We start from the raw sequence: 69315 nt of genomic DNA, 5'->3' as shown, positions 1-69315 counted from the left end.
ACTCAGCCTCTGTTGTAGAATCCGCGGTAACGCTTTGCTTGAAGCTCTTCCAGCAAACAGCTCCTCCATTTAGCATAAACACATTGCCGGATTAGGATTTCATGTCATCCCGATCGGTTTGGAAACTTGCGTCCGTGTAACCTCTTACACGCAACTCAGTTTCTCCTCCAAACACTAAGAACGAATCCTTAGTCCTTCTCAAGTACTTAAGGATGTTCTTTACGGCTATCCAGTGACTCTCACCAGGCTTGGCTTGATAACGACTTGTCATGCTCAAGGCATACGCAACGTCGGGACGAGTGCAAATCATAGCATACATGATAGACCCAACAGCGGAAGCATAAGGGACGGTCTTCATGTGTTCAATCTCCTTAGGGGTAGAGGGAGACTGTGACTTGCTCAAAGTAATCCCTTGGCCCATAGGTAGAAATCCTCTCTTGGAGTGTTTCATATTGAACCGGTCAAGAACTTTGTCAATATAAGCTTCCTGACTCAATGATAGTATCCTCTTGGACCTATTCCTATAGATCCGGATACCCAAGATTCGTTGTGCCTCTCCCAAGTCCTTCATCTGGAAGTGTTTCCCTAGCCACTCCTTAACGGAGGTGAGCGATGGAACATCATTCCCGATGAGCAATATGTCATCCACATATAGGACAAGGAATGCAACCTTACTCCCACTAAACTTCATGTATAAACACGGTTCTTCCACACTTCTAGTGAAACCGTATTGTTTAATGACATGATCAAAGCGATGATTCCAACTCCTAGAGACTTGCTTAAGACCATAAATGGACTTCTTGAGCTTACACACCTTATTAGGGTTAGATGTATCCACAAAACCTTCAGGTTGTATCATGTACACCTCTTCTTCTAGAATCCCATTCAAGAAGGCGGTTTTGATATCCATTTGCCAAATCTCATAATCATGAAATGCGGCAACCGCTAAGATTATCCTAATGGACCGAAGCATAGCGACTGGAGCGAAGGTTTTGTCATAGTGTAAACCATGAACTTGGGTGAAACCTTTTGCCACCAATCTAGCTTTGTAAACATCTACATGTTTATCCACGCCGAGCTTAATTTTTTATATCCATTTACACTGAAGGGGTCTCACTCCCTCAGGTAAATCCACCAAGTCCCATACTTGGTTCTCGTACATGGAATCCATTTCGGACCGCATGGCTTCTAGCTAAAGCGAGGAGTCGGGACTAGACATGGCCGATTTGTAGGTAGTGGGTTCATCACTCTCCAAAAGTAATAGAACACCATCCTCTTCGATGTTACCAAGGTAGCGGTCAGGTGGATTTGAAATCCTACTTGACTTTCTAGGAACAATTACCGTTTCAGAGGAAGAGGGAATGCTATCCTCCACGTTCTCCTCTACCTCATTCTCGGTTTGTGGCTCTCGAACTTCTTCAAGTTCAAATTTTCTCCCACTCTGTCTCCTAGAAATAAACTCCTTTTCTAGGAAGACAGCATCACGAGCCACAAACACTTTGTTCTCGTGTTTATTGTAGAAGTAATAGCCGCGTGTTTCCCTTGGATATCCTACAAAAAGACATTTGTCAGACCTGGGTGCAAGCTTATTGTCAGACTTGATCTTGACGTACGCTTCACAACCCCAAATACACATGAATGACAAATGAGGGACTTTCCCTGTCTATATCTCATATGGAGTCTTATCGGCCGCTTTAGTCGGGCTTCGATTTAGTAAAAATGTTGCAGACAAGAGGGAAAAACCCCAAAATGAACTAGGAAGCTCAGTTAGACTCATCATAGACCGAACCATATCTAGTAAAGTTCGGTTTCTCCTTTCGGCCACACCATTTAATTGTGGTGTGCCAGGAGGAGTCCATTGTGATACTATACCACAATCTTTTAGGTGTGAATCAAATTCAATATTTAGATACTCACCACCACGATCGGACCGTAGGGTCTTAATCTTTTTATCCAATTGGTTCTCTACTTCATTTTGAAACTCTTTGAACTTGTCAAAAGCTTCACTCTTGTTCTTCATTAAGTAGACATACCCATATCTACTTAAGTCATCAGTAAAAGTAATGAAGTAGTGAAAACCTCCTCTAGCGGTGATGGTTAATGGTCCACACACATCCGTATGTATGAGAGCCAAAACCTCGCTAGCTCGTGTCCCTTTTCCCGCAAATGGTGCACAAGTCATCTTGCCTAGAAGGCAAGACTCGCATGTACCATAAGATTCGAAACCAAATGGTTTGAGCACTTTTGATGAAGCAAGTCTCTTTATGCGTCTTTCATTTATGTGGCCTAAACGACAATGCCAAAGGTTGGATTCGTTTGGATCACCCGTTTTGAGCTTTTTAGTTTCCACATGATAAACGTCATTAACATCATTTAAAACATAAATGCCTCCAATTGAAATGGCCTTGCCATAAACCACATCATTTAAAGAAAAAGTACAACACTTGTCATTAATCATAAAACAAAAGCCTTCCGCGTCTAACGAGGAAATGGAGATGATGTTCTTGGTTAAAGTTGGTACAAAATAACACTTATTTAAATACAACTCTAGACCACTAGCTAAAGTGAGCACATAAGTCCCCACGGAAACGGCGGCTACTCTAGCTCCATTGCCCATGCGGAGATCCACATCACCTTTTGCTAGTGCTCGCACGTCCCTTAAACCCTGCAAATGATTACAAAGGTGAGAGCCACATCCGATATCAAGTACCCAAGTAGAAGTGCAAGCATAATTAACGTCTATCACATAGACAAAGGAAATCATACCAATAGGCGTCACACGCCCTTCCTTGAGATCCTCCAAGTATTTGGGACAACTCCTCCTATAATGCCCCTTCCCATTACAATGGAAACATTCGGCCTCGGAGAGTTTGACACTTTTTGCCTTAGGATTGCCATTCACAACGGCCTTCCCCTTTCCCTTGTCGTGTTTCTTTGACGATTTCTTGAATTGGGACTTTTCCTTCCCTTTTCCTTTCTTAACTCCAAGGGACATGTTCTTTAACTTCATGTTTAAACATCCCCTTTGTCACTCCCACTAGCTTCCATATCCCTCTCCGCTTGGGTGAGTAGTGCATGAATTTCATGATAACTCTTATCCATGCCATTCATGTTGTAGTTTACCCTAAAGTGGGCAAACTTGGTGGGAAGTGAGTGGAGGATTCGATCCACCACAAGAGTCTTAGGTATGTTACACCCTAGACGCTCTAGGATGTCGACATATTCGACCATTTTGAGTACATGGGGACCAACCTTTTGGCCCCTCTCAAGCTTAGCTTCAAAGAAGCGTGCCGCCGCATCGTATTGACGGACTTTAGGTGTTTGTGAAAACATAGTGATCTTACGAGTGAATATCTCGTACGCATTTAAAGAAATGCATGATAGCTTGAGCTTTGGGGACATCGACCATATCAACACATTCTTGATATCATTCGACATTCTCACATGGTCATCATAGGCGGTCCGCACCGCCGATGAAGCCCTTGGACCGGGCTCGATGGGAGGAGTTTCGGTCAAGTAAGTGAGCACATTGTCGGACAACGCGACACTTTTGATGTTGGATTCCCATTCATGAAAGTTACTACCGTCATCTTTTAAGATACATTTGTCCATTACGGACCTTAGCCATGAATATTTGCCTAGTGAAGTAGTCGATGGAGTTGATGAAGTTGCCACTGCGAATTAAAATGCTACAACAAAAAGGAAAAATTAACATCCATTGTTTTATAAATTTACTTGTGAAAATATGTTTAACAAGTTTTAGCATTTATATAATGATCTCCCACTAAATTATATAAATGATTCCAAGACCCAAATATTAAACAAAAATGAGCATCGCTTGGGCGAAACATCCCATAATTGTGTAAATTCGGTAAGTCACGTTGACTAATTCTACCTCTAGAACTCTTGGTCGATTTAATTTCCTTAAATCCATCTACTAGCCCCGGAACACAATACCGTCTTATATCCCGTTGAGTCCAACCAATTTTAGCGTGTGATAACCGTTTACCACCCTACTTACCCAAGGTAAAAAGAGAACACCCCGCTTGGGCGAGCGTGGCTCTAATGAACAAGAGATTCATATGTGTTACTAATTGGTAAGGCTAATCTCAATTTTAGTTATGTGAGAGATCTTGTCAATTTAGTCATAAATTCCCTATAAGTGAACTAAGTCGGTGAATGTAAATGACGTGAATTGACAACCGCGAAAATAAAATGCATGTGAATGGGGATTTTGGCATGCGCGAAAATAAAAACAAGCAAACAAGTAAGCATATGAAAAAATCCTAGTATGGCCACCTAGTTAATAAAAAACTAGTCTATTACATATCGGAAACCAACTTCTTGGTCCCTTGCCTCTTCATTCCAAAAGTGGCTCCTTCTTGTGGGATTTGGAACACCTTCCAAAAATAGACTCCGTCTCGATGTAATCCGTCTTTAGGAAACGCCGGTAAGAATAACTATTACAATTGAATTACATAGTTATTCCTATTATACATTAATTAATAAAATAAATAAAAATATTAATTAATTACAAACCGACGATACGAGATCGTATTTAATTTACAAACAAATCGTTATTCCCATTCATTTCGTGTAATAACGATTAAAATTAAATAGGCCATACTAGGTACAACAAGATAAATACTTTAAATAAATGACAATCATTCATTCAACTTAAATAAATATGCTTAAAATGCTGTAAAATGACGCCAAAATCGCCCTATCCATCAATCGTTGGTATCCATCTCGGGTTTTGTGGATGTAATCAATTTTTAACATGTAAAAATCAATAATCAACTCTTAAATCTCATTTAAGTCCAAACTGTTTTGAACCTCAAAATTAGACCTCACTACTTTTATGATGAATAATTAGTTTGATTTGGTGATATTTTGCTAATTTAATCGGTAAAATCATAATTTTTAAGTAAAAAACCAAAATAATTGAAACATTATCCAAAAAATTGAAAAAAAAAATTTTGAGTATTCTGGAACACTCCCAAGAACACTAAAATGTCAGAAAAATTGCCCTAAAAATCCGGATAAAATTTATGAAGAAAAAGATCGATATTTATCGGTTTTTAACCACTAAAACCAATAAACATCAAAACAAGGTGAAATCACATTTTAAATTTCACTTTTAACTTTTAAATAACATTTTCAAATGTACATAAATTTATCAAGGGCAGAATCAATTGTTTCGAAATTATGATTAATTTATTTCACTTTTATCGACTTTTATCTCATAAAATCAATAAACATGCAAAAAATTCAAACCAACCTTCAAACTTTTGCATACAATCAGTAGAAAACATGCATAAAACACCATAAAAATTCCATGGCCCGAATCAACTTTTAACTATTTTTTGAAAAATTTTAACTAAAATACGGCATTTTTACTCGGTTTTCTACCAAAAAACATTAAAAATAACAAAATAACTTCATAAATCACCCAACTTTACCACAAATCTTTTGAGATCATTATGTGTGCATGCCCCAAAAATTTCTTGCTAAAACCTCTTCTAACACATTTTTTGAGTTATAAATTATCTCATAATTTATTAATATGCTTAAAATCAACATGCAAATTACAAGCCTAAGCTCTGATACCACTTGAAAGATCATAGATCCATATTAGACTCTCTAATAAAAAATAAATTATCTCATAATTTATCATTTTGGTGATCTATGTAACATGCATGCAAATATAAAAGCATAAAAATGAAAGTTTAAGGAAAAACAATTTCCTTACATTGATTTTATGGTAATATAGGCACAAACTAGATCACCTTTCTAGTTTGTTCTTGAGCTAAAAAGATATGGATGATCCTCCTTGAAAAACCTTCAAAAAGAAAGTCTCCTTCAAGTTGCACCCAAGAACTACACCCACAAATTATCTTACAAATACTAACTAGACTTGTAAAATAAACCCTTGATAATATGTAAATAATACTAACAATCTTAGTTATTATTTTTAGTTTACTAACAACTTAGTAAAAATGATGGTTATTATTTTTAGAGAGAAGATAGATATACACATGCAAATGTTCAAGTGAAGTAGTGTAAAAATGAGCAAACATTTGGAGTGTATATGGAGGAAAACCGGGTGGAGGGGTAGAGTGTAGGAGTGGACTTGTTTTAATTTTTGTCTAAAAACATTGTGACATGCACAATGATCATATGACAAAAGATAACTTATGGAAGAATATAAAGTAAGGTGAAATGATTATGTTCATCCACTAACTTCATTTACACGGTCCATTTGCCTATTTACGGGTCCATGTCGGTTCTTATATTTGTCGCACAAATACGTGTAATTTTATTTTAAACATCGTTTCATGTTTAAATACTTCCATAATTAATTTCGTCCAAATCACTCCGTAAATATACGTGTACCGCTACACATATTATTTACGTACTAATATAATCACATTAATCAATTAGTACAATTTTAGTGAATTAACAATTAATTAACTAAAACCCGTCTCCCAAAATTTATTATTCAATTATCGCAAAATTAAATAATAACTGCCGTGCCTCGAGTTCGCAACTCGAAATCTCTCTAAAAATAATCGACTAACCTTTTAGTCTATAAATCAAGGGACTAAATAAATTGTATCTCATACAATTAATTAGTTGTCAATTGGGGTTCGTTCCTTTAGGTTTGACCGAAAGGGGTCAGTTGATCACCGCCGTCTCACGACAATAACGTCAAACTCTAGTCAGCCAACTGTTATCGATTTACGTTAATCAACTGACGAGGATCAAATAATTAAATATCTGATGATATTCCTTTAATGAGATTTATTATGTAAACGCACTATTGTAGAGGACACTAACTCCAACAAAAACTTCAAAAGCTTATTTTTAATTAAAAACAGAAGCTGAAAGAGTATTTTAGAAAATAAGAAATACTCGAACTACTGCATATTTGAGGATATGGTCTCCTCAACTGAGGGTACCGTTCCCTCAGGTTCTGGCAGAGTTCAATATCACCTGAGGTAACCGTCCTCTCAACTGAGGATACCATTCCCTCAAGTGTAGTTTTAGGTTGTGCATAATTCTAAAACCTCTTTTTACTTAAGCTTGTTCTTTTGGACATTGGGACGACTTCATAGATATGCTTTTGACTTTAATCATCGTTCTTCATACTTCATTTAGATCCGAGCTTTAGTACCTAAATAATATACACTACAAAACATACCAAGCTCATAAAAGTATAAATAAAATGACTTAGAAATAAAACGATATCTTGACATATTTCAAAACCTAATAAGACTTAGGGTCAACAATGACACCCTAGTGTTTTCTCTATATTGTTTACATGTAACAACCTGGATTATAAAACAAAGGAAAAACTTATATAAAGTAAATATCAGAGTACGATACTGATAAAAGGGTCAAGGTGGCGGAAATACCTGACCAATCCGGTTCACTACTAAAACCAAACAAACTAATACATTATTCAAAGGGTTCTTAAAACTTAAAAGCAAACTCCTATTTTATTATTAAGCTCGCTTCGCACATTCCCCAAGCAAGCATCAACCAGTCAGCAACAAGCGTTCAACCTGAACAACCTGAGAAGGGGGTCGACAATCAGTCTGGAGTAACTAGATGCTCTCCCAGTCATGTTTACAACAATTGAATATAACCAACAATTATTAACAATTGAAATGCAAAACTAGTAAACATGTGAGACCATCTATACTCATGAAAACTTGGCAACAACTCACTACCAAATAATGGCATAAGAATATAATTATTCGAAATATTAACTCTAAGTCAAATAACATGTGAAGACGCATAAAACAAACCACATTATGACATCATACACATCATAGAACCACCGTGACCACGTATCATGTGACCAAACCAACAACCTAATAGAGCGTATAACAACTGCCTCTAGTTACAAGCACAGTGTATAAAATGAACGCCGTTATAGCGTATAACAACTGCCTCTAACTGTCAGAGCGTATAACGACTGCCTCTGAATTGACGGAGCGTATAACAACTGCCTCCATCGGTGTGGACCGTATAACAACTGCATCCAAGGTACTATATATAGCGTATAACCACTGCCTATATGTCTAAGACCTAGCCAGACTCTCGGTGCAATAATTGTACACCGAACGACACTCGGAGAACAGAGCGTATAACAACTGCCTCCATTACCCCCCCCCCCCCCCGACCATAGACCATACACCAGGCCCCGAAGGGTTGTATTAGTTCATTTCGTTCGATATATAACTGATACCTCACGTCATCTATACAACCAGCCCACAAACAATGCACAGTATAACTGGCCATACATATATATGAATAACATCACTATCAAATCATAGGATAATATAACTGACTATCCTACAATTATATGAACAAGAGTAATAAACGATATATGCAAACATAGCATTACATAATGAAACTGAACGCCACATAACATATGAAACAAGTATCAACCATTCAATGTTATAGTACTTCAGCTATAACTTTTAACCTCAACCATTCAATGTTATAGTAACCCTAACCATAACATGAACTCTGCATGCGAGATTATAGTAACCTCGACTATACCTTGAACATATACGACTTGTAGTTATACTTGCCTCCACTATAACCTTGACACAAAACTCAAAGTTATACTAGTTCCAAACCATAACCTCGGCCATAAATCTCAGGGTACGTTAGTTCCAGCTATAACCTTAACTCGTACTTCAATGTTATAGTAGCTTTGGCTATAATCTTAAATCATATTTCCAAGGTTATGCCTCAAACAGCCATAACTTGAGTAACAACCCAAAGTTGTACTAACTTCAGCTATAACACTCGAATCATCATCAAGGTTATACTAGCTTAATCTAAAACTTTGGAGAGCACTCTTGGCCGCCTATCATGCCGCCACTAGAGTTTATTCGTAAACCCTAATTGCGCTCATGATACCCATAATAAACATGTAAACAATATACGGGATAAATTTCACTAGGCAAATATTAAATCATGTAAATTACATCAATTGGCATAAACACAATTAAAGGAAAACACCTAGTTACCTTATTAAGCAAATAATCCCAAAGATCGTCTTCAACGATATAAACGTCCTCTCCAGGAGCAACTTCCACGCCTTCATAAAATCATCCACGTGCCAAAGATAACGAATCTAGTAAATATACTAACTATATATATAAACTATAAAAACTACAAAAACTACGCGAAAACATAAAAATTTACAAAGAAGATAGATAAATCCAAGAAGTAGGATCGATCTAAGCATGAAAGATGATGAAGAACGAAGAAGAAAGGAAGAACGGCATGAAACCCTAGGCGAGGGACGCGCGGCACAAGGGAGGAAGAGAGGAGAGAAATTAAGTTTAGGGTTTTGAGAATTATGAGAAAAGAAAAGTAAGGGTTTGGTTTCCCTTCTTATTTATAGAGAAGCTAATGGGTTTATTTCAAGCTTAGGCCCAAAACTTACCCATCTACACCAAGAATCACGTGAGACCCAAGGAAAAAGCGGATCTTCACCGTTTTCGAGCCCAACGGGCCCAAAAGACAAGAGACAGATATTTTCCCGGAAAATAAAATATGAATTATGGGAAAATAAAATTATAAAACTATATTATGGAAATTAGGGGTGTTACATTACATCTCTACTTTACTTACTTCCTTTAGTTTTCTTTTGTTTACATTTTGTTGTTATTTCTTGTAGTAGTTTTAGAACACAAACCCAAATCGTGACATAAGACACCGCTTTTAGTACTTTGATAACGTTTCAATAAACCATCCTTTGGATTCGACCTCTACTTATATGCTATGCTTGCTTGCTGAGTATAAAGGATTGTTTGAATCAGCTTAAACAATGACCTAGCTAAATACTAGCGAGAAAATAGGCCTGAATCATACAAACAACAAATTTTCATAAATATAGATAAGTCCAACCTACTAACTTGTCCTAAACTCGTTAAGTGGCTTGCTCGAGGCCCAAAAATCAACAAGAGCTTATCAGATAAACTTTAACTGTAGCAAAGTAAGGATGAAGTCTAATGGTCAAACTTTAGTTGATAATATTAGGGAGTCTAAATATTGAACCTCTTAAGTAATGATCTTGTGGGAGTTATTAAAGGCTTAAGATTGTGCCTTATAAACTTTGAATATGTCCTCTTGGTAGAGAGAATAATCTAACATGTCATGTGTGGTTTGGAGGCTATCATGTATTCACGTATACCTAAAGGTTATACGTATTAAACATAGGGATGACAAATTTCCCACATTATCCAAGAAAAACAGTCAAAGAAGCTCAACCATAATCTTAACTGCAATGGCCCACATTGATATAACCTACAATTAGAGTATAACCGGGCTGATTTGAGATCGAGTTTGGGTGAGCTTGGAATCGGCTCTGAAATTTAAGTTTGAGTTCGAAATCGGTTCGAAATTCTCCGAGCTTAAAAAATTAAATCTCAGATTAGGATCTAGCCCAACTCGAATTCGACTCGATCTCGGTTTAAATAATTATTTTATCTACTTTCTTTAACTTTTAAATCAAATTTAAAATAAGTACTCCTTCTATCTCGTGGAAAGGTTCACATTTCCTTTGGCACAATACTTAAAGAAGAGTAAAAATGTGTGGAGGAAAATGAAAGTTGAGAAATATGTGGAGTCACAATGGTGACCACAAAAACTAGACTAAAAAAGAACAAAACAAAATGCGAACCTTGTTTACAGATGACTTAAAAAAGGAAAGAGTGAGCCTTCTAGACACACATAAGGAGTAGTAATTATTAATATGTTTTATTGAAATTATTAGGTTTATCAATTAGAGAAATTAATATGTTTACATGTTTATCAATTATTATCAGTTATCAAATAGGGTTTATGGGTTGATGGTCGACGGTGTTTTTGGGTGTGCTCGGTAGTTAAGGAGGTGGTGCTTGGCGGTGGTGCGTGAGGATGTGCGTCAAAGAAGAAAGAGGATGACTGTGTTGGGTGGTGCGACTAGTTGTGGGAGGGCCGGAGTGGGGTGTGCGTTTGGGAATCGATCATGGCATGAAACACACTTTTCCCAGATTAGCTAGAATATATAGAAAACCAAAATATCTTTCAATGTAAGGACTAGCTTTTGGTTCTACAACGAATTAGATTAGGTACGCACGATCATGGCAACCGACATTCACAAGCAACAATGTACTACACAATGATTTTGTCTCATGAATTTCACCAAAGAACTTCAACGCAACTTAGTCGCGACCTTTTAATCTTACTAGTGCCAACAAAATCATTAGACAGTTAATTATGTACTTGCAAGTGGTGTTGGTGGTGAAGGGAGATGAGAAAGGGAGAAAAAAATCAATTGGGGAGGGAACGAGAAAATAACAAAGTAAAAATTGTAAAAGGTATATATAAAAGAGTAAAATTCGTGTGTGAAAAAGCACCGCTCATGTAACACCCCAACTATCTGGCCAAGATAATTGGAGCGATACCATCTAGGTTTCCCGAGGTAGTGTCTCAAAACTTCGATAAAAGAACATTTTATAAATAAACATGATATTTAGTGAATTACATAAACGTAAACAAATGAATAAAAGTACAATTCATGACAACTATACTCTCTAGCCAACTATACTCGTCTCGTGACTCATCAAGCTCGTCCCGTCTCCCACGTGCTATCCAAATAACCTGTACTTAACCTCCTCCCCACATGACCAAAGAATATCATATGGATCGACACGGACCATCCCAAAGATAGTTGACAATTACACAGACACACAAACGTCAGTAACGATAAATAAAGTATAACACGACTCAAGTGCATGAGTCAACAACATGACCATGATATGAATGACACACAATTACCCAACCGTCATGTCGGTACCGGGACACGCCCAGACGTATCCACAACCACTGATGCCAGGAACACGTCCACGACACCACACTCACACAAGGTACTCCGAACACGTCGGTGGTACAGGGCCCAAGAGCGACTCGGGTCCCGTGCCAGACGTCGTGCCTCACCCACACGCGTCCCTCCAAACTCAAGTCATTAATGTGCACATATCTCTTGGAGTGGGAAACTCCAAGAGGCGACTCAAGCGGAAGACGGTCACACAAAATAGCTATAACCCATTATATATACTCGGTCAAACCCGATTATGGGTCGTCAACGGCCGTCAATGGGTGGTCAACGACAGGTTTAGGGTGAGTCAAGGTCGAGGCGGTTAATTAAAATAATATATAACTAGTGTGAGACGGTCTTACCTTACGATCTCGAGGAGGAGGGACAAATCTCCCTTTGTTTCTTCTCTTTTTCTCTCTTCTTTCTCTCTTCTAAAATTGATGGTGGATTTTGTGAGATATTGAATGGATAAGATGGGTGTTGGGTGGATAAGGTGAGGGGTATATATATAGGGGTAGGTGGGAGTGTATTATTATCTTTATTATTTTAGTATCCGTCTTATAACATAACTCTTATAAATGCAATATAATATTATTTATATAATTATAAAATACGGAGTATTACAATCTTCTCCCCTTAAAAAGAACTTCGTCCCCGAAGTTCACCTCACTCTCTCCTTTCCTCAAATCTCATGCATTCTCCCGCCCTCACATGTCTATCAACCGTATACGCTCTTTCTAAACATCACACTCATCCCAAAGTTTTTGGGAAAATGTAAGCTTTCATTAATGATCAAAAACCACCCATACAATTTTAGCACTTACAAGCTTGCCTTAAATAAACATGCATAGCCTAAAGTACTCACCATCAAGTACAACAGATTCTGTGAAACCATTCATTTATTTTTGAGAATTTAGACGAATGTCTACAACTACTTAGTCTCATCTGAATTTCCTTCTTGCATCCCTTCATCACCACAAAGATAGCAACACTTCAGATGTGTAATCCCCATTCTAACTAATCTATCTCAAAGTTCTTCACTCAATTCTCACTATTTTCTCACATTCTGTACTGTCTCTTTCCTAAATTTATGAATTATTACATCTACTTCCTCTAAAAGAGAACTTCGTCCAGAAGTTCGACTATCAAACCTCAAACTGCGGTCTCATACGCTCGTTAATAATTCCACAAATGACTATGTTTCAGGTTTAACACGCTCTCTTACCTATTGCAAATTCATTATCAAATCTCGTATCGTCTTATGCCTTTGCTATAATCCCAATCTAGAAACCTCTCTAGAAGTCTCTCTACGGGTACCCCTACGAGCCTCCCAAAGGTCAAGCGCCAGGTCTAACCCACGGTTCGAAACTCTAATCTCATTGACGACTTCTAACTCATGTCGGTTATATGAATACGTATTTATCACGGGGTATAACTCGATTATCACTACGTATCTATATCACGTCAATCCTCATACATTAACATGTATGCAGATCAAAACACCAACTATACGGACTCTAGGAAACAATCAACTAATGCAAAATTCTTATAATGTGACTCAACCATGTTCCACATTTCCATTTTCGGGTATCATGCCACGCATATACCGTGTCAAATCCATCACATGATCACGCATATGTTTCCATATCTATTCCCATTCATCATTAATACTTCTGCTTATACAGAAGACCACAATCACTATCATGTAATGACCACTAGGCGACACATAACTTGCATTTTAATCTTACTTGTACACAACAAAATAAAACCACGTCAACACATCAAACAAAATTATCACATCATTATTGTCATCCAATTACACATGTCAATTGACAAGCTTCATTTAAATTTCACTCAAAAGTCACATAATGCAAACAATTCACAAGGTCTCATCTATATGGGGTCAACATCTTCATCCGACACAAACCAACCATTATAAATTGTGAAAATAAGGGTATACACTCAATATTAGGCTGAGTATCGACAAAACAGGGGTCAAAGTAGACCACTTGGTCGAGTGTAGGAGGCCACTTGGCCGAGTAGGCGACCACTCGGTCGAATACATGGTGCACTCGGCCGAGTGTCACCTGGGCATGAGGTTTTCATTCTCAAACTCGGTTCTAAACTTCCCTATTTTATCACGCAAATGTTAATAGACTCCGATGGTGACTAATACATCATCAAATAACCTAATTAAAACAAACGCACGGCCTTATGGCAATTATTATAACCCAACTAAAACAAAACATGATACAACATGGTATTAATATCACCTAAGACAATAACAACATTTCAACTCAACCAAATACTACAACAAGCTCACGATGTATACCACGAATGCTTTACTTGACGATTGGGAGGCAACTTTACAAGCAACCTCTATACTATCACCGCTAGGCCAAAATCTCACCAACTACTCTCTCTCGTCGTGCATGTATACTTAAATTAAACGGTTACCCTATATAACATCAATGATCAACTAGCTTAACAACATCAGTTAACCCACATGCATTACATATTTCGCTCTCAAACTTTTACCCATAATCCACTTGGCGATGCCACGTCTACAACTTTATCTCACGAAATACATTCCCCAAACTCTTAAACTCGATGATTATACATAATTCCGCACTTCAATCCTTCACCTAAATCCTTTAAATGTATCAATACCTCTAGGCAACGAGATATACACTCACATACGACTCATTTCCGTTCAATGTTCTTTTACCCACAATACTTACAATAAATGCGGAAATTGATGAGATTTTAAAAACTTTTTATTACAAGTTAAAGATTAACATGCGGGTGCCAGAAATGAAATGAAATGAATACAACAATAGACAAACTTAGGTTATTACAACCCAAGTCTAGAAAACGGGGAAAGGATATCCCACGAATAAACATATAAGGGGTTTCTAAACTAGCAACTAAGGTCCAAGGGTTTAGTTCTCGCTAGCCCACACGTCTTCCCCACTTAAGCATCTTCACAACCTGTCATTCATGTAAACATGAACGCCACAGTTAGTGGGGAGTAACTCAAGGTTCTCCCAGCCACAATATGTCGAAATGCAAGTAAATAACTGATATGAACATTATTTGCGCATATTTAGTCCCCTAATTGAGCCTATTTTGAATACTATTATAGCATTTCATGACCATTTTATCCGTCAATTCCTTCCTATTTCGTTTTCCTATTGCATTGTGCATGTTTTGTAGGAAATGAGATAATAAGGCGGAAATTCCCGTCTTTAGTGCATATTTGGAAGCTTATTGATGATATTAGATGGACTAGTATGAAGAGGAGGCAAGAATGATGACCAAGGATGTTGGAATAAAGTGTATATAGAAGGATCAAAGGGTTAAAAGTAAGAATGACGAGAGGGAAGGCATTACTAGAAGAAATGGCTTGAAACCCAAACCAAGAGTTGCTCCTTTGGCTCTGAAAATATGCTAGATGGAACGGCGTCGAAAAAACAAGTGATCTAGGCTTTTAAATCACTCCAATAGGAGTCTGGATGAGAAAATGACGTCCGTTTTACAATCCGAGGTCAAACAAAGAATCTGTTCGCCAATCCGCGCGTCCTGAGACTGAAGACGCTCGTCCCCTGAAGGAATCCGCTCATCCACCCCTTAAATCCGCTCGTCTTCCCCTCTTTTTGTCCGAGCGGCTTCTCCAGAAGACGCCCGGGCAAAACCATCCAAAGACGCCCGTCTTCACTCTCAAGACGCCCGGGCAGAAATCACCAAATCCGCCCGTCCCGTGCTAAAGACGCCCGGATTCCCAGGCAGACCCATTTCGTCTTTTTCAAGCTTCAAGGAAGGATGCACATCTTTTTCTAGAGACCGGAGTCTCCCTAGAGACCGGAGTCTCCCTAAAGAGACCGGAGTCTCCTCAACAAGGGACTTAATCGTCATTTAAGCCCTTAGTTAACCCTAATTCATGCACCTAATCCCCACTATAAATACCCCATTTTTAATAATCAAACCATCAAGTTTTCATTAGATTAGAATGAAGTTTCCTTAGATTAAATCAAGTTCTTTTAGATTAGATTAGGAGTAGATTAGAATAGATTATCATTTAATCTTTCCACAAATTACACATTAATCTTTCCTTAATCATCGTTCAAGTTTATTATTCAAGTTTATTATTGGGTAATTGAAGATTATTGAGTTATTATTGGGAGATTGACAACCTTCCATCAATCATCAAGTTCTTCAATTATTCTTTGCATTATTATTTTGGAATCTCCATAGGTATAATTCTCTTAATCCTTGTTTTAATTATTGTTAATCTTTATTACTTGTTCATCATGTTTGGCTTTGTTAGTATGATTGACAACCTTATTAACATGTTAAACTTGATCATGAGTGAGTAGTTACTTAGCTAGGATTAGTGGGTAATTAGGGGAAATAAACATGGGGAATGATTCATGCTTAATCTAATATGCTTCCATAATTAAATTGCTTGCTTGTTGTGATGTCAACTTTATGCACGTGTTATGTTTGATGAAATGCCAAGCCTATGAATCCTTGCATTTACAACCATCTCTTATCTACTCAACAAGACTTGTAAGATATAAACCAACTCGAGTCTTGTTAGACCATGCATAGAAGTTGAATAGGAGGAAAGTAAGTCGACTTGTAGGTATTGTACAATCTAATCGATTCGGCTCCGAGACCCAACTCTTCCTATGAACCGTAAGACATAAACCAACTCGGTTCCTTTACAACATTAATTGCTTGCAACTTTGTAAACATGTTTGTATGATCAAAACCATGAATCCCCTATGACCCCATGACATCCTAGTGCTTTTAGTCAATTGTTTACATTTCTTAGTTCATTGTTTGCTCTACTTTGTTACTTTCATTAGTTTAGAATACAACTACAAACCCCATCAATTGTGACACTAGCATAAATTGAGATAGATAGACTTAGAACCCAAAGCACACCGTCACATGGATCGACCTCGACTTACCGCTAACTAGTTGTTTGTTGAGTATTATAAATGTGTTTGATTGGATGTGACCCGACGACATCATCCCACATCAATAACCACTTAATTAAACATATTGATCATGCATCATATATGAACAACAAAGAACAAGAGAATATAATTGAGAACCATGTTGAGATAGGCATGATACTTTCTTAATGGAATAGGCATGATACAAGAGAATAAACATGCAATCAAGGGCATAGAACAATCAACTCAATCAACTCATATTGACACGACTCACAAGTGTAAGACCAACACAAAGTGTAGACGGAGTATTCGGCTCAGAGGCTACCTTTAAAGCATGTCCGAGATACCACACACAAGACTACATCCTAGACTCCACTCCTCCTGGTAGGACGACGATCATAATACGGTCCTAGTCTAAACCTGGATCCAGACTCTCAGGATGGACGTCACCCGATTCGACATATGATATACCAATCGTATCCAAGACTCGAAACATGGCACACACTCGTAGCCAAAGGTCGAGTAACCTCTAATCGGAAACATGGCACACACCTGTAACCAAAGGTCCGAAGAAAGGCAGAAGGATATCCTAATTCGGAAACATGGCATACACCCGTAACCAAAGGTCCGAAAGAGGAAAGATAACCCAATCCGGAAACATGGCACACACTCGTAACCAAAGGTCCGAAAAGGGTAAATAAGGAATGTCAAGTCGTCATACAATGTAAAACGTCACACTTGAGTCACAATAAGAGTAAGAATGATCATGCAAATATAAACACGATAGAATGTCATATATCACGGAATCACTAATGTCACATTCATACTTATGGCTTGCATCTCACCATAAGTACGGATGGGAACATTAATCCCGACGATTATATCGCATCTAGAGGGGTTATAGCTCACCTCTAGTATCCGATAGGATCAAGACTCTCACAACAGAACAATACAAGACATTAACAAGAATACGACCCTTACAAGTACTTATTTATAATAAATATCCCATTCTTGTATTATATTAATAAATACCCCATTTTATAATTTACATGCCGGTTAAATAAAATATAACAAGCAATAATGAATAATTTACGTCATGTGAGAATATATAGGAAGCACACAAAACCAATACATGTGACAAGGTGAGCCCAAACAAACCAAGAAATTGAGCCCGAATAGGTAAATACGACAAGTTCAACACATTAGACATGACCACCCAACAAAAGTGACATAGTAAGCCCAAACAAATAAATGTAGTAAGCCCGACATATAAATTGTAGTGAGCCCAACAAACAAGACTAAAAGAGTCCAATACATAAAGTCAAATGAGCCCAATTGAATAAATGTAAAAAAGAGCGATATTAATGAATTACGTTATAAAATTCGAGAAGGGAATTTAAACGATTCATACATACTAAATTTGGCGCCGAAAGCACCTATAATATGAGTATGGCCCAATAACTACAAGTCAGGCCAACAAAAGAATATAGTGAGCCCAAATATCTTAGGGTAGTGAGTCCAACAATTAAACAACCAAATGAATAACTCAAGGCAAAAAAGGAAAGAAGAGGGTAAGGTGGTCACGACCCATTCACCATGACCAACAACCGACACTGTCAAGCCACGGTTGAGGTCGAGCAGCCCACTGCCAACGCCACCCTTGGTCAGCCCACAGCCGCGGCTAAACACAGCCCCTCACGCCACCATTCCCGCTCAAAAACGACCCTCCAAACAGAGAGTAAAAACAGGACTCCGACAGTCCAAAACCCGAGTTTTCTAAGCGGCAAAAATCGAGTAAACAGGTGACGACTTTAGCGTAAAGGTACAAGCAGGAAAACCGCTCTGAGGGACCATTAAATCCGTCTCAAAACAGAGAGCACAAGCAGTAAAAAGGAGGGCAAAACCCGGGGTGAACAGCTAGCAAATGCACGATTCCAGACGACAAACAAAAGACGAATTCGAGATGAAAAGAGTACGACTAGAATAAGGGTAACGCCATTAATTTTCTACTATAAACGAGCCCAGAAAACCAGCAAGGAAAGCATACAGATTATTCGAAGTGACAACAGGCAACACTCGTGTCTCGGAGATGACAAAACCGTGACAAATAAGCCATGGAAACAATTAATAACCAACTAAATTGACCACAAGCTTGGCACAATTAACTCCACACATGAGAAAATACATAAAGGTTGAAACTTTACGATAAATGAAGATAAAAACCGAGGGAGAAGGGCGAATTCCCGACATATTGTCGAGTAACTTATCACCGTTACCTTAGCCGTTCCTTATTCTTCGAATGAATGGTCCCAAAAGCTTCAATCTTCCACAGGGTCTTCGAAACCTTCATCATGGAGCAAGAAAACGAAAGAGATTAAGGCAAAACCGAAACTTTATAAGACGGGTCAAAAAAAAAAGTCATACAAGACCGCAACTTTCTTACCTTGAAAGAATGAGGAAGGAAGGAGAAAGAGAATGGTGTAAAAATTAGAGGATTTGGTTGAGAATTGGCGGAGAAATCTGGGTTGGAAGGTTGACGGAAATGGAGTGATGCTGTATGTGTTTCGTTGTTGCTGCTCGTTTTTGTTGTTTCCAAATGAAGAAGAAGAAGAAGAAGAAAGAAAGACGGGGGGGTGGGACACGGTTCAACACAACAACAACATTATATAATAATAATAATATATAATAATAATAATTATATTAAGAATTATATAAAATATATAAAAGGTTACTTATCGTAAGAATTAAAATTCTTTCAAAAGTTTCAAATAAATTTTCCGACAGAACCAGGTTCACATCAAAGGAATGGAAGTGTTCTTGTTACGTATTCAAGAACATCATATTCCAAATCAAAGATAAGGTCAAAAGCAAATCATTTGTATAAATCGAAAATCAAAATACTTTCAAAAACATTAATGAAGAGTTTTCAAAAGTATAAGTCTCATTCATGGAACGAAATTGCTCTTGTCGTGCACACAAGAACGCTAACTTTCCAAGTCAAAGACAGATTCAAAACAAAATCAATTCGCCGACAAGCGTAGAACAAGTTATTAAACGTCTCTAATAACGAGTTCTAACATCCGATAAACGTTAAAATCAGAAGAAAAAGGTAATTCACTCTTTGCAAAAGCCAAAACAGAAATGAAGATTTCACCTTTAAACTTAAAAGGGAGTTAAATTCCTGAAAATATAATATTAAACTTTGACAAAGAAATCATAAATAGATCAAAGTTAATAGAAATTGGATAAAATTTAAAGAAATCTCGGGTTTAGCAATTAAAATCATGATAAATGAGTTTATACTCAAAGAATGAATAGGGAACTAAATCAAATTTTCATTTCCAAATCTTTAAAATAGGTAAGGTTTGCAAAAGTAACATAAACTTTTAACAACGAAACAAAAATGGTAGCTTGAAATATTTAGAAATTGTATTAAATGAAAAGCAATTTAGACAACATAAATACAAAGTACGCTAAGAGAGTCCAAACTTAACCAACAAAAGAGCTATGATGAACTTCCTAGGGTAAGAATTGAAGTCAGGTCAACAAGGATGTCAAAGATAGAGTTTCACAGGTTACGAGTGTCAAACCTAAATTAAAGGAGGCGCATGATGATGCGAGAAAGAGAAGTATGAACGGTAACACGTATGGTCAAAGAAGAAAGGAAAATTAGACAACAAGAAAACGCTAGATACTCAAACCTCAAATAACAACATCATCCAAAAGGTTCTGAAAACTTCCTAACAACAAAACTCATAACCACATCACTCCCAAGGATTTCCTCAAATCACTTATGTTACTTCATCCTAATCTATTCTCTGAAATAATGTACTCCACTATAAGTGTGATTTCGCCACTCTAAATCCTCATACATCTACAGACCACTTCCACGAGATCAAGGTCAAAGCTCCTAACAAAGCTACACTCATATTCAACTAGTGTCATCTATAAGTTTCGCAAAATGGTAAAATCCTCAATCAAAAATCCTAATTCCAAGCTCTAAATTCCCAGAAAGGTCCCTCAAATATTCCACAAGGTTCTCTTTTCAAAATAAGGTACTAACCTGCCAACCCAAAGTCTTCTTTCATGAAAGTCCGCTCTACTACACTCTTTTGAGAAAGATGCATAAACACCCAAATTTGGAAAAATCAATGAGATCTCGAGTCCTTCTATCCTTTTACTTGTTACGGATCCCCAAAAGTGGAACTACACTCAACTACAGCATCATCCCATCATCTCATGTACTCAATGCAACCTCAAAGTTTTTAAAACCATAGGGTTAACAAATACTTCTCAATACTAAGTCTCTCTTAACTAAAGAACTCTCAAGAGCCAACTAATATCAAATCACATCACCAATCCATTATGGTCACCATCATCCCAAGGTATATTCTTTCAAATCCGATATTCTAGAACTTTACTTACCATTGAGTTCTCCAGAAACAAGATCTTAGTTGTAACAACGCTTTGCCACCTCATATTTCCTCATCTTAACACCAGAAATTGAAACCATGTCCTTTAACTTAACAATTGGCGTCAACCATACCATTATCTCTTCTAGCTACCAAAACAAGCGTTAAAACTTTCCAATAATGTAGCTTAGTCTCACTCCAATACCATACCTCAAGTAGTAATCAAGATCACTCACTTAGACCAAATAATAATCCCACAATTAGCATTTCTCATATGGTAACGTATACATTATCAAACCCTTATATCCAAAGCGACTACGAAAGCCAATCACAAGCTCGACTTACTTAGTCAATATTACATCCTCAAATCCACCATTCAAACTCATCCATTTTAAGTCAAGTACTAAGCACTAGTATCCTAAGACACGTCTCACTACACTTCCCGAGCCTTTCAAATCCCAAACATAAACAACAAAGCCAAGTCCTATAACCTTAGTAACAAATGCCACTCACACTTGACACACATAATCCACCGATCAATTATACTCACTTTATCAAGGAACTAGGTATAAGAATCATTAAGTATGTCTCATCACACTACTTAAGTCTTTCTAACATCACAACCTCTCAAAACCAGGGTTAAGGGTCAAACACAAGCAATCTCCTCAAAAATCAAATTTTCCAACCAAGGTCAACATTCCTCAAAAGAAAGAGTACTATCAAAAGGCGTTAAGGGAGGATAAGCAAGGAACAAGGAACAAGTTGGGAGTATAAGAGTAGCTTTCAAAGTAAAACAGAAGAGAGTTTAGAAGAAGGATAAGCACCAAGAGATAAAGAATAAGGCAAGGTACACAAAGAATGAGAAATATCTTCGAGGAAGTAGAAGCATTCTTCAAAGGTTGAACAAATCTTCAATCCTCGACAATAGGCACCAAATCTTAATCCTCACGTAGGTAAGCTCACAGTCAATGATCCAAGGGTACAAAAATAATTGACAATCAACAAATATGTTAGAACCTAACAAAGAGCAAACACACTACGGACTACCACCTTAGGTCCTTAAGTCTACCCATCTCTCATTCATTATTCAAGGTCAAGGTCAAAATAAATTCGGGGTACACGTGTGTGCATCGGGAGCAACATATGCTCTGATACCAACTGTGACATCCCGCGATAACGCGGAAAATATAACTAACAAATAAATGCGGAAATTGATGAGATTTTAAAAACTTTTTATTACAAGTTAAAGATTAACACGCGGGTGCCAGAAATGAAATGAAACGAATACAACAATAGACAAAATTAGGTTATTACAACCCAAGTCTAGAAAACGGGGAAAGGATATCCCACGAATAAACATATAAGGGGTTTCTAAACTAGCAACTAAGGTCCAAGGGTTTAGTTCTCGCTAGCCCACACGTTTTCCCCACGTAAGCATCTTCACAACCTGTCATTCATGTAAACATGAACTCCACAGTCAGTGGGGAGGAACTCAAGGTTCTCCCAGCCACAATATGTCGAAATGCAAGTAAATAACCACTTAATTAAACATATTGATCATGCATCATATATGAACAATAAAGAACAAGAGAATATAATTGAGAACCATGATGAGATAGGCATGATACTTTCTTAATGGAATAAGCATGATACAAGAGAATAAACATGCAATCAAGGGCATAGAATAATCAAGTCAATCAACTCATATTGACACGACTCACAAGTGTAAGACCAACACAAAGTATAGACGGAGTATCCGGCTCAGAGGAGACCTTTAATGCATGTCCGAGATACCACACACAAGACTACATCCTAGACTCCACTCCTCCTGGTAGGATGATGATCATAATACGGTCCTAGTCTAAACCTGGATCCAGACTCTCGGGATGGACGCCACCCGATTCGACATACAATATACCAATCGTATCCAAGACTCGAAACATGGCACACACTCGTTACCAAAGGTCGAGTAACCTCTAATCCGAAACGTGGCACACACCCGTAACCAAAGGTCCGAAGAAAGGCGGAAGGATATCCTAATTCAGAAACATGGCACACACCCGTAACCAAAGGTCCGAAAGAGGAAAGATAACCCAATCCGGAAACATGGCACACACTCATAACCAAAGGTCGGAAAAGGGTAAATAAGGAATGTCAAGTCGTCATACAATGTAAAACGTCACACTTGAGTCACAATAAGAGTAAGAATGATCATGCAAATATAAACACGATAGAATGTCATATATCACGGAATCACTAATGTCACATTCATACTTATGGCTTGCATCTCATCATAACTATGGATGGGAACATTAATACCGACGATCATATCGTAACTAGAGGGCTTATAGCTTACCTCTAGTATTCGATAGGATCAAGACTCTCACAACGGAACAATACAAGACATTAACAAGAATACGACCCTTACAAGTACTTATTTATAATAAATATCCCATTCTTGTATTATATTAATAAATACCCCCATTTTATAATTTACATGCCGGTTAAATAAAATATAACAACCGATAATGAATAATTTACGTCATGTGAGAATATATAGGAAGCACACAAAACCAATACATGTGACAAGGTGAGCCCAAACAAACCAAGAAATTGAGCCCAAATAGGTAAATATGACAAGTTCAGCACATTAGACATGACCACCCAACAAAAGTGACATAGTAAGCCCAAACAAAGAAATGTAGTAAGCCCGACATATAAATTGTAGTGAGCCCAACAAACAAGACTAAAAGAGTCCAATACATAAAGTCAAATGAGCCCAATTGAATAAATGTGTAAAAGAGCGACATTAATGAATTACGTTATAAAATTCGAGACGGGAATTTAAACGATTCATACATACTAAATTTGGCGCCGAAAGCACCCATAATACGAGTATGGCCCAATAACTACAAGTCAGCCCAACAAAAGAATATAGTGAGCCCAAATATCTTAGGGTAGTGAGTCCAACAATTAAACAACCAAATGAATAACTCAAGGCAAAAAAGGAAAGAAGAGGGTAAGGTGGTCAAGGCCCATTCACCATGACCAACAACCGACATTGTCAAGCCACGGTTGAGGTCGAGTAGCCCACTGCCACCGCCACCCTTGGTCAGCCCTACAGCCGCGGCTAAACACAGCTCCTCACGGCACCGTTCCCGCTCAAAAACAACCCTCCAAACAGAGAGTAAAAACAGGACTCCGACATTCCAAAACCCGAGTTTTCTAAGCGACAAAAATTGAGTAAACAGGTGACGACTTTAGCGTAAAGGTACAAGCAGGAAAACCGCTCTGAGGGACCATTAAATCCGTCCCAAAACAGAGAGCACGAGCAGTAAAACGGAGGGCAAAACCCGGGGTGAGCAGCTAGCAAATGCACGATTTCAGACGACAAACAAAAGACGAATTCGAGATGAAAAGAGTACGACTAGAACAAGGGTAACGCCATTAATTTTATGCCATAAACGAGCCCAGAAAACCAGCAAGGAAAGCATACGGATTATTCGAAGTGACAGCAGGCAACACTCGTGTCTCGGAGATGACAAAACCGTGACAAATAAGCCATGGAAACAACTAATAACCAACTAAATTGACCACAAGCTTGACACAATTAACTCCACACATGAGAAAACACATAAAGGTTGAAACTTTACGATAAATGAAGATAAAAACCGAGGGTGAAGGGCGAATTCCCGACATATTGCCGAGTAACCTATCACCGTTACCTTAGCCGTTCCTTATTCTTCGAATGAATGGTCCCAAAAGCTTCAATCTTCCACAGGGTCTTCGAAACCTTCGTCATGGAGCAAGAAAACGAAAGAGATTGAGGCAAAACCGAAACTTTATAAGACGGGTCAAAAACGAAAGTCATACAAGACCGCAACTTTCTTACCTTGAAAGAATGAGGAAGGAACGAGAAAGAGAATGGTGTAAAATTTAGAGGATTTGGTTGAGAATTGGAGGAGAAATCTGGGTTGGAAGGTTGACGGAAATGGAGTGCTGTTGTATGTGTTTCGTTGTTGCTGCTCGTTTTTGTTGTTTCCAAATGAAGAAGAAGAACAAAGAAAGATGGGGGGGGGGGGGGGGGTTGGGACACGGTTCAACACAACAACAACATTATATAATAATAATAATATATAATAATAATTATATAAAGAATTATATAAAATATATAATAATATATAAAAGAGATATTTAAAGGTAGAGTGTAAGAAGGTAGGTGAGTGTGTTGTCGATTTTTGATTGGTCGAGAAAAGATTAGTCACACAAGTGGAAATGTGACGGTCTATAGCTAGACGGAAGTTAAGACGGGGATTATTATTATTATTGTCACTATTATTACTGTCCGACTAAAATATGTATACACAAATTCTTATATAAATTATGGCTCAAGAATATAATTTTAACAATACGTACTTTTATATAAATGAGCTTTTATATATTATTTTTATAAAAATCATGTTTGAAATAAAATTAATTAAATTAAATAATTCAAAAATATCAAATAAAGTAATCAAAAGGTTTAATAAATTTTAAAAGTCAAAATGGGAAATTCGTGGATGTTACAATCACCCCACCTTTTAAAAAGTTTCGTCCTCGAAACTTGAAAGTAGAAATGAAGGGCTATATAAGATAAAACTGGAATTTTGGAATCGGTAATCAAAACATTTAAAAGGTTACTTATCGTAAGAATTAAAATTCTTTCAAAAATTTCAAATAAATTTTCCGACAGAACCAGGTTCTCATCAAAGGAATGGAAGTGCTCTTGTTACGTATTCAAGAACATCACATTCCAAATCAAAGATAAGGTCAAAAGCAAATCATTTATAAATCGAAAATCAAAATACTTTCAAAAACATTAATGAAGAGTTTTCAAAAGTATAAGGCCCTGTTCTTTCTGACTTATTTTCAGCCCACTTCAGTTCAACTCAGCTCTATTCAATTCAGTTCAGCTCAGTTCAGTTCAGTTCAGTTCAGCTCCATTAAGTTCAGCTCATTTCAGCTTTACTAATCTTAAATTTAATAATTATTACTAATTTTATTATCAATAATACTATTTTTAAATATTATTATTCTTTATTCTTTATTTTTTATTTTTTATTATAATTATAATTAATAATATTGTTGATAATAATTTATTTATTATAATTACTATTATCATTATTATTATGAATATTATTATTAAAATGAATAATAATGTTATTAATGTTAATATTATTGTTGTTGTTGTTATTATTATTATTATAATTATTATTGGTATTATTATTGTTATTGTTAAAATGAATAATAATGTTATTAATGTTAATATTATTATTATTATTATTATTATTATTATTATTATTATTATTATTATTGTTGTTGTTGTTGTTGTTGTTGTTATTGTTATTATAATTATTATTGGTATTATTATTAAAATTAATAACATTTATTATAAATATTATTGATGGGTTACGCCCAACCGACTTGACTCACTAGCCAATACGGGGACATACAAGTCAACACACTTGCCAACATGGTTACGGATTCGCTTGAATTGGTATCCTACGAATCACGAATCGTTAAAAGTGACTTCTATCAAGTTGATTACTGAAAATACATATAACACATTTTCTATAAACGAATCGCGAATAGGCAAGGTGTATTCATAGCGAATCTGGTAAACATGCTTGACAAGCCATCATTTGAGGTACACATAGAAAACTATAAATACTTCATTATTCACCAATCAATGGTAAAATACTTCTCACCAACAACTTCATCTCTCTAGAAGTAAGACTACTCGAGCTACTATGAGAGGGCACGGAGACCTTAGCTTCAAGCAAGGTCCCGACTATCCACCAATACCATAAGGCATCAGAGAAGGACCTCTTGCGAACTCTCTGAGGCCCTGTTTGTTACGCATGCAAGATCCATCCGAAGAGAGCAAGCATAGGCTCGAGGTGCCATCTGAAAGGAGCGCGTTGACCCGACCCGGATTCGAGCAACGCTTACTTGAGTGTTTTTAATCGAAACAATTATTTTTACCAATATCATTATTAATATTGACATTATTATTTATTATTGTTATTAAGAATATTATTAGTAAAAATTACTATTTTTTCATTATTATAATTTATGATTATTCATATATAATATTATAATTTTTTTTCCTATAAATATTAATATTAGTATTATACTATGAATATTATTATTATTATTATTATTATTATTATTATTATTATTATTATTATTATTATTACTATTATTACTATTATAGTTAATAATAACAATAATATTAAATATTATTATTATTAATATAATTATTTGATTTAGTTATTTCAATTGACTTTATTGATTCGATTCAGATCGGCTCGGCTCTATGCGATTGATTCGATTCAAACTCAGCTCCATTCAGATTGATTCACTCCATTGATTCGATTCAAACTTAGTTCGATTCGGCTCAGCTCCACTTAGTTCAGTTCAATTCAGTTCAGCTTTAAAAAGCCAGAAAGAACAGGGCCTAAGTCTCATTCATGGAACGAAATTGCTCTTGTCGTGCACACAAGAACGCTAACTTTCCAAGTCAAAGACAGATTCAAAACAAAATCAATTCGCCGACAAGCGTAGAACAAGTTATTAAACGTCTCTAATAACGAGTTCTAACATCCGATCAACGTTAAAATCAGAAGAAAAAGGTAATTCACTCTTTGCAAAAGCCAAAACACAAATGAAGGTTTCACATTTAAACTCAAAAGGGAGTTAAATTCTTGAAAATATAATATTAAACTTTGACAAAGAAATCATAAATAGATCAAAGTTAATAGAAATTGGATAAAATTTAAAGAAATCTCGGGTTTAGCAATTAAAATCATGATAAATGAGTTTATACTCAAGGAATGAATAGGGAACTAAATCAAATTTTCATTTCCAAATCTTTAAAATAGGTAAAGTTTGCAAAAGTAACATAAACTTTTAACAACGAAACAAAAATGGTAGCTTGAAATATTTAGAAATTGTATGAAATGAAAAGCAATTTAGACAACATAAATACAAAGTACGCTAAGAGAGTCCAAACTTAACCAACAAAAGAGCTATGATGAAATTCCTAGGGTAAGAATTGAAGTCAGGTCAACAAGGGTGTCAAAGATAGAGTTTCACAGGTTACGAGTGTCAAACCTAAATTAAAGGAGGAGCATGATGAAGCGAGAAAGAGAAGTATGAACGGTAACACGTATGGTCAAAGAAGAAAGGAAAATTAGACAACAAGGAAACGCTAGATACTCAAACCTCAAATAACAACATCATCCAAAAGGTTCTAAAAACTTCCTAACAACAAAACTCATAACCACATCACTCCCAAGGATTTCCTCAAATCACTTATGTTACTTCATCCTAATCTATTCTCTGAAATAAAGTACTCCACTATAAGTATGATTTCGCCACTCTAAATCTTCATACATCTACAGACCACTTCCACGAGATCAAGGTCAAAGCTCCTAACAAAGCTACACTCATATTCAACTAGTGTCATCTATAAGTTTCCCAAAATGGTAAAATCCTCAATCAAAAATCCTATTTCCAAGCTCTAAATTCTCATAAAGGTCCCTCAAATATTCCACAAGGTTCTCTTTTCAAAATAAGGTAGTAACCTGCCAACCCAAAGTCTTCTTTCATGAAAGTCCGCTCTACTACACTCTTTTGAGAAAGATGCATAAACACCCTAATTTGGAAAAATCAATGAGATCTCGAGTCCTTCTATCCTTTTACTTGTTACGGATCCCCAAAAGTGGAACTACACTCAACTACAGCATCATCCCATCATCTCAAGCCATACTTACTCATCGCATATTATCAGCATTTTGCTCCTTATTCTAATGAGCTCGTCGATTCACTCCCGTCTCACATCCCCTCAATCACAAGTCTATACATCCTCACTCATCAAAATCATACAATCCGCAAGGTAAGCTAATCATTGACTCATGCATAAACAAAACAACACATTATCAACAAAATTGCAACACTATGAAGCAAGGAACCCATGTTTTAAACATGAAAATGCAAAATTTAATCATATACACTACGGTATATATATATATATATATATATATATATATATATATATATATATAATTGGCAAATTTTTTTTTAAAGTAATATTCTCAAATTAAGGCAATGCATTACATTATTAACGAAATTGAAGTCTTATTACTCAATTAAATCAAGAAAATTTTTAAAATTAAAATTTTAAATTATAAGACCATACCCAACATTGTTAAACAATATTTGGATCAACACGATACTACATAAACAAAGACCAAGTACCAACAAACAATTGAGTCACAATTGGGAGCACAACCGAAATTATCCCCTTTGAGATGAAATTTCAAAATATTTTGGGCAACATTTTAAAAATGAAATTTCGATTCAAAATGATACATGCCATTATTAACAACGATGGTGCCTCATTAGTTAATTGAACTAAGTTTCAAACACGAAAACTCAATTTTAAGAATGAACATTAAAGTTTCGAAAATTTTGGAACACGATTTTCAAGACAAACTTTCAAAGGTACGACAAAAGTTAGCAACAACAACCAAACTTTTGGTCCTTGTTAAACCATTAACCAAATAAAAAATATAAAATCGAATTATTGACTCAAGAACATATAGTTTCGAGTTCATAAAAGAAATTTTCGGTAAAAATTCATCATGAAATTTCATATTTGACATCGTAAATGACGAAAAAAGATGGAACTTCAATAGCAGCATGAATCGAACAAAATATGTCAGTAATTGACAAAATTTGAAGGGATTAGCATAGATTTATACAAAACCAAAGTGGAAGAATAAGAGGAAAGAAAGCGTCACTTGTAAGATGAAATTAGCCAATTTAAGGGGCTAAAAATAAGAGTAAGAGTTTGAAATCGAGCAATAAACAATCAACAATGAAGTCTTATAAGAAAATGATTTCAAATAGACGAATAAAAGAGATAAAAAAAGCAATAACACAATTTTAGCGAAATTCACAACCCAAAAATTGGCACTTGGTCGAGTGCTGAGTCCACTCGGTCGAGTGCCCGTCCATTAGGTCGAGTGCCCTCTCCACTCGGTCGAGTAACTCACTTCTAGAAATTTTCAAGTTTCTGGAAATTGGTCCACTCAGTCGAGTGGTAGGATTCACTCGGTCGAGTGACTGGTACTCGCTCGAGTACTAGCTCGCACTCGGTTGGATGCCTCTATGATTTGCAATTCCCGACTCACAAACATTATATCTATACTAACGACTAATCTACCAACAATCATTAATCATATTCTAACATGTAATAACTATTCATCAAAACACATTATACATATGAATACTTACATCCAATTTTCACACGATCGATGCACCACATTATAAATAACGATATCATGCAAAACCTATCGACTTGTTATAGTAAACACGTAATCACACGACATTTCACATATCATCATGCGTCGAATGGACCCATATATAAGGTAAGGAATTAAACTATAATCACAACTACATGAAATCAAGCAACATTTCATTTCAGTAAATAAATCATGCAAGATGTTAAGCAAAATTCATATCACGCATACAATAATGCAACATGTCACTCCGCGTTTCCCGACTCATAACCACGTAGTGACCAACCGAAACAATTGGATCTAGTTTTGAGATGAGGGATCCTTCTCACCCAAAACCGACCTACTATTGTACTCATGTCGGGTTCATTTTATTAGACGCTCCTAAATTCATTTTGGTTCATTGGTTTAGGTTCCAAAATCGTCGCTCTGATACCACTTTATAACAGCCCAACTATCCGGCCAGGATAATTGGAGCGTTACCATCTCGGTTTTCCGAGGTAGTGTCTCAAAACTTCGATAAAAGAATATTTTATAAATAAACATGATGTTTAATGAATTACATAAACGTAAACAAATGAATAAAAGTACAACTCATGACAACTATACTCTCTAGCCAACTATACTCGTCTCGTGACTCATCAATCTCGTCCCGTCTCCCACGTGCTATCCAAACAACCTGTACTTAACCTGTTCCCCATATGACCAAAGAATATAATATGGATCGACACAGGCCACCTCAGAGATAGGTGAAAATTACACAAACACACAAACATCAGTAACGATAAATAAAGTGTGACACGACTCAAGTGCGTGAGTCAACAACATGACCATGATATGAATGACACACAATTACCCAACCGTCACGCCGGTACCGGGACACGGCTAGACGTACCCACAACCACTGGTTCCAGGAACACGTCCACGACAACACACTCATACAAGGTACTCTAAATACGTCGGTGGTACCGGGCCCAAGAGCGACTCGGGTCCCCTGCCAGACGTCGTGCCTCACCCACACGCGTCCCTCCAAACTCAAGTCATTAATGTGCAACTCCAAGAGGGATGTGCACATTAATAACTTGAGTTTGGAGGGACGCATGTGGGTGAGGCACGACGTCTGGCAGGGGACCCGAGTCGCTCTTGGGCCTGGTACCACCGACGTGTTCGGAGTACCTTGTGTGAGTGTGGTGTCGTGGACGTGTTCCTGGCACCAGTGGTTGTGGGTACGTCTGGCCGTGTCCCGGTATCGGCGTTACGGTTGGGTAATTGTGTGTCATTCATATCATGGTCATGTTGTTGACTCACGCACTTGAGTCGTGTCACACTTTATTTATCGTTACTGATGTTTGTGTGTTTGTGTAATTTTCACCTATCTCTGAGGTGGCCTGTGTCGATCCATATTATATTCTTTGGTCATATGGGGAACAGGTTAAGTACAGGTTGTTTGGATAGCACGTGGGAGACGGGACGAGATTGATGAGTCACGAGACGAGTATAGTTGGCTAGAGAGTATAGTTGTCATGAGTTGTACTTTTATTCATTTGTTTACGTTTATGTAATTCACTAAACATCATGTTTATTTATAAAATGTTCTTTTATCGAAGTTTTGAGACACTACCTCGGGAAACCGAGATGGTAACGCTCTAATTATCTTGGACGGATAGTTGGGGTGTTACAGCTCATTAAAAAAACAACTATGTAAAATACTTACTAAGACATGAACTAGTAGCTTGGATTGAGAACAAGAGTTAGTTCAAATGGTAAGAGCTTTCTTACCTCACGCAAAAAGTTAGAGGTTCCATTCTCAACGGCGACAAAGTACACGCATAAGCAAAAAAAAAAAAGGTAGTATCTTGTATTAGCTAAAATTTAATCCGATTGCCTTTAAAAAAAGGGATATTCTATGGTGTATCCCTGTGTTTTTCGGTTTTCTATGTTGTACCCCTACATTTTTGAAATTCTATGGTGAACCCCTAAATTTATTACTTATTTCTCCATCATGACCTCCTTCAAATCTCCGTTAACTTTATCACTATTAAAAAACCGTACTTTGACATTTATTTTGACTCATTAATGTTGTGTAATCATCCTATATGAGAAGCATCACAAATCACTTTTAATACGCACATACTACTATTAAAAACCTCCGTTATGAAGCATGAAATGATAATGGAGATTTGATGAATTTTAGTTAAATTCGTATGCTATTTGGTGGATTAATTGGTAATTCGGCGAATTAATAAGTAAATGAGTAAGTTATCGAGTAATTTAAATGGTATACCGTAGAATTTCAAAAATGTTTGAGTGTAATATAGAAAACTGAAAAACTAAGGGTATACGGTAGAAGATCTAAAAAAATAAAAAAAATAAAAAAAATCCGAAAAAAATCCGATCGAGTCGGAGTCCCAAGGGAAAAACTAAACTGAAACGCTAACAATCATCATCAATGGAAGCAATGGCCTCTATCCGATTCTCCCACCTCCACACTGCTCTCCCTCTTTCTTCCCTCTCCATCATCCCAAAACTTGCACACTACTTCATACATTCATCACCTTCCTCAATTCACCTTCATATTTCCAATTCTACCCCTCTATTTCCCCTAAAATCCCGCCTCTACCCCTCCAATTTCTCTTCTTTTAGACCTACCTTTGAGCTGCACTCTTCTGCTGAAGGAGTGGCAGTATTGGAAACTCCTCCTGATAAAACCCAAGATAAGTCTCAAAAAAGGAAGCTTTTTGTGTTTAATTTTCCATGGTCTTACACTCCAGATGACTTAAGGAAGGTTTTTAGTGAATGCGGGACTGTTAAGGACGCTGAGGTAATGTTTTATTGTCGAGATATACTTGCGTGAGACGGTCTTACAAGAAATTATTATAATTCCAAGATACAAGTGTATGGGGGGTTTTGTACTTTTATCTTAAAACCCGTCTTATAGGTCGCAGGATAAAGTCTTCCCCCTCCCCTGTCGGGTACGTACAGCGTACTGTCCTTGTGTCTCATTTGACACTCGAAAAGAAGTGTAATGTAGTACTGTAAGATGGGTTTTTGATAATTTGAAATGGGTTTTGTTTAGATTATCAAGAATAAAGATGGGAAGTACAGGGGATTTGCTTTCATTACAATGTCATCTGGGGAGGAAGCTCAAGCTGTTGTTGATAAATTCAATTCAAAGGTACAAACTTTTATCTTTTAAGTGCGTAAATTTATTGTTGTATGAATATTCATGTGTTGGTTACTGAAAATGAGCATCTTTTGAGAACTTGATTGATTAATTGGCTGCTTGAATTTACTTGATCTAGTGGCTCAAGTATCGACCATTTGCGAATTGAGTAATGATTAGTGAAGTAGTACTTCAATGCAGCCAATGCAGGTGTGCGATTTATGTATTTGCATACATGACCATGTAGAATATAGAAGCGAAGAGTTGTCGAACAAAAAATATTGAACTAGGTTAAAGTGAGGCGGACTAGAGTGAACATTGTGGATGAAATAGTTTGTCCTAACAGATTTACTCTGAAGTAACTCGATAGTTGTCTTTGCAATCATCCAACTCTCCTGAGTATTGGATAACCATCTAATGGTGATAATTAATCTAGTGACTACTTATAGCGTACATCGGATAACCACCCTTACTCGGCTATTTGTGGGAGCTTGTTAGGTACTGTTGTAATGATGTTGTTTCCTTAATGCTCTTTTTTTAGAAGGCACGCAAAGTTGGATCTTCATTTGTTTTGTGATTGTAGTTGCTAGTCTTATTATTTCATAGTCTATTTGGTAGGATGGTAATATTCAACTCCGTAAGCAAGTAGAATGGAACGCACTGGAATTACTATCTTGTCATCAAGGTACGAGTGTGTGAATTATGATACACAATGAAATTAGTAGCTTGCTTCCCAATGGATTTGTCAACTATGTAGGCTACCCTATGAAGATGATGGTTGACAATTAAACATAAAAGCTTACTCCCTCTGTCCCGGTCATTGTTGTCCTATTCCATTTTAGGATTGCATTTGATGAGCAATTTGATCCTTCTCACTCAATTTGGTCCACTTGTCATCTTATAATTGAACCTCTCCTCTTTCCTTGGTCTTTGTGCCAAAACCAAACGACAACAATTGACCAGGACGGAGGGAGTACTTTCTAAGGCTTGACTTGATGTGTTCTATAATTTCGGACAGTGTTTTGTTTGAGGCTTATTGGTTACGACTTGTAAGATCTTTGTTCCTGACTCCACGATAATTGTGACTGGCGAATAGAAGTGTTATTGAAAGACTATTTTCTGATTGAATTTTTTTCTTCTTGTGCTTCAAATTTGCTGCGGAAAATTGAGGCTCGTATTGCATGAGTAATGATAGACGCCAAATATGATTGGTGGGTAAGTTAGGGGTAGAAGAAAATAACATACTAAGAATTTGTTTGGATAGCATTTGAGGAGGAAGCGGGAGAGGGGGAGGATGGAAAGAAGGGAAAGGGAGGGAAGGGGAGTGGGAACGGAGCAAGAGAATTTTCCATCCAAATCTATCCAACAAGTCCTAAGACAATTTTGTGGAACTGTGTTTGTATGCTGCTTTTAAGACCACAACCTCGCATTAATACTTTATAAACATAATGTCATATGCTGTATTGCTGTTAAGGACTAAGCTCCCTGATAAGTGATAAGTCAAGATAGGTCAGGTTAAATTATATCAAGGTAGCATTTTTAAGAGAGGAGTGAATAATGATTTGCAGGACGCCGATACCTTAATCATGTAGCTTTACACTGTCGTGTCTCTGCTAGTTCTATCAAACGCACATTAGGGATGTTCGTAGTTATTTTTCTTGGGGAATGGGGTGACGGGGTTTGCTCGTGTGGAGAGGATTTTTCAATTAACTAAGAAATGTGTAGTAAAAGACACCTGTTGTTGATTAATCTAAAATGCAAATCAGTCCTCAACATCTAGCCTTTAGAACAAAGACTTGTGCCTTTTTCACCTAGACGAAGGTAAAGCAGCTACTCAGCCAGTACAGCTTTGCTGCATTTGTGGTGTGTTTTAAGTGTTCAACATGCTATCTTTAGTTCACTTATGGATTTTGACAATGTGAAGTTTCAGTGGCGAAATGCATGTTGAAGTGGTGAGTATCCTTCTTGGGTACATATGGTGAAATAAAATGTTAGTATAGGCTAGTAGACTTTTTTTCAGGTGTGGTTTATATCGCAGTTTTCCTCAGGATAACAGATTAGCAAATCTCATGGCAACCCCTACAAGTTTTACCAAAAAATGAAGCTCCTACTTAGATTGCTGAGGAGATCAGCTAAGCTAAACAGGGGCTCAGTCAAGTAGATGACCATCATCTTTCATTCTTGTCTTATGAGTTTCTATACTTCTCTATGTGTGTGTTTGGCCTAGTTTGTAAAAGTGTTTTTGGACTCAAAAACACTTTTTGGCCAAACACATCGTTTTCTAAAAGTTCAACAAAAATTTTCAAAAGCTACAGCTATTTGTTGTTTCTGCTTTTGAAAAACACTTTTGAAAAATTAAGTTTGAAAAACAAAAACTCATCTTTTAGTTACTATATGTAATCGGGAAGTCTTTTAGTTATTGGGCCACTGGTGTAACTGTTTTTTTTTAATCTTCTACTAGACATAACTAGTTTACTATTATGTAACATTCGTGCATAGCCCATATTTGAGATCATTATATTGTATCAAGCCTTTGCACTGTTCCACACATTTTGGAATGAGAAGTTATTGCTCATTTTTTCAGGAATTGGCAGGAAGAACTATAACAGTTGAGTTTGCAAGAAAGCTCAGGAAGCCTCGACCTCAATCTACTGTAGATCTTCCTGTCAAAGAGACGCGCCATAAGCTTTATGTATCTAATCTTCAGTGGAAAGCGAGGTCCTCTCATCTCAGGGAATTCTTTTCAGCCGATTTCAACCCTGTTTCAGCTAGGGTTGTGTTTGAGAATCCAAATGGAAGATCTGCTGGATATGGTTTTGTATCATTTAACACGAGGGAAGAAGCAGAGGCTGCGATTGCTTCCTTGAATGGAAAGGTAGTGGAGAAAGGGAAAACTGTGATAGTTTTGGTTTATCATTCTTTTTACATTTAGTTATAGTCAGACTAGGCCTCGCAAAACTGGCCTCACATGAATGCCCTTAACCCAGAAGGCCAGAACTCAGAACAAATATTCCAAACTTAGCGGGAACTCAAATTGACCTGTTCTGACCTATACCTTGCCCGAACGTTGTTTGACCGATACATAGCACCCGACCCAAAAATGAGTTAATCGGAAATGACCCAAAATCACTAATTGAAACAACACTTGAATTTTTCTACATAAAAATCACAAAAAATCATGCTAAGTGTCACGGTCCGCTACTTTTGCCGGACCGTGGCGCGCACCCTTGCCCGTCTCAAGGCAAGATGCAAGCGACAAGGATCTTCGTACTAGTGAGGGATCGCCCACTAGCACGATACTCGGGTCTCGGGTCGGTGTGTGTCGGGAATCCTAGTCACGATTATCAAGTCCGGCACACGAAAGCAATAAAAGTAAGCAATACGATTATTGAAAGCAAGCAACAAGCAACAACAAACTTTTGGATGAGAAGCGGTTTTTCATTGACTAGCACCTCTCATAGAGGCAAATTTGATAGTTTGGTCCTGGTAGCAGGAAACATTGAATTTACAAGTTTAGTGTAGAATAGCGATATACCTATTTATGGAAACCTATTCTAAAACTACTAAGAAAATACTTACTACAAATGTACAATGGAAATGAAATTACATAAGCATAAATAAATCTAAGGGTTCAAGTGTGCGGATCGTCACACTCTCCCCCCCACCTGTCTGTTGTTGCCGCCCTCGGCAACACAAAAAATCTTGAATGGTGCTTCAGTGAGACATCCTCGGTGAGCTCTGATTGTCCATGCAGTGTTGGGGATTGGCTTGTACAACTCGGCTTGAATGTGCGCTTCGTCCCAAACAATTACTGGCCCCTTCGTCCCCTCAAGGATAGGCTGGAGTTCCTTGACATAGAAGCTGCCGAACATCATGTTCTCCAAGTCCAGCACGTGCTCCTTGTCTCTCGGAAAAGCCCACTTTGCCGTTGCTTGAAAAGACCTCTCTCGGGATTCCTTCAAGTAATGGCCCCAACGGACCTTCATCTTGTCTCTCGTCACTTCATCACCTGCATTCAAGGGAATGTGAGTTCTCCAGGACGCCGAATCAGCATTTCGGCGCGGCCCCCTGATGGTACGAGGCCTTATCTCTTGGGTCGACCGACATGCAAACCAGGACGTCGATTGAAGACATCGACGCGGCCCCCTGATGGTATGAGGCCTCATCTCTTGGGTCGATCGACCCATGAAAACCAGGACGTCGATTCAGCACATCGACGCGGCCCCCTGATGGTACGAGGCCTATTTCTTTGGGCATCTCGGCCCTCATTGTCTACTCCTCCGTGAGGGGGTAGACTCTTCTTTCGTCCCCCAGGCCACTTAGCATCGTAGTTAGCCTGGGTCTTGTTCGCCCTCGGCTCCACCGAACCTTTAGGCATTCTCCAAGGTCGCATTCCTTGTTTCGGCGTCGGTATCACCCTCATAGCCGAAATTTGATCTCGCCCCTTGTCTTCGTCATTCTCTCACCGTCTTCACTACGATAGACCCCATTAAGCATCGATCCGTCACTCGGTTTCAATACTACCAATGCTTTCGAAAGAGCTCGCATCCCGAGTACTAACTTGAAGTCATCCGGCGGAACGGTGGTGAAGTCGAGCTCCCCGCCCACTCACCCACTTGGACCGCGACCTTCTTAGCCACTCCTTGGACGCGTCTCATTTTCCCGTTCGACCGCTTGGCAACATTGTTAGCATCCCGAGAACTAGCCCCAACCGATCCGCTTCCTCTTTCATAACAAAGTTATGGGAGGCGCCCGAGTCGATCAAGGCTCGTGCTTGCTTCCCATTCACCATCAGGTCCACGTACATGAGCCCGTTGGATTTCTTGGCGCAAGAGTCTTCGTACTTCCCCATCGCACTAATCCTTTGAAGTGAGCCCATCCGTGGTTGGTCTTCACCATCACTCGAGTCTTCGTCATACTCTTGGTGATAGTCGGCTAACGCCCCATCAAGACGTTCTTGAGCCCCTTTTGGCATCTTCTTGAACATAGCATTGAACTCTGCTTTGTTCGGACAATCGACCATCTTGTGAGGACCCTTGCACACAAAACACGCGAACGGTTTCTTTGTGGAAGCGATTGAGTTTCCCCCTTAGAGAAGACGAGCTTGAGGGCGAGTTCGTAGTGCTCGCCGATTGGGCTTGACTTCCTTGCGAGCGGAACCGACTGTTGCCAAATGAAATGGCGCTATTTTGTGGCCTTTGTCCATTGTACCCACTTTGTGACACACCAGTATTCCCCGTTAGTGCCACAACTTTTGGTGCCTCTCGCTTCCCGTGAAAGTCGAGCAGGCGTTCCGCGGCCGATATGGCCGAAGACACGAGTTTTGGGATTCGCCTCATGACCTCTTGTTGTGCCCACCTCTTCAACCCATCAATGAATTCGAATGTCTGTCGTCTCGGACATTTCGGTAATCTCGAGCATGCACGCCGAGAATTCCCTCACATATTCCCGGATTGATTTGGTGTGCTTGATTTCCTTCAACTTCTTCCGAGCAACAAACTCCGTGTTCTCGGGGTAGAAGTGATCCTTCAAGATCCTCTTGAAGTCGGCCCACGATGTCACCGTAATCGTGCCCGCATCGATTTCCTTGTACCTAGCCCTCCACCACATCTTGGCATCGTCGACTAGATACATGCTTGCCGTGACAACTTCCGCGTCTTCGTCGAGCCCACTTACTCGGAAGTATTGCTCCATATCGAAGATAAAGTTATCCACCGCTTTCGAATCCCTCGCCCCATCGTAGGCACGAGGTGGAGGTGCCTTCACCTTATGGCTCCCCACAGATTTCCCGTCATTGGCCACCGCTTTCACGAGCGTGGCGCAAGTGTTCTCTAACATCTCGATCTTTCGATGCAGATGATTGATCTCTTCCTCCCGATCGTCGGGGATCGCACCAATGATCGCTTGGATGCGGGTGTCCATCCCGTCCACCTTCGTCTCAAGGTCACAAACCGTCTTTTGCAACTCCTCGAGGCCCGCGGCCATCCGCATAACGATGTCCTCGAGTTTGGGAAGCTTGACGTCGATTGTGTCCTCTAAGGCATCCACTCGGTCCTCGATTGTTTCGCCCATTTTCTCGATCTCGATGAACAAATGCGGCGTGCAGAAACCCGTCCCCAAGACCAGGACTACGATGCCAAATGTCACGGTCCGCTACTTTTGCCGGACCGTGGCGCGCACCCTTGCCCGTCTCAAGGCAAGATGCAAGCGACAAGGATCTTCGTACTAGTGAGGGATCGCCCACTAGCACGATACTCGGGTCTCGGGTCGGTGTGTGTCGGGAATCCTAGTCACGATTATCAAGTCCGGCACACGAAAGCAATAAAAGTAAGCAATACGATTATTGAAAGCAAGCAACAAGCAACAACAAGCTTTTGGATGAGAAGCGGTTTTTCATTGACTAGCACCTCTCATAGAGGCAAATTTGATAGTTTGGTCCTGGTAGCAGGAAACATTGAATTTACAAGTTTAGTGTAGAATAGCGATATACCTATTTATGGAAACCTATTCTAAAACTACTAAGAAAATACTTACTACAAATGTACAATGGAAATGAAATTACATAAGCATAAATAAATCTAAGGGTTCAAGTGTGCGGATCGTCACACTAAGCATGACTGCACTACCCTAAAAGGACTTGACTCAAACCCAATGGTTGGTATTTTATGACATGATCTGAAATGACCATACCAGAAATAATCTGATCCAAACGGTCAAACCTAGCCTGCCTGTACGGCTGTACCCGACCATAATGACATGTTTGCTAGGTTTAATCGGGATGGTTCTTGTGAGTTGTGATGCACTCATCATTTGTCATTTTTCAGTCAAGTACTTGAAAGTAATATTGGTTTACAGGAACTATTAGGCCGACCAGTAACCCTAAAATTCAGTGAGAGAACCACTGAAGTGGAGGCTGCAAATGAAGACGAAGAGGAGAAGGAGAAGCAGGATGATTCTGTGAGCCCAGTTGTTGAGGAAGAAGTTTCTGAAGCCGAGAACACATCATAGGTTGGTAACGTACTCGAGCTTAACTCTTATTTATAGCTTTCTTTATCTGATAATAACTTATAGAGAACATCATGTGTTCTACCACCATATTATTGTTTGTGTCAAATATCTATCACAGTTATACCTGTAGTTTCTCAAAACTGTATGAATGTATGAATAGCAAAGCCACATTGTTTGTCCATTGTAGAAATCCAAATTACTATACCTTTTATGAATCACAGGCTTACTATAAAGAAAAAATTGCGAAGGGTTTGTGTAACTCGTGATGCTAAGTAGATACTGTATTCAATCAGCTAGTCTTCAGTAAGACCCTCATGCCAAATTCTTTTATATATTTTTTTTGACATATTAATTCTATTAGGGGGTGTTTGGTTCACATAAGGAAAGGGAATGAGAATCGGAAAGGAAAACAAAGGGAAAGGAGAGGGTTCCCTTTGATATCTTGCTTGTTTGTTTTAACATGAATAAGCGAATGAAAAACTAAGACCTAGAATTAAACAACCACCCTACACCGATAACCACCACCCAACCACCTACACTGGTGCGAACGTCAGCCTCCCCATACCGCCCCATCAGTCCCTTTGCCGGGGCCTTCCCTGGCCGGCCGCCACCTTCCCACACCAGCCTCACTTTCCCTCGAAACCCACCTTCCGTAACTCCTAAACACCACACCAACCACCTTTCCCTCGAGGTAGTTGGTGTTGGTGGTAGAAGTTGAAGGTGGATGTAGAGATTTTAGTGGTGGTGATAAGAGGTAGTAGGGAAAGGGTATGGCCATATGGGTACCCTTCGGGGGAATCAATTTGGAGGAGTTTGGGGTAATCCTTTTCTGAAATTTGGGTAAAGGGTAAGGAAAAAGTGAGTAAACAAACAACAATGGGAATGAAGGGTTTTATTCCATTTCCCTTTCCTGTAAACCCTCAGCCAAACGCCCCCTTAGAGATGATAAACTCATTTCATCAATTAGCAAATACTGAAGAAATAATTCAAATGCATGAAAAATTTGTAACTTTGCATGTTTTTGCTTTTATACCAACCATGGACCATCACAAAAATAATATAATCATAAGATACAGTCACTAGCTCACTAAACTCAAACTCGTACCTAACAACATACACAACTCAGTAAAAATGAATAATTAGCCAGCTTAAACAGTAGCGTAACCAGGATTTTTGATGTGGGTGGGTAGCGGGCGAATAATTCCAGCCTAGGCAAACTAGTAATGCAATAAGGTAAATTAGAAAAAAAATCGAAGTTTTACATAAAAACTTTCAATTTTTTTCATTGTCCAGCGGGGGCACGTGTCCTTGCTTGCCCCCCTTAGTTCCGCCACTGAGCTTAAATATCCAGAGCTTGCCTGTACTCTCAAATGGAATGAAAAGCAGGAGAAAAGAAGCAAAAATACTAAGCAAAAGGCTTGAATGCTAATCTGAAACCACCAAGAGGTTTCTTATGGAGCTAGTAAGTTAACAATGTAAGAGGAAACATCTTCCTCTATTATTCTAAGCATTTGATGAACTGCCTGTGATATACTTTCTATATCAGTCAGATGACACCGTTCTTCCACCTGCAATAAATAAGAATGTTCATTTTCCCAAGTTATTGTCTGACTTTGTTTTAGAAAATTGAAAATTTGCAGCCAAATTATGCCACAAAATAGAAGTTAAGTTGGTAGTATATAACTAAACTGTCAATTTGACCAAATGGAAGAATCGGACTCAAGACTCTAGCAAAATGACCTTTTTTAGTGACCTAACTCGAATTGAGCCGATCCGAATTATAGCAGGCTTGGACCAAAGTTCAAAACGTTTGGTTTAGAACTTTAGATTACTCGAAATAACTCACTTGGACATGAGTGGCCGACCCACAAACATTGATTTAAAATGACCCAACCACTTCGTATGATTCGATAGTAATGCAACCAAAATAGATCAGACGAACTCAAACTGCCACAACTTGCTCCCTCTCTAGGGCACGATATGCTGAAAGGACTGGATTCAAATAGTCCATACATTGATAAATGGCATGAACGGCCCATTTGACGGGTCTAAACATAGTTTTAGTTGTGCATTTCAGCAGTAAATGAATGAAAGTTAGCGTGTTTCTTCATTATCACATATTTTAGTGCAGGAATAGGAAAAAAGAACTGTAGGATATCATACAAACTTAAGCGCATATCACAATTTTTTATCAAAAGAAAGGTGCTGAATTTGCATACCTTAACACTGAAGGAATACAGGACTAACGGCACCAAGGTGGTGACACTAAGATGAAGGATGGTGAGACGAAGTGATTGAAAACCCGAAACCAGTTTGGACAACTGTCTCGGGTTTTTCTTGAAAAGGATTCGTAGATTTGCATGGGTTTCGATCAAGGTGACTTCAACATCAGCTGCTGCTGAGCTACTTTTTAAGGTAAACTTGTTACCACCATGCTCATAGTCGTCAATATTCGGAGTGAGTTGCGTTACGGGGATTGTAGTGTGAGTGTCGTAACTTGTCAATTTTTGAGCTTCAAGGGAATGTATCATTTGTTCAAGCTCCTTCACATATTGTATGGCACCTCCTACTATTGTCGCCTGATCACCCTACAAATCATGAAAGTTAGGTTGAGATAAGCATGTCTTTTATTTTAGAATTCAATAAAAATGATTTAAGATAAAGTGAATTAGACTTTCACGATAGAATTCTGAATCATTATCGGGTTTAGTCTATTTGGGTGTTGGTCGGATCAGTTTTGCTGGGTCTAGGTATATAGCAGACGTGATTAGTAGCGAGTCAGAAATCCACCTTGTCGTAATGTGGTTCCTCCATTGCTAATCTCTGGCATGTCCATAGTGCCGAAATGACACTCACAATGAGTAGCAGATTTAGAGTTTCATAGGTCATATAGTTGAAGAGATGATTGTAATTAGGCATTTGCTTCCAAGCTTATGTTTATACCCTTTCTAAACTCCTGATTCTATGCATACAAATTATACCCCATTAACGTCCAGAGTATTGATACAGAAGACCGTCTCGTACAAGACTTACCGACTGTACTATAACTAGAGTTGTCATTGGGCCGTGCTGGGCCGGCCCGCGTGCCAGCCCATCGTGCCTTCCCCAAAAAATGGCCCGGCCCAGGCACGGATATTGGGCTGGCCGTGCCGTGCCGTGCCTGGCCCACTCACCCAAATCCCCGCCGCGGCCCGCTCCTGGCACGCCCAATTTCGTGCTCGGGCCGTGCCTGGCCCATGGGCTAATCGTGCCTAGCACGTGGGCCGGCCCAATAACCTTAGTATTTTTTTTCTAAATACACTTTTATTTATATAAGTAATGAATATTCACGATTTAAATATATATTTTATTAAATATTACTGTACTTGATGTCTTGATTAGTTGATTACTTGTATTTTTAATGTACTAGATTTAATTAAATAATTAAAAAACGATATTAAAAAATGGAATTTAATTAAATAACTAAGAAATGGGCCAAATCTCGGGCCGTGCCGTGCCAGGCCCGTCGTGCCTAGTTCGTGCCGGACCCTCCGTGCTTGGGCCGTGCCGTGCCTAGGCACGGGAATTTCCAAAAAATGCAGTCGCGGCCCGCGCCTCAAACCCGTTCGTGCCGTGCCCGTGCCATCAGTTACAACGCAAAAGGCAAGGAGTAGAAATTTTGTTTTGTTTAGGTTTCATAGCTTGAGAAAGGATGATGCCAAACAAACTGCCATGGTCTCTGCAAAAGAGGGCCCAACAAAATTGCATAGAAATGAGTATAGTTACAACATTACAAGCTGTACAAAACTCACACTTCATATTTCAAACAAACTTCCTATTATAGACGGGAGATATCCGGCTATAGTTATAGACGGACCAAATATCCACCCACTTTAAGCATAAGATAAGCAATACGTTGCATGATGGGGCCCAAAATGTCACCACTTTATACATATTTGACCTGTCTTTCTGTAGACACCTCAAAATGTCTACCTAGCCTTATGGTACCCGATGATGAGGCTCAAATTAAATGACTAAATGAAAAATTGACAATGTTATAATTTATGGCTCTTTACGCTTATTTCCCAAAATTACTCAAAATGACCCAAAATAACCAAAAAACCCATATTTCCATTCAATCCATTTTTATCCCATTTCAGACGATATTCTCATAAATGGGCTTAATAATAAGGTTCAATTAAGGCAATCCACCTTATTATGGGTCAATGTTATACGTAAAAGGACAATTGGACTATTACATATCATAGTGGCTCGATTATCTACAAGAAAGCTAAACTAAAATTAGCCACATAATTAATAGCATAAACATTGTTGTAAAGCCCAGACCATTTTTCGAGTTAGACGGCAATACATGATCAAAGGCAAAGATATTTGAGATAATTGTGTAAGACTTCGCACGTGAAGCCGACACAATGTACAAGGATTGAAGATAAGAGATTAAGCGTAATTAGGAAAGACATATTAAAAGCAATTCTAGTCAAAATAGAAGAATATGGGAGGATAGTTGTGTACAACTAACAAAACATAGAAGCAGAGGGACTTGTTGGAGTTTGGACTCTACTTTATTATTATTTCTGTTCTGAAGAAACTACAATCTCCAATATGTATAAATACCATCTAGTCCATTCAAGACGAGGAGGACGGACGGAAATATAATCTCCAGAGGACACAGACACGAGATACAAATACCGTCATTCATATACACACAGTCGTCCCAAAATTCAACTCTCAAACCGTCTCAAATATTCTACCCCAGTTTCAAATCAAACCACACACAAATAAACCATCCCAGTTTCATATAAGCGCATAAGAGCCAATAATTAACGACAAAGTCGATTTTCATTAATAGTCAAACATCCAGATAGGCCTGAGGGTACCGACATCAAATAAGTTTTTCTTTACTCTTTCTTTTTCTTTAATTCTTTTATTTTCTCTATTACTTATTTTCTCTATTTATTGTATTGACTAACCTAGTTAATTTGTTTTTGTAAATAATTTGTATTAAATTGTATAATTAACCTTCTTTTCGTCTTAATTTCGTCAAATATATAATATTACAAATAAATAGTAGAGGCCGTCAGTGTAACACCCCCATACTCCAAGTGCCTTACCAGGACCACTCAGGTATGAAGACATTACCATCTCGGTTACCCGAGGCAATGATAATCAAACAACAATGAAGAAACAACGTTTAATATAAATAGTTTAGCGAATAGTTACAATCCCCAAAACCAAACCAAAAGTACGATACATGATTTCAAACTGATCGTTTCTAATCGAAATGTAAATAAACTAAAGGCTACAAGCGGAAGACTCCTATCGTCATGTCGTGGCATCCCGCCTATCCCAAGACTCATCTCAATACCGCTCAATATCTCGCTCACCATCCCCGAATGGATCACCGCAGTTTACAAAACAACACCGGGTCAGACTAATCACACAATCAATATGTATAACAACAATAAGATAAACAGATGAAGCCTTAATCGTCACACACACACACACACACACAACCAACCAATTCCCATCATCTCAATCTTCGACCGTCCTTTGGACTACCGCCAGATGGGGGACCGAGCCGTACCCACCAAATCCCCGCTCCATAGTGAGCGATAAACCCCGTCCATTAATGTGCACATCCTTCGTGGCGGGTTCCATGAGAAGGCCAAACTAGGGCGTGAAGTCACTCCCGCAAGTGACCCCACCGCCCGAGGCCACGCCTCGCGAACCATCAACAACGATCACAACCACAATCACAATACAATTATTATAACAAACAACCAAATACAATACATCAACCAATATCCCATTATGGGACTAATACCGAGTAGAAATCCTACCCGGTATGCACACAATCGACGGTCTCTCTACCGCCGAGTCAAAAAGCCTCTTCTATGAACCCTCCTCCTATCATACAACACATAGAGACTACCACATCACATACTACACATAAAACCCCCAATTTCTAAATTAGGGTTTAACCAAATCAAAGGAAATACAATAAAAAGGGTACATAGATCTTACCCTCGACGCAAGGAACTCAACGGTACGAACAACGACAAGAACTGACCGTCTGAACTCCGGGAATTGCTAAGAATGCGATTAAGAAGATGAACTTGTTTGCTTTCTCTCTTAAACAGGAATTTAGGTTTTGTAAAAGTGATTTAGAATAATGACGATGAAGCTTAAATACCCTAATCGCATAATTAACAAAACCCGAGAAAACTCCCCGTAAAACCGGACACTCGATCGAGTACCCAAGGTACTCGATCGAGTACCCCCTTACTCGATCGAGTGCCCCAGCTACTCGATCGAGTGCCCAACAGGTCAGAAACTATTTTATTTCGCAACTTACCCTTACTCGACAGAGTAAGGCCTACTCGATAGAGTACCCCAAGACTTATAAATACGGAGTATTACAGTCTTCCCTCCTTAAAAGGAACTTCGTCCCCGAAGTTCAAACCACTAGTAAACAAAGGTACTCCCACAACATTCCCGACTCAAAAGTCAAACAAAATTCAACATAAAATATGACACTAACCCAACTCATCCCGACCAACACACCGACACAACATATAAAAGGGGTATAAAACTCTTAAAAAATGCTCGCGATCATCTCTTACCCCCCTAAAAGAAACAAGGTTACGTCCCCGTAACCATACATACCTGATCAAAAAGGAAAGGGTAACGCTCTTTCATAGCTTCCTCTGGCTCCCATGTAGCTTCCTCGGTCTCGTGGTTAGACCACAGGATCTTAAGTAAAACTGTCTCACCTCCCCTAGTCTTTCTAACCTTTCGGTCTAGAATTTGCTTAGGCACCTCAATATATGATAAGGACTCATCTAGCTCTAAGCTCTCTGCCTCCAACACATGTGACGGGTCACTCACATACTTCCAGCTTGATGCGATACATGAAACACATTATGCACTCTCTCTAACGCAGTGGTAAAGCCGACGATAAGCAACTTCCCCAACTCGCTCTAAGATCTCATAAGGCCCTATAAACTTCTGACTTAGCTTGCCTTTCTTCCCAAATCTCATAACCCCGCGCATAGGAGAAACTTTCAAAAGAACCTTGTCCCCAACTTGAAACTCTATGTCCCGACGATGTAGATCTGCATAACTCTTTTGTCGATCCCGGCCGCTCTCATCCGTTCCCGATCATCTTAACTGTTCCACCATCTCATGCACCATCTCTGGTCCTAAAACCTTTGCCTCAAAGACTATCGTCCCAACAGATTGGACTCCTACATCTCCTCCCATACAAAGCCTCAAACGGTGCCATACCTATACTAGTTTGATAATCGTTATTGTAAGAAAATTCTATCAAGTCCAACCTCGCTCCCGCCTACCACCAAAATCCATCACACAAGCTCGCAACATATCCTCAAGAGTCTTGATTGTTCTTTCAGTCTGCCCGTCTGTCGCAGGATGAAATGCTGTACTCATCTTCAAAGTTGTTCCCAACGATTCCTGCAACTCCTTCCAAAACCTCGATATAAACCTCGCATCTCTGTCATACACTATGTCCTTAGGGACTCCATGTAACTTAAGCACGTTCTTTCGATAGGCCATAGCCAATTGTGCCTTAGTCCATGTATCTTTCATTGGAACAAAGTGAGCTGACTTGGTCAGACGATCCACTATCACCCAAATCATGTTGTTACCTTGTTGACTCTTTGGCAAACCCACAATGAAATCCATGGAAATGGATTCCCACTTCCACTCAGGTACCTCTAAAGACTGAATCTTACCTTGTGGTCGTCTCTGTTCCCCTTTAATTCTCTGGCATGTCAAACAACGGGACACAAACTCAGCTGTCTCTTTCTTCATCCAGGCCACCAAAACGTTTTCTTCAAATCCTTGTATAGCTTGTCTCCACTGGATGAATCGAATATGGTGTGCAATGTGCCTCTGTCATGATAGTCTTTTTCAACTCCTCATCATTAGGAACACACCACCTACCATCAAACCTTAAACTACCATCTGTATGAATAGAAAATCGGGACACTGTCCCTTTCTCTACTCCACTCTCTACTCCACTATCTTAGGATCCAAAGCCCGCTACCCCGAATATCATCATAAAACTCCGGATGTATCTTGTCATATCACCCATGGCATCTCCTTTCGCATCATATGTATCCCAAAACTCGCTACCTCATCCTCGGCCTCATCAAAGATGAGCCGTACATAGGGAATGTACACTCTTCCTACTCAAAGCATCGGCTACAACATTGGCTTTCCCTTCATGGTAGATGATTTCCATGTCATAATCACCAATCAGCTCCATCCACCTCCTCTGTCTCATGTTCAACTCCTTCTGCGTGAAGATGTACTTGAGACTCTTGTGATCGGAAAATACCTTAAAGATTGCTCCATAAAGGTAATGTCTCCAAATCTTGAGAGCAAACACCACCGCACCCAACTCCGGATCATGAGTAGGGTAGTTCTCCTCATAAGGCTTCAATTGCCTAGAAGCATAGGCAATCACTTTACCATTCTCCATCAACACACATCCCACCCCATTCTTTGAGGCATCTGTATAAACCTCAAAGTTCTCGCTTCCTTCAGTAATGCTAAGACAGAGCGTGGTCAAACGCTCCTTTAATGTTTGGAATGCCGTCTCACAACTCTCATCCCAACGAAACTTGTTCTCTTTCCTCATCAACGCCGTCATCGGTCTAGCTATCTTGGAGAAATCTTTCACGAACCGTCTGTAGTATCCAGCTAAACCCAAGAAACTCCTAACCTCGCAACGTTCTTCGGTGCTTCCCACTTTGTCACCGCCTCAATCTTCGCCGGATCCACTGACTACCCCATCTTTAGAGATCACATGCCCCGTAAAAGCAACTTTCTCTAACCGTAACTCACACTTGGACAAACTTTTAGCATACAACTCATGATCCCTCAAAGTCCGCAACACGATCCTCAGATGCTTCTCATGCTCCTCCTTAGTCTTAGAGTAGACTAAGATATCATCGATAAACACCACTACAAACTGGTCCAAGAACTGTCTAAAAATTATGTTCATCAAATCCATAAACACTGCCAGCGCATTAGACAACCCAAACGGCATCACCACATACTCATAATGGCCATACCTCGACGTGAAAGCTGTCTTTGGTATGTCCACCTCTCTAATCTTCACCTGATGGTACCCCGACCTCAAATCAATCTTAGAAAAGATGTTGCACCGCTCAACCGATCAAACAGGTCATCTATCCTTGGCAAAGAATACTTGTTCTTTATCGTCACACGGTTGACTCCCGTAATCTATGCATAACCTCAAACTCCCATCTTTCTTCTTCACGAAAAGAACTGGTGCTCCCCACGGCGATACACTTGGTCTAATGTATCCCTTCTCTATTAGATCATCCAACTGCTTCCTAAGTTCCTCCATCTCCTTAGGACCCATATGGTACGGTGCCTTAGAGATTGGCCCCGTCCCTGGCTTCAACTCAACAGTGAAATCTATCTCCCTCTTCGGTGGCAACCCCGGAATCTCCTCTGGAAAAACATCTGCAAACTCTCCCACCACTGGTATCTCATTAATCGTCGGACTCTCTATCCGGTCATATCTCACATGGCACAAGATCGAGGGACATCCCTTCCTCGAGATAAGACTTCAAGGTAACAAAATGCAATCAACTTAACTTTGGGTTTGACTAGAAACCCACGATAAGACACACTAACGCCCTTAGGACCCCTTAAAGACACTTTCTTTTGATGACAGTCTATCTTAGCTTTATACTTTCCTAACCAATCCATCCCGACTATCATCTCAAAACCGTTAAAAGGAAACTCTAACAAGTCTACCGGGAAATCAACTTGCCCAACTATCAAAGATACATCTCTGAACAATCTCCCACACGATACAGACTCACCCGAAGGTATGAAAACTTGCTCACTAACAGACTCATATACTCTCAAACCCAACTGTTTGACATGACTCGAAGACACAAACGACTGAGAAGCCCCCGAATCAAACAAAACAAAGGTAGGAATACCATTAACAAGGAATGTACCGGTGATAACGTGCGCATCTTCCTCACCTGCTTTCTTCTCCATCATGAATAACTTGCCATCGGTCTTTCGCCCACCTCCCCGGACAAGATCGGGCCGAGGTGGTCGGCTTAGCACCGACCCTTGATTGTTGTTGTTGTTCGCCTGGTGGTTTCGATAAGAATTACCGCCGTTGCGGTTGCCTCCACTCGGTAACTCGACTTCCCCGGTTTGGCCATGATCCCGCCCGGTCTGTCGCTCGCGAAGCTCGCGCAGTCTCCGGAAAGATCCCGGTGCACTTGTGCACTCATGTCTCTTGTGGCCTACACCACCACGGCTATAGCAGGTCACTCCCCAACTATTACTCACACTTCCACGGCCACGCCCAAAGGAAGCCCCAAAGATCGAACCCGGACCCGGAAGAAAATCCCTTAGATCGATTGTGGTTGCCTTTCTTGTGATTCGATTGGCCACCACCCTCGCTCTCGAACTTCCTCTTCTCACCACCTAACCTCTCCCGAGCCATCTCCACCAACCTCTCAGCTCTCCCAGCCCTCTCATAAGCTTCCTTAACATCGTTAAGGACTCCCACGGGTAACTTATCCATGATCTTAGGGGTCAACCCCTCTCGAACCTCAATGCCGATTCTCCTCACTCAAACCCATGTCCTCAAAGATACCTAGACTTCTCATTGAAATGTACTGTGTAGTACTCAGCCACGGACATCTCGGCGGTCATCTTAAAACCATCAAACTCTTCTCTCAACTTACTCCTCACATGTTCCGGTACAAACTCCTTCCTCACCGCCCTACGAAACTCCTCCCAAGGTATAGCAGGTAAGCCTTGGTTTGTATATATCTCCTTAGCACTCACTTTCACCGAATCCCACCACTTGCCCTGCCGCCTCCCTCGATAGAACGCACTGTTCCACCTCATCTCATCGGGACGGTGAACCAAATCTAATATGTTCTCCATCTCTCTCAGCCAACTATCAAGAAGGTTAGGCTCCCCAACTCCCTTGTACTCTTTCGGGTTAAACCTCGCAATGTATAGGCTGATTTTTGAATGGTCAACCTCCTTCTCCTTATCCTTATTCTTATCCTCATTCACTTTCTTAGGGTCTCAAGAAGAGCATCCTGGTGCTCTAACATCTTAACGATGTCATCCACGGTCATAAGCTCAGCTCTCGCATACAAAGCAGTTCTCTTGGGCGGCATCTTGAAACTATACATATATAAGAAAGGGGTAGATATGAACATACGTACTAAACTTCAAAACACGAAGACACGACACCCAGAACCTACTCGATCGAGTTCCCAAACCCACTCGATCGAGTAACGGGATACTCGATCGAGTGCCCAACATACTCGATCGAGTACCCAAACATCAGACCCTTAACAGACCTTCTGATCTCTTACCTACTCGATCGAGTATCTAGGCTACTCGATCGAGTGACCCCCTACTCGATCGAGTACCCCTAGTTACTCGATCGAGTGCCCAAAAACACGATTCTGGACTCAAAATCGTCAAAAACCCACTCGATCGAGTCAGTCCCACTCGATCGAGTCACGCTAATACATAAAAGCTACCCGCATGTTACGTCATATGCTAACATGCTAAACTTATAAACCACATTATATCATAATACACATGCTACGCATCTTTTCTACCATCTACGAGATCATTTCATCATGTTATTAAATGCCACATTGTAAATCATCCAACATGTTATCATCTCATCAACAAATTCCCACATATCACCATTTTCTTTCACATGCTCAACTTTCTACTCCAACACCCAACAATTAACACATTTCACCACATTCTTACACAAGTTAACCAAACGCACATACGACTCGACAAACACTTCCCCCATGTGACCGGTTCAAGTTGTAGGGCGACCCCTGCGACTTCAGGACGTCTCCCAAGCCTTTGCACTAGCTCCTACAACTTTTACCCCGGGTTCATTTTAATTGACTCCCTATGTTCATTAGGTTCATTGGTTACGAGGGTTTCGGGATCGTCGCTCCGATACCATTTGTAACACCCCATACTCCAAGTGCCTTACCGGGACCACTCAGGTATGAAGACATTACCATCTCTGTTCCGAGGCAATAATAATCAAACAACAATGAAGAAACAACGTTTAATATAAATAGTTTAGCGAATAGTTACAATCCCCAAAACCAAACCAAAAGTACGATACATGATTTCAAACTGACTGTTCTAACTGAAATGTAAATAAACTAAAGGCTACAGCGGAAGACTCCTATCGTCATGTCGTGGCATCCCGGCTATCCCAAGACTCATCTCAATACCGCTCAATATCCGCTCACCATCCCCGAATGGATCACCGCAGTTTACAAAACAACAGGGGTCGAGACTAATCACACAATCAATATGTATAACAACAATAAGATAAACAGATGACTTAACTGTCACACACACACACACAACCTACCAATTCCCATCATCTCAATCCGACCGTCCACTTTGGACCGGACCGCCGATGGGGGACCGGCCGTACCCACCAAATCCCCGCTCCACATAGTGAGCGATAAACCATGTCCATTAATGTGCACATCCCTTCTGTGGCGGGTTCCATGAAGGCCTAACTAGGGCGTGAAGTCACTCCCGCAAGTGACCCCACTCGGCCCGAGGCCACGCCTCGCGAACCATCAACAACGATCACAACCACAATCACAATACAATTATTATAGCAAACAACCAAATACAATGCATCAACCAATATCCCATTATGGGACTAATGCGAGTAGGAAATCCTACCGGTATGCACACAATCGACGGTCTCTCTCGCCGAGTCAAAAAGCCTCTTCTATGAACCCTCCTCCTATCATACAACACATAGAGACTACCACATCACATACTACACATAAAACCCCCAATCTCTAAATTAGGGTTTAACCAAATCAAAGGAAATACAATAAAAAGGGTACATAGATCTTACCCTCGACGCAAGGAACTCAACGGTACGAACAACGACAAGAACTGACCGTCTGAACTCCGGGAATTGCTAAGAATGCGATTAAGAAGATGAACTTGTTTGCTTTCTCTCTTAAACAGGAATTTAGGTTTTGTAAAAGTGATTTAGAATAATGACGATGAAGCTTAAATACCCTAATCGCATAATTAACAAAACCCGAGAAAACTCCCCGTAAAACCGGACACTCGATCGAGTACCCAAGGTACTCGACCGAGTACCCCCTTACTCGATCGAGTGCCCCAGCTACTCGATCGAGTGCCCAACAGGTCAGAAACTATTTTATTTCGCTACTTACCCTTACTCGACAGAGTAAGGCCTACTCGATAGAGTACCCCAAGACTTATAAATACGGAGTATTACAGTCAGTTTGATGGGCGGTCCGGGTGCCTAACACCTTCCCTGATCGTACCTTTACCCCCGAATCCGCAATCTTTGGTTTAGGCCGGAGTGACGGATCAGTCCCCATACCAGTGATCAAAAGGGTCTTTTCCGTTAACTTTATTTTTGTATGTTTTTTTATAAAACCTACTGGCGACTCCATATTATTTACTTTTTTCGAAAAGGAGATTTTTTCAAGGATCTCACACTTTCACTTTAGACGGATATATCCGTCTATAGTGAGACTAATTTGGTTGGTTATATTGTCTCATGAAAAGTCCTCATTTTGGCGGATACCCTTCATATTAATGGTATTATACATACTTTATCCGCAATTATTTGTTTAGCTTTAGTTAAATGCTCTCACAAAGTATAAAAAGTTAAGCGAATGAATGCCAATGGTTGAGAAAAAGGACTTGCTTGCAATTTCTTAAAATTGCAAGCTAGTAGCTAAACCATTAGAGTAGTGAGCTTTTGTTGGACCATGGATCGTGCGTAGGGATGGCAGTGGGTCGGGGACCTGACCCAGACCCTGAGGGTCGGACCCTAATAGGTCGGGTATGGGTCTCATTTTTTCAGACCCAATGGGTATGGGTCTTAAGAAAATATTTCGGGTCCAGGTCCGGGTCTAAGTTATGAGACTCATACCCGACCCTTAGACCCTTTATTAAAGGAAAAAAATCAAAATTACAACTTTTTCGAATTCACTTTTGAGATCGTAGAAACCCAACTAAAGTCTCTTTTCTTCCCTCATCCATAAAGTGATAAAATCCAACCAAACTCTTTCGACAATACCACCACTCCACCACCGACACAAGAAAACCACCACCACAAAGACGATACGCGACTGACAACCACCTCTCTAATAGCCGGCGACCGACAACCTCCATTAACGGCAGATTAATAAACTCATAATCTTAAAGTAGTATGAATTTTTTTTTAATATTATAGACCCTATAGCTGTTAATCTTGTTATTAAAGTGGCTTAAACTCGGACCCGCGGGTAGACCCAGACCCTACCCTTACCCATAGGGTCCGGGTATGGGTCCTCAAATTTTAGACCCTTACGGGTCTGGGTCGGATACGGGTCCAAAGGGAAAATCTCGGGTCGGTTCCGGTTCTAGGCGGACCCTACCCAAACCCTACCCATTGCCATTCCTAATCGTGCGTGGTCCATACTGCCATATATACTCAACTCAAGGACCATTTTGAAATCTTTTTCTTCTAAAAGGACTACATACACATAACTAGTTATTCACATGTACCAACTACGAATTAATATACAGCCTTCTTGGCTTTTAGTCTTTTTGCGGAGATGAGAGAAAGTTTCACATAAAACTGTGCGATTTTACGTAAACTGAGACTTCTTCATATAACAAGTAAATGTACAATTTAATAATTTGGGGATATTGTTTTTTTTTTTCTTTTTTTTTTTTAAGGGTGATATTGTTGCTTAATTGCTGCCTTGCTTGAGTTTCAATCATAACAAGTAAATGTACAATTTAAAATGCTTAATGTATCAATATATCATAGATGCCAATTGTTTTTTTTTGTTCATAAATACAAATAAATAAATAAATAAATAAACAAGGAGAAAACTAAAAAAATGATTTCATATGAGAAACCTTAATTGCTTTGATTTGCCTTGCTAAATGTCTATCTACATACTGCACGCATATTTTTACTATACTACATTTATTTGCAGTTTATGATTAGGATGAAGCCAAAATAGTAGCTGCTTAGGCTTTGGATTAATACTTTCGACTTGAATGGCGATACCTTCACACTCGGAAAACTATTCAATAGTTTAGATATTCAAGTTGAATGTCATCATCTTGGTCATCTGTATGAGATTCGAATTCATGGATCAATTTATTCAATTTCTTGTTGCTGATTTTTTCTCGAATCACGCTACAATCGTCTTGAAAACTGCATGTATAAATCCCAGATGCAAATATAAGATAAAAGTCAACTAAGTTTTTCATATTTTCCAATTTAAGGCATACGGCAAATAAAATTACTGTTTTATCAATAATACTATTGCTAATATAACAACGATAAGGTGCATATGTTATTATAAAGCATTATAGACGAATACCTTTGAGGTTGTACTGACGCTGAGGGTAACAAGACATTAGCAAGCTTAATCGCATCCTCAGGTTGACTAATGACGTGATTAAAGCACAAGTAGCGTCCATACGCCGAAATGTCTTCAAATACGTAAATGTGTGCATCTACCAAGGTATCCAAATCAACCGTGACGAGAACACCATCTTGGTACATTTCAGCTGCTCCTTTTAAGTAAGGGTTTGCGATTGAAAGTTGAGGCCCCAATAATAAACCAGCATTAACCGTCACCATGCTAATGCCCCGATCCATTGCCAACGCCCATGCAGTCTTCTCCGCTAGGGTCTTTGATAACGCATGCCACAACTATAGTAACAAATTAAACAAAGTTAGAGCGAGCTAGCTACACGTCTCATATATATGAGACGGTTGTATTCGTGTGACAGAGTTGTTACCTTAAATTTACGGCAAAAATTGATATCACTCCAATATTTTTCATCTAGATTTGATGATATCTCCTTATGATCTTCCTTCCAGATTACTGCGGTAATTGAAGAAGTGAACACAACTTTGTCGATTATGTCTAATTGTGCACATGCTTCTAACACATTGTGAGCAGCTCGAACCTCTATTTCCAACGTGTGCTCCTAAAACACACATACAAAATTATACTTTCTCCAATTAAATCCAAACTACCCACTCACTTTTCAAAGTCAACTTTGTTAAATTTTGACATCGATTATATTTAATCAAATTTTTAAAATTTATACGTAAAATTGACATATTTACGTTTGTTATAAAAATAGGTTTCGGAAAATTATAATTTCGACCCAAAAAAATAATACTCCTTCCAATTCACAATAAACCTCCTTATTTCCTTTTTCGGTTATTCACAATAGCCACCCTATTTCCTTTTTTGGTAAGTGTTTGTGTGGTCCAAATTTAATTGTATGGTGGGTAGTGTATTTGTGTGGTCCAAATTTAATTATATGGTGGGATAGTGTGTTTAGGTTTATTGTGAATTGGAGGGAGTATATAAATGAAGAAAAACGTGGTCAAAGTGTTGTCTCGTAGACCGTGAAAAGTCAAATGGATAGTTTGAATTGGATTGGATTAGAGGAAGTAATTATTATGAAATATGAATGTTATTGTTTGAAATCGATTGATGTTAAGACGGCCAAACAACCAGATTGGTAAAAAAAGTAGGAGATCAATGACAAATTGGTAAAAAAACTCTCATATGCGACAGATTGGTAAAAAAACTCAAAGTAGGCGACATATACACCAAAAAAACTCAAGATCAAGCCTTCTAATAAGCGCGTGCGTGTCATACTCATGCTAGCCATTTATTTACTCAAATTTATTCACTTTGAAAGGATGTCAGACTCTTGTTATTCAACCTCTTTCCCTCCATTTCCTGAGCTATGTACTGAGACCAAAAAAAAAATGACAAAACTCAGACAAATGAAAATTAAACTACAACTACTGAAGGCTTGTGACTACTCTGACTAGCATATTGGTAGAATGGTAGGTGAAAGTCAATGTAAGCATCAAAATTTTCATTCTAATCAACATTAATCATAATTCATAATCCTAGTTGTATCTGACCCATTACTCATAAATCCTAATAATATTTTACCAATTAATCATACAATTAAGCATATTTTATCGAATTAATTATCCGAGCTAAGATATTTAATCACATCATCATCAAATCTAACACAAAATTTATATTATTTACCCTTCTTGATATATTCTACAAGTATATGTATAAAATAATCAAAGTATTTAATCACATCATCAAATCAAACACAAATATCAAAATTTACCTTTCTTGATATTTCTGCAAATATATGTATAAATAATCAAATTTCAGTTTTCATCAAATAGTAGAAGAGAAGTACCTTAACTTACAGTACAGTAAATTATACTAATAATATCATGCAAGAAATTTTGCAAGAAATTTGCTCAATCATTTTTTGTACTTCGTAAGAAACATGGAGAAGAGATTGAATAAGAGTTATGTTGGAGAGATGGAGGTAGAAGAAGTTACTGGGTTTCCTAGGAAAAGAAGGGGTGTAGTAAAAGTAAGAGTGAGATATGCATACAATAAGTGTTTGATTCACGCGCTGTGTTTTTTGGTGTATGTGTCGTTGCCTTCAATTTTTTTTTACCAATCTGTCGCTTGCAAGAGTTTTTTTACCAATTTGTCATTCATCTCCTACTTTATTTACCAATTTGGTTGTTTGGCCGATGTTAAGACTAACGATCATTTATTTATTTTTAATTATTATTATTTTTATAAAATATATAAAGATAGACAAATGAACGAGATGAAATTATCGAATAGATGTATTTTTGTCGTGACTCGCCAATCCGTGGGACACGAATATTAATTGTGACAACAATTGACAGGTAATATGTCCATGGGATTCCACCACTTGCTACTAAAGGAGATGTCTACAAATTTACTCAGGTTGATATTTCAGTGATGCTGAGTATAGTGTTGTTGTCATCAGATACGTTAAATCTCGGAAATATGATGACTTCCTTGTTTTTACCCCATTTATCTAATACTCCCTTCATACCACACCAATTATAAAAATTTGATATTTTTATAGCATTTATAACGATAAATCAAACAAGATCTCACATGACTATATTTTGTCTTATAGATTAAGAATAATATCGAAAATTCCTTACGACCATAAATAGTGCCAAAAAGTTAATGTTACCATTGGTCTGGTATGGAGGGAGTATATGTGAAGAGTATTTTACTAAAACGGAATGAAAATGGGTGTATGGAGCGCGTACTATTTTTTAGTATTAGGTATTGTCAGAAAGACAACATAAAATAATTACTCGTAAAATTTAATTATTGTGTAGTGTAAAACCTTATGAGTTATTTAAAGTCTAAAAAAGTTATAGTAGGCATTAAAAGAAGTAGCACTCTCACATAAATACTCCCTTAGTTCGGATCACTTACTTCCTATACTATGGAGTACATTATTACTCCCTCCGTCCCGGTCAATTGTTATCTATTTCCATTTTTGGGTGTATTACTTATTTGTTTTCTATTTCCACTTTTGGTAAGTTTTACACAAGTGGGCAAGTGGGTGTGTGATGTGGGCTAGTGTAGATGGGAAAGAACACTTTAGTTTATTATTATTTTTCTCTACTTTTTCTCATTTCCTTGGTCTTTGTACCAAAATGAATAGATAACAAATGAGCGTGACGGAGGGAGTACTACTTTGAGTGATCTACAACTAAAGAGTAAGGATGGTGGATTCATAATCCATGCAAGAATCCCATAGCTTTCGCTAATGAATTAGGGAGTAATTTAGGACTTAGCTGAAACATGTCTAGCACAACTTCACCTACATAATTAGTTGAACACATGACCAAAATGACCAAAACATTTAAAAAGTGTTAGGGTATAAAATCGATCTTGAGATTCAGGCCTACCTATATCCATATCTGGGTGCTAATATTCCACTCTAAAATTGTAAGGGGTTGGGATTTGAACCGTGACCTTTTAATCACACTGGTTCTAATATCATGTAAAAATACCATCTTGATCAAAAGTTTAAACGGTTGATTGAAGCCTCAAGATCGGTTCTATACTCACAAAAAGCCATTAAATTATTAATTAATCAAACCCACTAAATCGGTAAGACCTGGATTTGGCAATGAAAGCTACACTTGTGACTTGTGACTTGTCCACCGGATAATTGAGCATCAAAATTGTGACACTTTTTTTTATCTTTAATACTCCATATTTAGGGAAAAAAAATTATATAAATGAGCATGAAAATTCAAAATGAAATCCTATGAAAATACATAATTTAATAATAGCTAAAAATAAATATATTGTACTTACATAACACAAATACTTGCATAAAGCGGTCTTACACGAGTACTTTTTTATATAACATTTTTCAATGCCTACTTTCATGGAAATAATTTTCTTAATATTCTTTTTTACAATTTTTGTTTAAAACGGTTTTACAACCGACCAACTCTTTATATAATCACAAATTCTTGTTTGTGACGGCACATATCCATCACTCTTGAGTGACGGATACCATTTTACCTCACAAAGTACCCACTTTTTCTCTCTCTGCAACATTATTCATGTGGTCCTCTTTCTCCACTAACCCATTTTGTTACCATTTTTACTCACAAAATATCCGCCACAAATGATAATCCGTCACAAGGGAGACCAATTGTTATACTCCCTCCCATTCACAATAAACCTCTCATTTCATTTTGGCACAAAAATTAAGGAAACACACTACCCCACCGTATAATTAAATTTGGACCACACAAATACATTACCCCACCATACAATTAAATTTGGACCACACAAACACTTACCAAAAAAGGAAATAGGGAGGTTATTGTGAATAACCGAAAAAGGAAATTGGGAGGTTTATTGTGAATGGGAGGGAGTATAATTTGGAAAAATTTCTATAGAAATCGAAGTCAAAATCCACATAAAAAACAATAGTTCATTGTAATATTGACCTGATATGATCAATCTTTCAATTCTTAGTCTGCTTTTTTACACCTAAGCATCACAGTCTATATTCAGTGTTTTGGGATTGAATCCTAAAGTATGATTGGCTGAAAGGAATGAGTAATATTTTTCTCATATTGATTCTTAATTCTTAATTCTTAATTCTTCCTTCTTTGTGAATAGGGCGACTATTAAGTAAATGAATATAGAGGTAGTTTAAATAATTTAATAGCTAGTCTTGCTATAGCCGGATATAGCTAAAGACGGGCCAAATAGCTTGAAAGTGGTAACATTTTTAGCCCCCACCACCCCATTTGTTGTTTGTCATATTAGGAATGTGGTATTGTATTTGACCCGTCTTTAGTTATAGACGGATATATGCAGTCTATAATGAAATTTTGTGATAATTTAATGAGAGAACATATTTTCAAATTATTGTTTGTGTATAACAATTCAGGGCAATGTTGCTCAGAATATTAAAGAGACGGGTTCCGAATGATTCAAGATAAAAATTGTGTTGAGAAATGTATCATAGGATCACTACTTCATAATTCATGAGAAAAAGAAGCGCAACCATCGTAGTTAGCCATTTTAATTTAATTATTCCATCATAACCCGGAATTAAAAGAGTAAAGAGTTTTGGCTTCATTTAAAAATAACAGTCCGTCTCATTATATTCTATCATATAGTTATAGACGGATAATTTTCCTCTCACAAATGAAAGTGGGTAGTGCAAGTGGGGGTATCTATTTCCCACCCACTTGCACTACCCATTTTTATTTGTGAGAGGGACACTACCATATGAGAATGTGTGAAAATAATTAGTCTCGAGGAAAATGGTTGACTTTGTTCAACCAAAGGGATAAGTAAGTACTCCCTCCGTTCCAGTGATATGTTTACACTTCCTTTATTTTCCCCTCACAAAATAAAAGAAGTGTAAACATCTCACTGGAACAGAGGGAGTAGATAAACTACCAAGCAATGCCATTCGAAAAAGAAACAAAATTGTAGATTAATTAAAGAAAACAAATGAAAGAAAGAAAACTAACATCATAGGTGGATTGATCGTGAGGAAGCTCAAAGTTGTAGAAGAGACCAGAACAACCCTTTAATGCTTCAACTATACTTTGATAATCAAAAACATCTGTATAATACACTTTCAATCTTTCTTTTTCTTCTTCATCTAAACCCTTCAATTCTTGCAATTCACCTATACATACATATTAGATTGAAGATATTAATCATCATATATATAATTCGTTCTAGGAGGCAATTTTCTTTGTTTGGTAAATGGAGAAAAAAAGAAGAAAAAAAATATAAATTACGCCCTCTTAGCTTTTTCACTCGGGAATTGCAATATTAGTTGAATACTTGAATATTTGTGAGTAGTATTTTAATGAAATGTTAACAATTCCATATAATTGGAGGGAGTATTTAAATAGTACGAAATTGTGTAATTAAATGAAGGAGTTGAAACATACAATGAGGTTGTAGGGAAGCATGAACGATATAACCTCTGTGAAGAAGTCGTGTTACGAGAGTAGCACCAAGGCAGCCGGAGGCATCCATGACGCATACCGTGTTGGATATGGGTATGAATGATGCCGGTGCCATTGGGAAGAATTGAAATGGAGTAGTTGATGTAATTAAAATAGAAGAAATTTAGTGGAATTTATAAGAGATGGAGTGTTGGTGTTGATTAGTTAGGAAGGTAGGAAATGTTAATTACCTATAGTAATATAATACTCCCTCCTAGTCTGATTGTTGGTTCCCTTTCTTTTGGGCACCAAAATTAAGGAAATGAATTTGATCCACACAAAACACCCTACCCCACATGGAATTGAATTTGGACCACACAAAACTTACCAAAAAAGGAAAGAGGAACCAACACCCGACTAGCATGGAAAAGGAAAGAGGAACCAACAATCAGACTAGGAGGAAATATTAGATAGGTTGAAATAGTGTTTTATTTAGGAGTAAATTATGACATAAAAAGTGTCAAAATGGATGGGCTGAGTCTTTACATGATGACCATATACTCCCTCCTATTCATTTTAACTCTCCCCTTTTAAAAGGGCACGCAAATTAAGGGTAGGATTATTTTATTGTAAAGTATTGTGGTGGTTTAAGTTAATTGGAGAGAGGAAATATATTATTGTGGAGTAAAATGATTAAAATAAGTATTTTTATGGGATAAGGTAATTAAAATAAGATGTAAAAGGAAAAGGGGAGAGTTAAAATAAATAGGAGGGAGTATATACTATAGAATAGAATAGTATGAATATGAAATGGTCGTAATTTTGTTAAGTAGAAGCGTAGAAGGTGGTTGTTAGAAGGATGATGTAAAAGAAATAATTAATGAATTGAAAGGTAATAATAAAATGACAGTAGGACTAGTGTACAGTACACGGATGTACTAGTCAATGTGTTGGAAGGGAAGGGAAGGGAAGGACGGGTAGGTACAAAGGGTGGCATAGATGGTTCGTTCACGACAGATAAGAAGGAACTTTGTGTGCTCTAAATATGAGTGACAGAATATTAATGTCATGTTCTTTTGGACTTAAAGTCACTTAATTTAAGTTTATTTTAGATCCTATAAGTTCAGTTCAGTTCAGTTCAGTTCAGTTTAGTTCAGATCCTATAAATTCAGTTCAGTTCAGATCATATAAGTTCAGTTCAGATCCTATAAGTTCAGATCCTATAAATTCAGTTTAGAAAAGTTATATGCAGAGTATTATTTTTAAAAACCGACGCAAAAACATTTGACATTATTAATTTTTCGATACATATATACATTATTATTTTTAAAACAAAATTATCACTCTTCTTATTATTTTTTATCGTAATGTAACCGTAGTATAATGTATGAACAAACTAATGTATATAAAGCGAAAAAATGTTATTATATTACCTTGTGTTTTAGACAATATTTTCTTATCAATGTTCTCTTTTGGCTGCCCACTAATTTTTTGTAAAAAATTGTTTAATCTCAATAAAAGTTTGCGTTTATTTTTATAATAATAATAATAATAATAATAATAATAATAATAAAAGTTGCGGTTTTATAAAAAAATAATAAAAATAAAAATAAAAATAAAAATAAAAACAAGAAGAACAATGAAGATAATAAGAGTAAATTATCAATAACTCCCTTTTAAAATACACTTTTTAAAACTTACTCCCGTTTAAAAAAAGTTTAAAAACTACCCCCAAAATATTGAAAAAATTTAAAAATTGCTACCAAACCCCTATATTTGCATTTTTATGACAAAAATACCCCTTATTTTATTTTCATATTACTACCCAACTTGCAACGTGTGGGGTAGGGTGGCGGAAGCGTCTTGGTTCGTATTTTGCGTTTGTTCGTGATTGATCGACATTTTGGATGATTTGAACGGATTTAGGGGTATTTGTAAAAAAACTACCTTATATTATTATTAGAGTTTTTTGTCAAAAACTACCTTATATTTAGGGGTATTTGTAAAAAAACTACCTTATATTATTTTTCTTGTTTTAGACTACCTTTGTTTTCTCATTTTTTGGTCAAAAACTACCTACGCTGGAAATATGGCGAGATTTGGTCGATTTAGTGACATTAACCTATCGCACATGACTTTCTTAACATCAAACAACAATGATCAACCGCGTCCAAACCAAAATTTAACTTCAGATAAGCAAAATTAATAAATTTCACATTTCAATAATAACTACAAACATCTACTAAAATTTAGCGTAAGTACTTTATGACTTCCCAAAATCGGGTCTTAGTTAGATTAAAACATAAAAGAGTCATGTGAGATATGTTAAAGCCGGAAAATAGACCAAATATGTCTAGATTCTTAGCGTAGGTAGTTACTGACCAAAAATAAAGAAAACAAAGGTAGTTGAAAACAAAAAAATAATATAAGGTAGTATTTTTACAAATACACCTAAATATAAGGTAGTTTTTGAGAAAAAACCCTTATTATTATTATTATTATTATTATTATTATTATTATTATTATTATTATTATTATTATTATTATTATTATTATTATTATTATTATAAAAACGGAAACTTTTTTTGAGATTAAACAAAAAATTTACAAGAAATTAGTGGGCAGCCAAGAAAGAACACTGATAAGAAAATATAGTCTAAAACACAAGGTAAGATAATAACATTTTTCCGCTTTATATACAATGATTTGTTCATACATTATACTGCTGTTACATTACGATAAAAAATAATGAGAAGAGTGATAATTTTGTTCTAAAAATAATAATGTATATATGTATCGAATAATTAATAATGTCAAATGTTTTTGCGTCGGTTTTTAAAAATAATACTATGTATATAACTTTTCTAAACTGAATTTATAGGATCTGAACTTATAGGATCTGAACTGAACATATAGGATCTGAACTGAACTGAACTTATAGAATTTGAACTGAACTGAACTTATAGGATCTGAACTGAACTGAACTTAACTTATAGGATCTGAACTGAATTTATAGGATCTGATCTGAACTGAACTGAACTTATAGGATCTGAAGTAACTTAAATTAAGTGACTAAGTCCAAAAGTACAGGGCCTTAATAGCTACGGTGGCTCTTTTGAAAACATTAGATTTGCTTAATAATATATAAAAACTTTTTCTCAAAAAAAAAAAATAATATGTAAAAACTATAATTCATATATATTCTCTATGATTTTTCAGGATGGGTATTATAGTTGTAACGATCGTTCAACTTTGATATCAGGCATTTGATAATCTTAGATTCTATTTAACATGACATTTTAGGTAGCTTATTTGACAAAAATTCCAATTATCTTACCTTTTTTTTGTCAAGTGTTTGACAAGTAGCTTAGTAACCAAATAAGGTATCTGAAATGAAATGCTAATATGTTGTTAATCTTACCACATATAGGTTATTAATGTGTAGCCTTAGGGCACACGTTAGAAAAACCCCTAAATTAATTATTATATCTTTTACTTCATTTCACCAAAAATCAGCTAGTTTGCCAAACATTCTTTATATAATCAATTACTTTATCAACTCCTAATTTTAGTCATCTTCCGATGTTTTAGTTAACTTTTCAGTTTTCAACTACATTTTCAAGTTTCAGCTATCTTTTCAGTTAATTTTATCAAAACAGAGCCTTAATCTCGAAACTCAAGAAATATACTCCTTCTTGATCATTTGTTACCTATTCCTTTTTAGGATAAACAAATGACCGAGAGTCCGAGACGGACAAAGTATCAGTTTGACATCACAAATTCTCATTTGTGACGGGTGATATCCGTCACAAGCTTGTGACGGGTCAAATAAAACCCACTTGGGTAGATAAAGACAAGCTTTTTGTATTTCTCTAGACACTTTTACTTTTGTCTTTTCTAGTCAAATGGGTGATACTTGACCCGTTACAATGGAGACTTATTGATTTGACATATGAATCTAATGATGAGCAATTTAATAAATGGTGGAACAATTAGACGGACAAAGTCACCTCTGGCATCAGAATATGTATGCAATTGCAGCCATGAGTTGTGCATTGATAACATGTTATATTTAATGCAGGAGTGCATGACATATTATTAAGTGACGTTCGTTGAATGAGTGCCTGTATCTGTATGGGCTGGTTTGGTTTCTGTTTACACCACTGTTGCCTTTTTGCATTCAAGACTCCACTTCTCCAATTTGTGCAAAGAAATAGCTGGCTTTTACTTGGTTTAAAATTAGGGAAATGGGTTTTTTGTCAGAAACTACATTATAGGGTTATTTATGAACAACTACCTCTCATTTTATTTTTGGCTTTCAACTACCTTTTATTTCTTCATTTTGCGAAAAACTACCAAAAATTTACTTCCGACGAAAAAAAGTCAACTTTCCGGCATTGACTTACCATTTCATGTTGAATCTAACTCTTTACTTCATAACCTTAATAATCGATGATAAAGATTGATTAAACCCGACATTAATCACCTCAATTTGTTTATCTCTTACCCGAATCAAAGTCCTAATCACCTAAACAAAATCATCATTGATATTAATCTTAACATGGTCAATAATTCTTCAACAATAATGATCTATTATGGCTTTGTTGGCAAAATTAACTCCTTGTGTTAACTATTCGAAAATAATCATGGATTCACTCGTAGGATCACTTGTGTGCGACTATCTCATTAGTTTCCATATACCCACCATCTTACCATGAAGAGAGAAAGAAGGTACTTTAATATGACTTAGATGAACAGTAGGTTATGAATCATGATTAGTGTGTAAGGTTGTTGAAATGTAAGGGTGAAGGTGAAAGTGGTAGTGACGACGGAGATGGAGATGGAGATTGAGATGGTTGATGCGTTGATATTGCTTTGAACAAACTTTTGATAAGGTGTTGGGGATGGAGAGGAGCTTTTTCGGATTTTGTTGGGTGAACAAAGGGAGAAATATGGGTTATATGTGTGAAAAAGGGAGAAAAGAGCAAGTCAACGCCGGAAAGTTGACTTTTGTTCACCGGAAGTGGAATTTTTGGTAGTCTTTCGCAAAATGAAGAAGTAAAAGGTAGTTGAAAGCCAAAAATAAAATGAAAGGTTGTTGTTCACAAATGACCCTAAATAAAAGGTAGTTTCTGACAAAAAACCCTTAGGGAAATGATAAATACAGCCCTTAGGGCTGTATTTAAGGTGCCAAAAAAGGAATGAAAACCTTAAATCAAACATTAATGACATCAATTTACGCGTAATTGTGTCTTAAATTCCTAATTTAATTCCATTTTGGGAAGTAATTTAGTTCTTAAATACAGCACCAAATGAACAGTCTCACATCAACACAACATGCTCTATTTTGCGACTCCAAACTTGTTACTGATGGTCTTGTTATAAGGATTTATAATAATTAGCTGGGTCAAAAAATTTCAACAAAGGTGAACTAATAATATAATAAGGTAAATTAAGAAAAATGTCAAAAAATTTACCTAATAATTTGTGATGAGATTCATAGTTAGATTATTGTATTACTAGAACTAACATATCAAATCTATACAATAATATAAAAAGGCTTGTTGAGCAACTTTACTGCCAAGTGGACATCAAATTTCAACTTTTTGAGCAAATTTTACTCTATCTGGCTATTTACTAACTATTTACCTAGCCATTATGAATGGCATTATGTGTTATTGTAGTTTAACATTTCATCTACCTTATTGATTATAACTTTTGGTCTCCCTACTATCAGAGGCGAAGCACAGGTATGGCCGGCCGGGCCGCGGCCCCGGCGGACTTTGAATAAAATATTTATACATAAAGATAAATGGAAATTAAAAAAGAAAAATATCCTTAATCTTCTCCATATTCTTCTTCCTTGCATATCAGGGAAAGGAATGTTAAATTTGTAAACAAAAGAATTGCAAAAGAATTACCATAATTAAAAATTTGATATTCTTAAATTATGTAAGCACTCGAGACATAAAACTTGTATCATAGTAAAAAAAAAAAAAAAAAAGAGAACCACAGTTAGAAAAATAAAAATAAAAATATAGTCTCCATTGTTGATTTGCTGATTTGCTCATTTGCCATAGAAACTTTGGACTTTAGAGATCCAATAAGGTAATTTCTCGTCTAATCAATTTTCACTTCTAGATTTGCAAAATTAGTACTCTTTTATTGATTGCTAATTCATCTTAGAGGGCCAATTACAAAATAAAAAATTAGGTTGGGAATAATAAGAATTTCAATTGCATAAAAATGGAGTAGTGAGGATGTGCTTTTTGTTGATGAGATTACTATCACAAATTCTCATTAAAGACATGACAAATCCGTCACAAGCTGAAGACGGATACCATTTTACCTCACAAAGTACCCACTTTTTCTCTCTCTGCAACACTATTCATGTGGTCCCCTTTTTCCACTAACCCATTTTGTTACCATTTTATCTCACAAAATATCCGTCACAAATGGTAACCCGTCACAAGGGAGACCAATTGGATTACTATTAGGTTGAGTGGTTTAGTTTTTTATTTTTTTTTATTATTTGCATATTATTATAATTTTATTGTTACTGATGAATATTGATACAAATTGTGTGATTATTATCCTAATATAAACGAAATAATATTGCTTATTTAAAGCCTCGATATAAAGTTATTATGATATTTTATACGCTTGGTGAACCTAAAAGTATTTCGGCCTTGGCTAAAATTTGGTCTGAGCTTCGTCCCTGCCTACTATATAATAATACTCCATTAACTTGAGAAGTTGAATATTTCTCGATTATTTTGGTTTTCATATTTACTAATTTTCACCTAGCCATTATGGATGACATTATGTGTTATTGTAACTTTAACATTTCACCTACCTTATTGATCATAGTTTTTGATCTCTCTACTATAACAATGCTCCATTAACTTAAGAAGTTGAATATTTCTTGATTTTGGTTTCATATGTTTCAACTTCCCTTTAAATTTATGTGACTTAAAAATGATAAATTAAATATTCTACACTTATCTATAAATTAAGTAGTTTTACCATTTTTTACAATCCAATTCATTTTCAGGAAGTTGAAAAAAAAATCAAAACGAAATACTA

General features: G+C 37.6%; 3 protein-coding genes across 6 annotated transcripts; 1 reads left to right on the top strand and 2 right to left on the bottom strand.

Annotated features, from left to right (window-relative positions):
* Window positions 1-32956: 32956 nt before the first annotated feature.
* LOC141608330 (28 kDa ribonucleoprotein, chloroplastic-like) lies at window positions 32957-43446 on the top strand. Of its 4 annotated transcripts, none has more exons than XM_074427706.1 (5): window positions 32987-33431; window positions 33687-33785; window positions 36358-36648; window positions 40629-40781; window positions 42913-43001. In XM_074427706.1, exons 1-4 carry the CDS (start codon window positions 33060-33062, stop codon window positions 40779-40781), a joined length of 915 nt encoding a protein of 304 aa, XP_074283807.1. In that variant the 5' UTR covers window positions 32987-33059; the 3' UTR covers window positions 42913-43001. The 4 variants fall into 4 exon arrangements, with proteins under 4 accessions (XP_074283798.1, XP_074283807.1, XP_074283802.1 ...); XM_074427701.1 differs by lacking the exon at window positions 42913-43001 and adding an exon at window positions 43022-43446 and having other exon boundaries at window positions 32988-33431; XM_074427692.1 differs by lacking the exon at window positions 42913-43001 and adding an exon at window positions 43014-43446 and having other exon boundaries at window positions 32988-33431.
* Window positions 42233-43595, bottom strand: LOC141652111 (transcription factor bHLH94-like). The gene is made up of 3 exons (XM_074459752.1): window positions 43572-43595; window positions 43001-43369; window positions 42233-42349 (listed from the first exon to the last, which is right to left on the bottom strand). The coding sequence occupies exons 1-3, from the start codon at window positions 43593-43595 to the stop codon at window positions 42233-42235; spliced, it is 510 nt and encodes a 169-aa protein (XP_074315853.1).
* A 12078-nt stretch (window positions 43596-55673) lies between these two features.
* On the bottom strand, window positions 55674-62468 carry LOC141608326 (cinnamoyl-CoA reductase-like SNL6). The gene is made up of 5 exons (XM_074427689.1): window positions 62233-62468; window positions 61801-61961; window positions 56688-56879; window positions 56264-56598; window positions 55674-56094 (listed from the first exon to the last, which is right to left on the bottom strand). The coding sequence occupies exons 1-5, from the start codon at window positions 62363-62365 to the stop codon at window positions 55965-55967; spliced, it is 951 nt and encodes a 316-aa protein (XP_074283790.1). The 5' UTR covers window positions 62366-62468; the 3' UTR covers window positions 55674-55964.
* Window positions 62469-69315: the final 6847 nt, after the last annotated feature.

This window comes from Silene latifolia, chromosome 1, assembly GCF_048544455.1.
Source record: "Silene latifolia isolate original U9 population chromosome 1, ASM4854445v1, whole genome shotgun sequence".
Taxonomy (NCBI): Eukaryota; Viridiplantae; Streptophyta; class Magnoliopsida; order Caryophyllales; family Caryophyllaceae; genus Silene; species Silene latifolia.
Note: the sequence above shows the minus strand (reverse complement) of the source record. Positions and strands in the feature narration are given on the sequence as shown.

What these genes read in the sequence shown, in the direction of transcription:
- LOC141608330 (XM_074427701.1), top strand. Translation starts at nt 33,060, where the DNA reads ATGGAAGCAATGGCCTCTATCCGATTCTCCCACCTCCACACTGCTCTC. An exon ending in TTGATAAATTCAATTCAAAG is followed by an intron (nt 33,786 to 36,357) that starts GTACAAACTTTT and finishes TCATTTTTTCAG; the next exon opens with GAATTGGCAGGAAGAACTAT. An exon ending in TTGCTTCCTTGAATGGAAAG is followed by an intron (nt 36,649 to 40,628) that starts GTAGTGGAGAAA and finishes ATTGGTTTACAG; the next exon opens with GAACTATTAGGCCGACCAGT.
- LOC141652111 (XM_074459752.1), bottom strand. Translation starts at nt 43,595, where the DNA reads ATGGAGGAACCACATTACGACAAG. An exon ending in AGGAACCACATTACGACAAG is followed by an intron (nt 43,370 to 43,571) that starts GTGGATTTCTGA and finishes CATGATTTGTAG; the next exon opens with GGTGATCAGGCGACAATAGT. An exon ending in TGTATTCCTTCAGTGTTAAG is followed by an intron (nt 42,350 to 43,000) that starts GTATGCAAATTC and finishes TATTTATTGCAG; the next exon opens with GTGGAAGAACGGTGTCATCT.
- LOC141608326 (XM_074427689.1), bottom strand. Translation starts at nt 62,365, where the DNA reads ATGGCACCGGCATCATTCATACCCATATCCAACACGGTATGCGTCATG. An exon ending in TGCTTCCCTACAACCTCATT is followed by an intron (nt 61,962 to 62,232) that starts GTATGTTTCAAC and finishes ATGTATGTATAG; the next exon opens with GTGAATTGCAAGAATTGAAG. An exon ending in GCGTCAGTACAACCTCAAAG is followed by an intron (nt 56,095 to 56,263) that starts GTATTCGTCTAT and finishes TTATACATGCAG; the next exon opens with TTTTCAAGACGATTGTAGCG.